The sequence below is a fragment of the Saccostrea cucullata genome, unplaced genomic scaffold (genome assembly GCF_032062105.1).
Source record: "Saccostrea cucullata isolate Sc308-1 unplaced genomic scaffold, CSIRO_AGI_Scuc_v1 ctg267, whole genome shotgun sequence".
Taxonomy (NCBI): Eukaryota; Metazoa; Mollusca; class Bivalvia; order Ostreida; family Ostreidae; genus Saccostrea; species Saccostrea cuccullata.
Window position 1 is genome coordinate 294969 of NW_026934971.1, and position 60841 is coordinate 355809.

The 60841-nt window shown below is 34.3% G+C and overlaps 4 protein-coding genes across 6 annotated transcripts; 3 read left to right on the forward strand and 1 right to left on the reverse strand.

Annotated features, from left to right (window-relative positions):
* The first annotated feature begins 1130 nt into the window (after positions 1–1130).
* Positions 1131–21298, forward strand: LOC134241624 (band 7 protein AGAP004871-like). 3 transcript variants are annotated; one of them, XM_062723648.1, is made up of 9 exons: positions 1131–1295; positions 13057–13175; positions 13674–13746; positions 14051–14133; positions 15794–15997; positions 18315–18370; positions 18646–18724; positions 18963–19124; positions 19665–21298. In XM_062723648.1, exons 1-9 carry the CDS (start codon positions 1250–1252, stop codon positions 19710–19712), a joined length of 870 nt encoding a protein of 289 aa, XP_062579632.1. In that variant the 5' UTR covers positions 1131–1249; the 3' UTR covers positions 19713–21298. The 3 variants fall into 3 exon arrangements, with proteins under 3 accessions (XP_062579632.1, XP_062579631.1, XP_062579633.1); XM_062723647.1 differs by lacking the exon at positions 1131–1295 and adding an exon at positions 1313–1447; XM_062723649.1 differs by lacking the exon at positions 1131–1295 and adding an exon at positions 2021–2144.
* Positions 21299–25131: 3833 nt separating this feature from the next.
* Positions 25132–32708, forward strand: LOC134241628 (mechanosensory protein 2-like). Its single transcript, XM_062723658.1, has 8 exons — positions 25132–25263; positions 27462–27568; positions 29226–29295; positions 30217–30299; positions 30722–30925; positions 31037–31092; positions 31209–31287; positions 32275–32708. The coding sequence occupies exons 1-8, from the start codon at positions 25251–25253 to the stop codon at positions 32461–32463; spliced, it is 801 nt and encodes a 266-aa protein (XP_062579642.1). The 5' UTR covers positions 25132–25250; the 3' UTR covers positions 32464–32708.
* A 499-nt stretch (positions 32709–33207) lies between these two features.
* LOC134241627 (mechanosensory protein 2-like) lies at positions 33208–38001 on the forward strand. The gene is made up of 8 exons (XM_062723657.1): positions 33208–33367; positions 34377–34513; positions 35064–35136; positions 35702–35784; positions 36724–36927; positions 37056–37111; positions 37270–37348; positions 37483–38001. Exons 1-8 carry the CDS (start codon positions 33358–33360, stop codon positions 37669–37671), a joined length of 831 nt encoding a protein of 276 aa, XP_062579641.1. The 5' UTR covers positions 33208–33357; the 3' UTR covers positions 37672–38001.
* A 16753-nt stretch (positions 38002–54754) lies between these two features.
* Positions 54755–55426, reverse strand: LOC134241657 (uncharacterized). Its single transcript, XM_062723692.1, has 2 exons — positions 55025–55426; positions 54755–54883 (listed from the first exon to the last, which is right to left on the reverse strand). The coding sequence occupies exons 1-2, from the start codon at positions 55424–55426 to the stop codon at positions 54755–54757; spliced, it is 531 nt and encodes a 176-aa protein (XP_062579676.1).
* Between the last annotated feature and the right edge of the window lie 5415 nt (positions 55427–60841).

Consider the following 60841-nt stretch of genomic DNA (forward strand, 5'->3'; position numbering starts at 1 on the left):
CTGACTGATATTTATAAAAAAGATTTTTTGAATGTAAGTAATTGTACACATGTTTGAAAATAATTCTTTCAAATATTTTACTTACACAACTCAACAAAGAGACGGGTCTATAATTTGAAGTTATAGAGGGGTCATCCTTCTTAAATAGTGGAAGAACATATGCCAATTTCCAACATTCAGGGAATGTTTTTAGTATTAATGATTTATTAAATAAAATACACAGTTCAATAACTTGTATTGCTTTCTGGAATCATTTGTTATGTACAAATTATGTATTGGAATTTAAATGGAGGCAAAAGTTGGAAATAAAAATTTTAAAAATGCATTTCTTTTTTTTTCATGAGATAGGTTTATTTGCAAGAGCATTACAGTAAGATTGCTGAAATGTGTATTTTGATTAAATCTCATTTATTAATGTCATATATTTTGAAAATCTCACTCTATATATTATAGACTCATATGAGCTAATTATAAATTACTAATTAAATTAGAATTACAAGTAAGTGTCTTTCATAAATGTTTTCTGTTAACTTTTCACACATTATTTTTCTCAAACTTTTTAGTCTGTTTGGCCAATTTCAACCAAACTTCAAGTGGGAGGATACACTTTCAGGAGTAGATAAGGGGGAGGGGGCATGAAAAAACTAGACCTTAACAATATTGATTGGGGCTTATAGATTACTAAGTGTATGTGTAGGCCTAGGAGCACTAGTTCTCAAATTTGCAAGTTTGTGTTTCATAAATTTATAAATTACATGTAATTAAAGACTTTTATTTATTGAGCATTTGGAGAAAATGTGCAAACAATTGCTCAGAGTCTGGAGTTGCATTTATTTTTGTAATTTGCAGTTTGAAATGTTAAGGAATTATCTAGCTTTGATTTAAATTAGATTGCTTATGATTAAATCCATTTATGATCTCTCTCTCTCTCTCTCTCTCTCTCTCTCTCTCTCTCTCTACAATTAGGGTCCATATTCAAATCTTAATTATACCTTTATTCTTTTTGATCCACCGAACTGCGATCATTAGATCCTCACCTGGTAACACGTGTTTACATTATTTACCAATCGGTATAATACCTTTATGAAAGGGTGCATTTGTTAATCGGGGTGATCCGTAATCAGTATGAAATGCACAGCGTGAATATTAAATAGTTGGAGTATTTAAATATATAAGTTTATAAATATAATGGAAATCTCTTAAATTATAGACAAACAAATATTTTTTCTACGAATCTCGGAGCAGAGCCATGTATAACGGCAGCACGGGAAAAGTTCACCCGCAGGAAGGAGGAGGTAATTATAATGTAATTCATTGGCACACTGCGTCGGGCATTACTGCTTGGTGTTTTGTGCGCTGCACTGTTAGTTGGTATACAAATAGTAAGCCATGATGGCCGAATCAGATAGACAGGACCTGGAGCTCGTCTCTAACACTGCTGGAAAAGGTACATATTTTTGTTGTGTTTGAGTATGTGTAATGCATATGTGCTCTTATGGTTTCGGTACAATGATTCGTCGTTATCGGGATATATACGACAAGTGTATTGTTCTGTAAATTAATGTAAAACAGTAATAGATTTATTTTTTATGATTGATGAAAATGAAACCATGTCTGATGGGTGTAATGAAGATGACAGAGCGTAGGCCTATCTTTTAAACAGTGTCGAAACGATTTAGAACTATAGTTAATGCAAAATAAGACTAGTCATTCATTATGACACCGTGCAAAACGTGTGACAGGTGTGTAACTATGAAAATCGAGTTTTTATTTCTCTTATTTACCTTGCTAGAAAAATATTTGCTGATTTAATTCGTTTTTGTATCTGGTATTTATCAAATAGGTAGGGTCTGTATGATACATTCTAGATCTGTCATTCTAAAACAAAACATGACCTAAATCATAGTTTGATAATTAATCATGTTTATTAGCTTTAATATTCGCACGATCGCGATTTCGACATTTTAATGAGTATATATTAATAACAATATATCATACTTAGTATAGTGAAATACTTGGAAAATCAAAACATTGCGAAAGCTCCAATTATCGACCTCGTGACTAGCACCTTTTGTGACGTCACAAGTTATACAGGGTATATTGAAATTGCGAATTACAGAAGCTGCACGTCAAAATGCAAAGCGGTAAGTTATTATCACAGCTAAGCCTTGTCTCTTAACAAACACTGTAATTGATAAATAATTTGACTTTTTTTTCAATTAGAATGTCTTAATTTCAACGTGTTTACATGCATAAAATCGTCCGTAACGACCATGTACACATTAGGCCTCTTCCATGCAGTTTGTTGATAGACCGTCGCAAATGGCTGAAAAGTTCAGTTCATAAACTTAGCAACCCGTGAAAGAGCCTGAAGCCAGAGAGAGACGGGGTACTGGTATTATTGTCATTGTCGTTATGTGATGATTGGTAAGGGGCCACGCCCTACCACTTAAATAACTTGCATACTTTGACCAGTCTAGTCGAACCGTCAAACGGGGGTAAACGGATGTTGGATATCCGTACCCTCAAACGGGGGTACGGCGCATGCGCAGAAACTCAAAAAGTGCTGTTTTCACGGAAAAACGTGTGGTCCACAATATATGCTCGTGCAAAGTGATGGATTATTTCGTAGCTCTGTATGTACTCAAATTTGATAGATTAAAGATGTTTAAAGAGATTGTATTGCGAAAAAGTATATGTTTATTGTAAAAATCGAGACTTTTTCTCCCCCAAAGTTAGCGTATTTTGTGCCTTGACCTCCATGCTTGATACAACTAGATTTTTTATTCATAATTTAATAAAACGGATGAATAAACAAACAATTGCTTGTTTAAAGTTGAACTACATAAAATTCCCTTCCCCGGTATTAAAAATCTTGTGTAATTAGCATGTTATTTATTATTTTTCGACACTTTCTTTGATCATGTGCGAATTTCCTCTGTCCTGTAAACAAACTTTTGTGTTTCACAAATGACGTAAATAAAGATGAAAACATTTTTATTATTTTTTTAAAATTGAAAACAGAGGTGTAGACAATTCATTTTTGTATGTTTATGATTTTTTAAAAAATATATTTATTTTTTAAAAAAGAAGAGTTATCGTTCTTCCGTTTTCGAGCGTTGCATTTAGGGAAGGGTGACTGGAAAAACCCGAAACCCCCCGATTTTTGGAGAATACACATACAGGAGGGGTGAAACCCCAATAAAGTGGTGGAAACCCCATAAAATTGAACGTAATGGGGTACAATAAGGCCTAAGGTGATGTTTAATTGAATGATATTGACATCCGTATATTTTTATAGCCAATTTTACCTCAGAATCGACGGAAATCGGGCGCCATTACGAGTTTACCGTACACCACGCCCGATCTAAATTCGAAGCGAGCTGTTTGTCAATATACTTGTATAGATAATAATAAAATAATTCATAATAATTTCCACAATTATATTTGTTTTACAATGATAATAGTAAAATATTAATTATGTAATAAGTATTTAACAAAAAATGTAAGGACGTTAGCCATTAATGAAATATGAATTTTTGTACTAATTATTCATATTATCTCAATGTAACCAGCTCTAGCCATGTGGAGGCCTCCTTTTTGTAGAGCCATAATTTAAGATGATTTTAGAGAAATTCTGAATTTAGAGATATAAAAATATCCAAAAGTTTCAAAGGAACAATAATAATTAAAAAAAAAATATAGTAATGGTAATTAATTAATAATTACTTTTATGTTAAAAAGAGAGCAAAAAACTAGATAAATTTCAAAATATGAAAATACTGAACTTATTTTTGAGATTTTAGACAAATTCTGAATTTAAAGCAACAATTATAATTTAGAATAAAAATAATAATTACTTATATGTAAAATACAAAGAGAACAAAAAATAAATCATTGTCAAAATATGAAAATACTGAATCCTGGAAAGAAATAGTAAATTAAAAGAATATATCAATTTTCAAATATATAGATACTTTATTTCAAAGTAACCTTTTTCTGTTCTTTTCTTAGAAAAAAAATTCAGATGCTTAAATTTTTCAGTTGTTTACATTTTGAATTGTCCTTATATTAAAACAAATATGAAATAAAGAAAAAAAAGAAAAGTAAAAAAAAAATACACCACAGAATAAAATAACAGAAGTTTTGATTGAATTTTAACTATGAAAAAATCTTAGTCTGGACTGGTTGAAAGTGAACTGAAAATATTTGATCATCTCCAAGCATAGGTATTTTATGTAATTTTACATTTCATCGCCAGTTGAATCTGTCGACTAAAAATTTCCATTGCCTCTCTGTTCAAACTATTCCCATTCTCATGCCAAATGTTTTTATTCAAATATTCTGAGAATTCTTTGTAGTGCTTTATTTATGTCAAAAACCGTAGAATAAATTATTGTACTTTCCTGGATTCATGGTTCCACAATTAAATCATTTGCCTAAACAGACTTCCAATGAATATTTTTTAAACCGAATCTTTTCTTAACAGTTTTTCAAGAATGTTTTGGATTTATTAACACTATTTCTGACACAGAAGATGAATTTATGTCTTTTTCTCCTACTTGCAAAAACACTTTTGTTGGACAAAATTCAACTGCTCTTCCGTGAAAGATTGACTATAAATAAAGCTTTTTGTTGTAACTAGTATCTTTGTCACTAAAAAATTGAATTCAATATAATTATTTAGCAACGTAAAATTCACACAACCATTTGCTACACTATTCTCTAATTCTAACACATGATTTTGACCAATTACCGCAATTCGTTCTGAATAAGTAATAGATGGAACAGGTGCCCGAGGAGTTGTAGGAATTACTACAGAGGAAGCTCAGAAAAAGTAGGAGTAATTAAGGGAGCTGCTGAAGGACTTGGTACGGGTACAGGTGGAAGAATTGATGAAGCTGCTGTCGGGATTGGTGCTGGATTTGACGGAGCTGATGCAGGACCTTGGATGGGTACAGGGTGCCTTGTAATATGGGGAATAGTTGAGGGAGTCATGCAGTCATTAGAGATCAGGGGAAAGCACCCTGTTTAATCCTATATACAGAAGATGAAATTACTGACATTAAAACTTTATGTTGCAGTGGACAGACAATTTTAGGTGTTTACAAAACTTTTAATCTTTGTGACATGCATGTCTTTAAATATCAGCTATCCTTTGCTCAATTATTTATTAAGGTTAGAACTTAGAGTAGGGTTGGTATCAGGCAGTATTCCTCCCCCGCCAGACGGGTGCTGACCAGTGAATACTGCTTGGTGTTTTGTTAGGTTGGGTTACGTTAGGTTAGGAATATAATTGTTTTTTTAAATGTTGCTAATAAAATTATAAATTCCTTTCTCTAAAATTTTTATAATGTTATTTTATTTTATGTATATTACTTTCATTTGGTTGTAATATTTTTATATTTGAACAAAAGATTGACTAGGAATAATGATACAGTATCTTTAAGTTTTAAGTAAAAAGACTTTTTAATAAAAGTTTTTTTTATTTTCTTTTTATCTTTTGGTCCTCTTTCGGTCCTTTGGCTTTAATATTTTTCTGTTTCGAAATTCTAATCATGGCTCTACAATTAAGGAGGCCTTCACGTGGGCTAGAGCTGGGAACATAAGGAAACTATGAATATTTTCAGGTATTACTAATTTGAAAGGTCTTTATTTATCAATTTGTCATGAATTATCAAAATTATCAAAATTCATATTTTCCTTATGTGTGTGCTAACGTCCTTTAAAATGAAATTCTGTAAAGCATAACTGTACAATTGAGAATAGTAAAGGTTCAGTGTATATACACATGCCCTGCCAGAGGGGGGTTGGTCAGACTAGCTGGGAATACAGGTGTTTAAACAAAAGGTGTTTATTATCAAGTTGACCAAGTGTCAACAGCTGTGTATATAGTGCATGTACACACACAGGGGTGCCTGTCTATCCCAGTACAAAACAACAGAGCTAGCTGAGGTGTGAATAATATTCTCACAATAATGTTACAATGCCAACTGTACAAGGATTCACATATGCAACATGCACATTTTTATTATTTTTTATCAGACTTTTTTATTTCATAGACCTGGATTCTAATAATTTCATTGTAATGGATACATGTTGCTTTCTCATATCAATGAGTATATTTTTTTATATTACCTGCATAAAAAACAAAAAAAAACAAAAAAAAAAAAAAAAAAAAAAAAACCTCCCCCCCCCCAAAAAAAAAACAGAGTCAAAAACATTAAAACAAAAAATTAGTAACTGAAAGATAATAATGTTTAACATTTCAAAACAAACACCTTAATTAAAAATTAAATAAATTAAACAAATTCATTCATTCATTAGTTAATTTAATTTGATTACATGTTATAAATGATTGGAATTGAGAAAAATTACTTTATTCCTTGATTAATGGGCTAGTTAAATTCATAAAAAAAAACAACATTCAATTAAAAATTTCACTGTAATGTCTTTCATTATGATAATTACATTAACAGATTCAGTCATTAATTAATTTAATTTAATTACATATTATAAATGATTGGAATTTATAAAAATGACTTTATTTCTTGGTTAATGGACTAGTTAAACTCTTTAAAAAAAATTCAATTAAACATTGCACTGTAATGTCTTTCAACATGATAAATATTTCATACTTCTTTTATATTCTAAAGGTTTCCTTACAAATAATTTTAAAAAAATGATATTCATACATAATATAATATTCATATTGATCAAGGTTACAGTAATTATTTCCATGGATTACTCGAAACGACTTCAGCGATCGCGAATTTAGATCGGGCGTGGTGTGCAGTATATCAAGAAAAGAAGAAACCCGTCGATTCTGAGGTAAAATTGGCTATAAAAATTTACGTATGTCAATATCATTCAATTAAACATCACCTTAGGCCTTATAGTACCCCATTACATTCAATTTTATGGGGTTTCCACCACTTTATTGGGGTTTCACCCCTCCTGTATGGGTATTCTCCAAAAATCGGGGGGTTTCGGGTTTTTCCAGTTACCGTTTAGGGAAGGAAAACCCTCGTTTGAGGGTATACCCTCGTTTGAGGGTTCGACTAGACTGTTGACTGCATTAATATATAAATAAGTGACCGAGTAAACTACCGGTATCGATATAGGACACAGAGCCATAACCAAATGATAACATTTATTTGACTTAATTTGAATATTTCATTATGGGGAAATGAAGAGGAAGATAATTTTGCACCAAAATTATTTTGATACAACTGAAGAAAATATCTATTTCACAGGGGTTTTCCTGGCTTGTTTTTGGGTCCGTTTACCGGACCCATTCCCAATCAAAAAATCAGCCATATTTTCCCAATTCTGAATCTTTTTTTCCCAATTTCGTATCCTTGACAAAAATTTAAGAGAGTTCAGAAAGAAGTAAGATATTAATTTTGTTTCCCTGCAAAACGTCTGAAAATCTCCACAAGTGTCAACGTGTGATCGTATCATCGAGCTATTTTAAGTGATGCAACACATTTGTTAAATCACCTAAGATGTTTAGTGACTAGCTATTATTACAATTTACATCACTTGTTTCATTCAAGTCACCTAAATCCTATAATGATCATAAAAGGATTACACCTATCATGAAAGTTGTCAGTGATCTTTATACACAAAAGTTACTGTGCACTTCCTTGCATGATCTAAAAATAGAAAGGGTTTGACTAATTTGCCTAAACGCAAAAAACCTGTCATCCTACTTTTCTATCTTCCAACATGGGCCTATTCAAAGATATATTTTCATTTATTTGTTATAATTAATGTAACTACAAAGTAAAATCAATATAGATAACAAATAATTTCCAAAATTTTATTTCAAAATTTTTTTTTTTTAATTTATAAATCTTTTACTCCAGTCATGAATGTAAAGTAAAACTAAACAGTGTTTTCCTGCATTTTTTTTTTAAATATACAAAAAAAAAAATTATGTTCACTTATTCTTAGTCACAAATGGAATATATATTGACAAAAAAATTCTGAAAATCATATTTATCCAATTAATCACTTAAACTTTTTTCCTTACTTCAGTCATGAATCCATAAAACTAAATATTTTTTTCTGGAATTTTTCATTATCCAATTAAAAAATATTATGGCCATTAAATATTTTTTTTATATATTGATAAGTCAAAATATATAGCAATTTTTTTTTGGCATTTTTTTTTTTATCATCCAACAACAGCTGAATAATGTGCGACTCTTTATATCTGTCTACAGTTGTTTACTCTATTGTAACACAGACACTTTTTGGTAACTTCGTTTTCATTGATTTGGGGAAATAACGAAATTGGTCCTTTTTTAAAATTTTCCCAATTTGAACAGTTTTCGCGTCAATTTTCCCAATTCTACGGACCCCGGACCCAGTTTAAAAATGGTAGGAACTGATTTCACCTTTGAAAAGTTCACCCGAGATCTTTATAAAATATAAGCATGAAATCTCTGGTCTAATGCAATTAAAAGTACACGTATTTAAAGGGTGATTTTTTGTTGCTTGAACAATTTGACCATGGCATTGTAAACACTCTTCTGGTGAAAGTTGTGAATTATTTTGGATAAAAATTTGTAATGAAACCAAATTGACATGTGAACACAAATAATTAGTATGATTTAGTACCATCAGTTGTTTGTTTGACTTTGATAAAATTTAACATACACTTGACTAAACTGTGTATTAACTGGGAAGGTCAACAGCATCTTGAGGACTTTCAAGATTAAAGCTTAAATATGTATAAAATTAGCAATTTTTGTTTGTATTTGAGAGATATTGGAAGAAGAGGGGGGGGGGTCAAGTTGGCATGTATATTTTTAAGAGCCATTCTCTGTAATGATTTGAAATTTTATATAGGAGCTCTGGCACGCATAGTCTCAGAATTTCTCCAAACTCTCTATGATAAAAGTCATTGATACCCTAAACTGAAATAGGGCAAAAATTGGTTGCTATGTTTTATAGTTACCGTGGCAACATGTCTTAAAGTTCGAAAAATGGCATTATTTAACATGTTTAGAGCCCCATAGTTAACAATTGCGGCAAAGCGAACAATTGGCAATGACTTTCCAAAAGTTGAAGGTCAGATGTCTCAAGTGCATGATAAACATGTTTGGTAAATCAACTATTATATACGTTACTATGGTAACAAATTATTCAAAAGTAAAAAGAAAATATTCATTGAACTTTATAAAGTCATACACGTAAAAATAAAAAGCAATTATAGGATGAAATGTGACCAAATAATAGAAAAAAGAGCCTTGAAACATATACCAAGAACAAAATATGATATTTCATTTTGGTTGGCAATGGTTGCCAAGGTTTTTAACCACAGAGAGCTTTCAAAGTAACACTATGTATGTTTTAATCTGAGTCTATCTTTTAAAAAAAGCACATTTCCTCATAACTAATGATCAATTTTATAAGATGTTCGTGTGCTCCAAGTTTTCCCATTTGAAAAAATTCAGATTAGATTCTTTAAATAGAGCGTTGCTATGGAAATAAGCAGAAAATATATGCTGAAAAACCTGAAAAATATTTTCATTCCTTGGATACGTACCCTTAAATGTAGATTCCCAAAACTTTTATGATTGATATTTATTAACAGCTAACTTGACTTTAAATTTTGACTATCATCCAATCTCTAAGTGGATGCAAGAAGTTGGCACACAGGGTTTAATATTGATATAAAGTTCACAAAATCGAACATCTTCCCTTCTTGGTAACCATAGCAACAGTTTTGTTTTGTTCATCAAATTTTATCAATATATGATATTCAACTTCAGTTCTAACAGATAAGTACTATTCAAGCTGAGTCCTTTAATTTGTTTCTTGATTAGATGGCAATTTAATTCTTAATGCAGCGAAAAATAATTCACTTTTAAGCACTGGTACTTTGTTTCCCTGGTTACACTGCAAAGTAGCAATTATACCCAATTTTTAGCTCTACTGGTCAGAGACCAGAAGAGCTTATGCGATAGTAATGCGTCCGGCGTCCGTCCGTCTGTCCGTCTGTCTGTAAACAATTTTTCAAAATGCTACTCCTCCTACAGTTTTGGTCTAATTTCAATATAACTTGGCACACAAGTAGACTATACTAAGATACATAATTCTATGCATCGGTTTCTGATTTTGATGAATGTTGTTGCCATGGTTACTAAAAATAGAAATTTCTGTGAAATGCTTTCAAAATGCTACTCCTCCTACAGTTTTGGTCTGATTTCAGTATAACTTGGCACACAAGTAGACTACACTAAGATACATAATTCTGTGTATCGGTTTTTGATTTCGATGAACGGTGTTGCCGTGGTTACTAAAAATAGAAATTTCTTTGAAATGCTTTCAAAATGCTACTCCTCCTACACTTTTGATCGGATTTCAATATAACTTGGCACACAAGTAGACTACACTAAGATACATAATTCTGTGCATCGGTTTTTGATTTCGATAAACGGTGTTGCCGTGGTTACTAAAAATAGAAATTTCTGTGAAATTCTTTCAAAATGCTACTCCTCCTACAGTTTTGGTCTGATTTATAACTTGGCGCACAAGTAGAATACATTAAGATACATAATTCTGTATATCGGTTTTTGATTTCGATGAACGGTGTTGCCGTGGTTACTAAAAAATAGAAATTTCTGTGAAATTCTTTCAAAATGCTACTCCTCCTACAGTTTTGGTCTAATTCAGTATAACTTGGCACACAAGTAGACCATACTAAGATACATAATTCTGTGTATCGGTTTTTGATTTCGATGAACGGTGTTGCCATGGTTACTAAAAATAGAAATTTCTGTGAAATGCTTTCAAAATGCTACTCCTCCTACAGTTTTGGTCTGATTTCAGTATAACTTGGCACACAAGTAGAATACACTAAAATACATAATTCTGTATATCGGTTTTTGATTTCGATGAACGGTGTTGCCGTGGTTACTAAAAATAGAATAGAAATTTCTGTGAAATTCTTTCAAAATGCTACTCCTCCTACAGTTTTGGTCTGATTTCAGTATAACTTGGCACACAAGTAGAATACACTAAAATACATAATTCTGTGTATCGGTTTTTGATTTCGATGAACGGTGTTGCCGTGGTTACTAAAAATAGAAATTTCTGTGAAATTCTTTCAAAATGCTACTCTTCCTACAGTTTTGGTCTGATTTCAGTATAACTTGGCACACAAGTAGAATACACTAAGATACATAATTCTGTATATCGGTTTTTGATTTCGATGAACGGTGTTGCCGTGGTAACTAAAAATAGAATAGAAATTTCTGTGAAATTCTTTCAAAATGCTACTCCTCCTACAGTTTTGGTCTGATTTCAGTATAACTTGGCACACAAGTAGAATACTAAAATACATAATTCTGTATATCGGTTTTTGATTTTGATGAACGGTGTTGCCGTGGTTACTAAAAATAGAAATTTCTGTGAAATTCTTTCAAAATGCTACTCCTCCTACAGTTTTGGTCTGATTTCAGTATAACTTGGCACACAAGTAGACTACACTAAGATACATAATTCTGTGTATCGGTTTTTGATTTCGATGAATGGTGTTGCCGTGGTTACTAAAACTAGAAATTTCTGTAAAATTCTTTAAAAATGCTACTCCTCCTACAGTTTTGGTCTGATTTCAATATAACTTGGCACACAAGTAGACTACACTAAGATACATAATTCTTTATATCAAATTTTAATTTTAATGAACGGTGTTGCCGTGGTTACTAAAAATAGAAATGTCTGTAAAATTGTTTCAAAATGCTACTCCTCCTGCAGTTTTGGTCTGATTTCAGTATAACTTGGCACACAAGTAGAATACACTAAGAACATAAAGAGACTTTATCAGCGATCATTATTCTATTTATTGCTGTCATAAAGTTTCAAATCCCAGCTGCTTAAGTACTTTTCTTTTCCTTTGCTATAAGTTCAAACCAGTAGAGCTTCAGTCTCGACAGAGACTTCTGGTTCTGATGGTTTTGGTGTTGCAAGGTCCTAAGGATGCATATTTGCCAGTCTTGAATTTTCATGTTTTTTCTCAAGACAGTAGCATTAATCCAATCTTAGTTACTGGTTTTGCATGGTTACACTGTGTTACCATGGCAACCATAAAAGTTATTTATAGAATAATATTGCTTATACTTATATACTGAAGGTCAACCATTTTCATTGTTTTTCGTAAGTTGTTGATTGAGTTTGAGCATGTAATACCTACCATTAGTGAATACGGAGTGTTTTTCAACATATTTCAGCATTTCAAATGTATTCCAAATGTACCCTTGGTTACCACTTACTTAGAGATATATTCTAAACAGTTTCTTTTAATACAGTATAAGTGACATCAAGGTGTCATGTTTTTGTGAGAATGGTTTGTTTGCTCTTTCTAGTTTTTATTAAGCTACAGTCAAGCTTTAAAGTGGCTGAAAATCTCAATTTTTCAAACTTTTCCGGCTGTTGCCATAGCAACCGAGACACATAGCAACGAAATTTTGTTTGATATTTGTTTCTGGTGTCAAGTACTAAGCATGGGTGAAGTTTCATCAAATTCGGTGACCATGCGTGGCAACGAAGTTTAAGTGGTTACAGAGAATGGCTCTTAATAATTGCCACTAAAAACCTTCCAACTTTTACAAGTCTGAACCATATTAATTTTGCTTATTTTCCCTATCTTATATAGAGATTATTATAATTTATTTTAAAGATATGAAACAATATTAAAATATTAAAAAAGTAATCAAGGAATGTAGAGAAATTATAAAAGAGTCCTATTAGGACTTGTTTATTTATGGTGATGCTGAAACCGTAAGAAAATGGTTGGGGGGGGGGGGGGGGGGGTTACACTCAGTTTATGACCATTTTAAAAAATAATTGCATATGAAGGATCTGAGTGTAACGGTTTGTAGAAGAGCTGTTGTATAAAGATGTAGTTTATAAAGATGGTGATTATTACCATTCAGTTCTTGTATAGGCCATGCCTGATGTCAAATCCAGTTATGTTAATTGGCTTAATTTACATAATAATACTGATTAATTGAATCATTACCATTACACCTTTCTTTATAGGTCAGCAGCAGCAGTATGAGCAGGATGGGGACATTGGTTGCTGTGGTTATGTTTTAATGGGATTTTCCTACATATTAGTAGCACTCTTCTTCCCATTTTCTCTGTGTGTGACAATTAAGGCAAGGAAATTAAATTTTCTATAAACTTTGGTAGAATTTATTAATTAAGTGACTTTTTAAAAATATATTACAGTCATGAGTGTACCATATGAAACCAGTGTTTGAAATAACTGTGTTTGTGCCTAACCTCTTGAGATGCACAAATTTTGTAGTGAACCAACATACTTGCATGTATGGGTGCCTGGTTGAAGATGTTATAATTTCCAATCATTAAAAAAAATCATTTTTGATAAATTTCTCTTAAATCAACATGATCAATACCTGTAGCACAGAGTTACTAGCCAAGGGGCCAATTTTTTTAGTCAGTAGACTTTTGATCAAGTTTGTAATGCATTGTAAGATTGTTCCCAATCACATGCTTACTAAAACAAATTATAGAAGCCATTTGTGATAGTAAATCTTTGGCATAGCTGACAGCTTTCACTAGTGAGTTTCAAACACTGGCAAAACATAAGTTTCCAAAAAATCAATGCTGACAGTTTTAGTTCTTCTTTATAGGTTGTGCAGGAATATGAGAGAGCGGTCATCTTCAGGCTTGGGCGAGTTTTGCCTGGTGGAGCCAAAGGCCCAGGTTAGTATAGCTTGTATCTACTAATGTTATTTATTGATTCAACCATTCCATTTACATTTTTAATAAAGTATAGTGTATGAATCTGGGAAGTTTTCTTTGTAGTGAATTTTTTATATTGATAATTTGGTTTCACTCTTCTTTTGTTTTTGAACCTAGTTGTAATTAAAGCATTTAATAAGAATAAGTAACCTTTAAGAAAATGAACAAGTTACTGTTTAGAGGTGACATATAATTATATGTTATGAATAGATTGTCAGTTTGGTATTTTTTGGTTGATAAATGACATTAATATATTCATTAACAGGTTTATTCTTCATCTTACCCTGTATCGATGACTTTAAGAAGGTGGACATGAGGACTCTTACCTATGATGTCCCTCCTCAAGAAGTAAGTACCGGTACTCAGAAATCTAATTAAAAAAAAAAATTATAACCGAGGGACCACATACATGTACCATGGTTTGAATTAATCAAAGTCCAACTGAACTGGACACTTTTGGAAGCATTGATGTCAGCAGAACCAATTGTGAGCATTATGTTAGCTTGTTGACGTGTCCTCTATTTATAGAATGAAATGCCACCATGGTGAAAAACTTGGGCATCCTATTGCAATATTTTTCATACCTGTAATGATTTTCAAATGATTGCCTTTAACATTATTGTTAATTTGTTTAGGAGAATCCTCATATTCCTTTTTTCTGTGCAATTTTATATCAGAATTGTCTCAAAAGTGGTTGAGAAAGAGAACAGGTATTTTGTTTTCCTTTGGTGACTGTTTACCAGTAGTATATACAGTGAAATATCAGTATCTCGAAGTTGAGGGGACCTAGACACGACTTCGAGATATCGGGGGGTTCGAGATATCCGAAGTTATCTTCCAAAGTCGAATCAACGATGTCCCATTTTTTCGTATATCTTCATGCGTAACACTATCCTGTATTACAAAACATGCAGTCTTTATGGTAAAGTCTCAGGCATATTCGCAATAAATATTAAGAAAAACAATGCTGTTGTTTTCTTTATCGTGTATAATTGTAAAACAATTTAATATGCATGCCTTATTGCATATTCAGCGAATTTACATTTTCCAGGCCATGCTTACGTGGTCAAATGGGATGTATCATTAGCGTTATAGTTGAAGAACCTTCTCCGTAAGAAAAGAAAAAGACGAATTTTTTAAAAACATAATTTGATGAAATTTAGTGCAAAATGTTTTTAAAAAAATAATCAGTATTCAAACTGTGTACTTGATATTAATAGCTTACATGTATAACATTACGAAGTACTACAGTAACTAAGGAACACATAGTTTACGAAACTAACAATGCAAATGGCGGTCAAGGTTATCTATTTATACGCAGATAAACATGAATGTAATCAATCACTGTGCATTATGCACTGCAACTTAACTGTTTAAGTTTATTGTGAAATATATTTTTGTTTTATGAATTTAGGAATTTAATTATACAGAGCATATTATTAAATGCAATATCTGTAATTTAATTTCTGAGTTGCTGTGAAGTGGTTTGTTTTATCGGTCGTAGACTACACCAAACACCCAAGCTGTCAAACCAATTAACCTGTCACAGATACCCGACATCAACATGAGCTTGGGATTAATTAAGATTCCCCAAGTTTGAAGGTGTTCATTAATAGCCACTGGCGAGAGTGTGTGAAGTCACGACGCCAGATGTGTTCAGTAGACCGAAAAATTCACTGCACTTCGAGATAAGCCAGGTAAAAAAGGGCTTGGGACTTTGAATATACTTCGACATAAGCGGGGTATTCAAGATTACCATGTTCGAGATATCAGGTGCTTTTTAAATCATATATTGAGAGAAAACGGCCGGGACCGACGATCGACTTCGACATAAGTGGGGTATTCGAGATATCCCATGTTTGAGATACCGATATTTACCTGTATCTGGTTGATTTGGTTAAATAAATTGAGACTTGCAATGAACCCTGCTAATAAAACATGGAATACTATACTTTTTCTGTCCAAGTAAATATGTAGATATAAATTTTGCATTTACTTTATTTTTCAGATCCTCACTAAAGACTCTGTCACAGTGGCTGTAGATGCTGTGATTTACATAAGAATCTTTGATGCTACCATGGCCACAGTAAATGTGTCTGATGCCTATCAGTCTACACGTCTGCTGGCAGCCACCACTCTTAGAAATGTCCTTGGAACCAGAAATATGTCAGAACTTTTGACAGATAGAGATGCCATTTCAGCCATGATGCAGGTAATCTCATTTTACTTTGTAACTAAATGAGAAAATGATGCTTTAATTCAAAAGTACAGAAAATCCCCACCATTTATGGCATGTAATAATTTCATGTTGGTGAAACATGTGAATCAGGATATACAAATTCGTGCTGTATTGACCTTCACTGTACATGTGGTTCAGTTGACAAAATGAATGCTAGTGGTGAACTGATGATATAGAGATATCGATATATTGATATATTAAAAACAATGAACAGGATATTTATTTTCACCAAATTGTAAGGCCGTAGCAATTTACAGATTTTCTCTGTTAAAGTAATCATGACAAAGACACTCAGCAGTAATGACTGATGGATAGGGGATGCTTACTCCTACATGGCATCTGATCCCGCTTTTAGTTTTATAGATATTCTGCTCTTGTAGTACATGTATTGATTTTATGCTATTAATTTATCATCATAACACACTTCACTAATTTTTGAAAAAAAGGTGGGGGTACATGTATGTGATTTAATGGAGATTTGATCAACTACGTAAATAAACTGTTTTATCATAAAAAAAAGAAAGATGGCTGAACACACATTTCAAATGCTATATATATATTTTACATGAAAAAAAGAAACATATTCAGTAAAAGATATTAACACTGCAACAGGAAAATAATGATTTGATTCTTCATGCTTATAATATTGAGGGATCAAATTAAGTGAAATTTTTAAAGGGAAATTATCCTTAAAAAAGAAAGATGGTTGAACATTTTCATTTCTAAGTAAGCTATATATATATATTTCAAAGAAATGACATTGTTGAGCAAAAAAATGAAACATATTCAGTGAAAGATATTAAATTACTGCAACAGGAAAATAATGATTACTGATTTGGAAATATGCATAATAATGATTGAAAGAAACATTTAAAAAAAAAATATTTCTTTTTTTTATACAAAATTCTATTTGTCAAATTAAGCTGAAATTTTTGTAAAAGGGACTAAACAAGGAACTGGGTTGCATATCCTTAAAATCAAAGTAGGCGTCCCTTTGTGTATATCCGGAAAATTCAAGTCCTGTTATCATTATTACAATCTAGATGTTCGCTTTGCTTTTTTTTTTTTTTTTTTTTTTTTTTTTAAAGTTCATCATCATTGCATTAAATAATGAGAAAAGTGTTGATATTAATTATTAAAGTTACTGCATCCTAATGGTCAATTAAAGTGGTCAGTAAACTTATATATACGTATATACCATATTCCCATGGTAACCCAACTACATTTCCTGATAAGTGACTAATGAGGATAAATCAATAGAAAATGAAATTATTTGATATTTGTCTCTTAATATCAACAATGTACGCTCTTCCAATACCAATCAATACAGAGATATTATACTGTTCTATAAATAAGCCTGTTGTTCCAGAACTGGAATTGGGTGTTAGGCCACACTTGGATTCGTATTTACAGTTGAAATGGAGAAAAAATACATTTACTAAATCTATTTCTATTCAGCATATTTGCTTTTTGTCCATTCTGTAAATATTGAAGACTTGTCACTGTTATAGATTTATAACTGAAATCACTTTGAGGGGACTGACATACTAGTCATTGTGAAATACACACAAATCAATAACTAGGCCTCGGGGAAACAGGTCTGTCCTGTTATGTTAATACACTATATGTTAATGTGGTTAGAGGCTGAAGCCAGAAGGATATTGAAACCAATCTAAATATTTGTAAATTTTTACACGATTAAATAGATTTAGCTTGATAAAAAAAATTACTGACAGTAAAGTTTTTCATAAAAGATCAGAAAACTATTATTTGGTAATTGCATCAGTGTATATAGTAAATGGTTTAACAAAGATCAGTGTATTAAAAGTATTTTAGTTAAATGACCTGAGAATTTTTCTGTTACACAGGGAGTGCTATTCAGCTAAAAACAGCACAAGACTAGTCCACCTAACAATGACTTGTTAAATTTTATATTAAATTTCCATCAACCGTTTGTTTTGTCATTGTATCCCCACTCCAAAGGAGAGCGGGGTTGTACTGTTGACCCTTGTGTGTCTGTCCATCTGTGTAGTTGTCTGTCTGTAACTAATTTTGGCCAGTTTTCTACTGAGTACTCATCACAGATGCCGAAAATTTTTAAAATTTTAGCACACTGTTTAGGTCTGTCATATGGTTGGATTCATTTTTGTGCAAATATGATGTCGACATTAACAATGGTCACCTGTGCATCTGTCATACACACTGACTACAAGTTTCTTGGTTTAAAAGTACAAGTGCTTTTTTCTATCCATAAACCTAAATGAATGAATCAGTGCTCAATTTTTTTCAGCATCAACTGGATGAAGCAACTGATCCCTGGGGTGTCAAAGTAGAGAGAGTGGAAATGTGAGTAGCATTCATAGATTGATCAGTCAAATCTTAATGGATTTTGATGATAATTATCTTTATATGAAGAGTTAAGTCAGTTCCTGATTGTACTGTCATTTATAAGAGTGTTTGTCAGGGCAGCCTTCATTCTTCAAGAGAAAACAGACATTAAAAGAAAAGCCCAAAGCTCAATCCACAACAAAACAGATTTCACTATGTGGCATATATATTGATAGAATTAAATGTTGCAAAGACAAAAGAGTAATTGACTGAAACTTTTCTTCCTTTTACAGTAAGGATGTGAGACTTCCCATCCAGTTACAGAGAGCTATGGCTGCTGAGGCAGAAGCTGGAAGAGAGGCCAGGGCTAAGGTAGGTATTCAGAAAACCACTCAATGTGTAAAGGCTTTATACAATATAGAATAGTCAAATAAAACGTATATAGAACATGTATATAAGGACAAAGAATTTGACACCTTGAATAGCAGATATTACTCGAATAACATAATTCAGAGACATGTTTTATACAGAAAGGTGTTTCCTTGTGTAAGAAAACCACCTTTATTTGAAAATCACTATACTTTAACATATCAATTTTTTTATGTATCAGATTGTCGCAGCTGAGGGAGAACAGAAGGCCTCGCGGGCTCTGAAGGAAGCTGCTGATGTCATCACGGAATCCCCCGCTGCCCTCCAGCTCCGGTATCTACAGACCCTCAACACCATCGCAGCAGAGAAGAACTCCACCATTATCTTCCCTCTCCCAATAGATGTAATGACTACTTTTATGAAGAAATAATCTACAGTTTTGAGTGTTTCAGTGTTTGTTTTGACTATCAGGTCTATGTTGAAAGGGAATCCTTTTCAAAAGCAATTTTTTTTTAAATTTTATACTCTATTTATTAATTTTATTTGTATAAAAGATTAGCTCTTATAGAGCAATTAAGCTGTAAACTTGATCTGGTCCACTTCAGGGTGTCATATTATGGTTTACAGAGGGTGCATATCTATAGTCATCAACATTTGTTGCTTTATTGATTTTGTGCAGTATTATTGCTTTAAAACAAAACCACTTGTTTGATTTTTATGCATATTTCAAAACAAATTTGAAGTCCCCTGTTTTAAACAATCAAGAATCCTATTACAGATCAATGACAATTTGTATTTTATGTATTATATTCTACAATTTATTTTATTGTTGATCTGATTCTGCTTGAACAAAAAATCTTTGAGAATATTTTAGTCAGATGATAGCAATCTTTCTAGTCTTTTCTCTATTTCTCCTGGATTTATTTCTTCCTTCTTGTTACAGCTCTTATCATCCTTTGGTACTCAGAAACAAGATGTAACTAAATTCTGATCGGGAGTTGGGATCAAATGTAAGGGAGGTACTGGTCCAAGTGAAGCAATTGATATTTACGAAAAAAACAAAACTGAGAAGGTACATTGTATTGTACTATCTGCAGTGTTCATAGTATACCCTGACACTACTCACATCTGCCTCTGTATACGCCAGAATCATTGTCATTCTGATGCTTTGTAATTTGAAAAGAATTATCTTTGTAAATTAAATAATTATGAAATTTTAAGACTATTAAATTCTGGATTGGTCATCTAATGTTTCTCCTTGCCTGGGAATATTGAATGTTTCAGAATGGTTGAACAGTGTAGGTGTGGTATGACTCCCATTTTCACTTTCACAGTTTGGATTTAACTGCAGTGTAGTCAATCATGACAGTTTGTCTATAAATACTTGTACTAATATCAATGTTGTAATGGATTGGTTATCACAAATTGTCAGCTTTATTACTTTGATATTATTGCAGACTTCTGACACTTTTTAACAAAAAAAATGGTATTGAACTAGAGTACTCAACATACTGTAAAAGATTGAAGGGTTGAAAGGTCAATGATTTCAGTACATGGTCCTCTAGGGTATAAGCAGAAATTTTAGTGAAGATCCAATTTTAGTATTTTTAGCAAGGGTATTGTGATCACTCAGATATCACTAACAATTTATTCCACATCAGAGGGTATGATTATCTTTTTAATTCACTAAAATTACTTCTCACTAAAATTGAATACATGATTTTTTAACAACAAATTACTAAATTTGCATAAAGCTAAAAATTCCACTTACACTCAGTGTATTCAAATAGCGAGTGGAAACTTGGAATGTTCTATAGGTGTTTAACATTGAAGAATGTGAAATTCAATGAGTAGAAACTTTATCAATTTAATTTTGAAAAATTCGTCAATTTCGTCAACATTTTCACATCGCCAAAGTTTACACTTAATTGAAAATGATTACATGCATTTCTTATGCATAAGATTCTATTTTCCAAAATGTTCGATATTAATGAAAAATCTACATATTGTCACATATTACCATTGTCAACTATATGACTTGACATTCTATTGAGAACAGTCTTGTGTAAGTGTGAATCCAGGTGGAGTGCTTTAAGCCTAAAAAGATGAAATATGTAAACTTTGATTACTATAGAACATTTTAGACTTGATATTAAAGGATTCTTTTATTTTAAAAAAAGAAGAAGATGCATTAAAATATGTTGGATTTAACTGGCATTACTTATAAATCAAAATATTACTTTTCCTGATATTTGTTTTGTTGCTGTTTAATTTTAAAACAACTGCTTTGCACTCTCTGACAATTAATTTTTTTAATGTTTACGCATCAGCACCTACACATTTTTCCTATAGAGAGGATTCAGTTCTTTTTTATAGAAATCCATTGTTTTTTTTAATTATTTTTTATTTTATATTTTCCTCTGTTTAATCTTTAATATATTTGTATTTTGGTAATTTATAGAAGAAGGCTGCAAATAAGTTATTTGTACATGTATGTGTTACTTTCTGTAAAGATATTGTAAATAATATCAAATGTATGTAAAGTGTAAATAAATTACTAATAAAAATTTCAGCAAATCCTTGTCTTTCCTCTGTAACGAAAGGCTAAGGCGTAAGGGCTACAGTGCTTGCCTGAATTTTTTGTAGAACATGTATTTAAAGGGGAAAAATAAACTTTTTTTACACCTTGTGACCCTGTGTGGGGTAATGCAGCATGGAGCAACCATGAGTAAAGAGTAATGACTGAAAGGAACATCATAGAAATGGTTTTAACCCTTAATGTTGCTGTTTAAGGTCATTAATCCCCTATAACCATTGCAAATGACCTCTTCAAGATGGCAATTTTTGATTTCTTGAAATCTCTATATACATCGAACATTGTATTTCGAAAGGCTATAATCATGAAATTCAATGAAAAATTCAAGTACTTGAGTAAGTTAAACATCCAGATAAGTAAACACTCACATGACAACACTCACCAAAACATATTGATGTAAATCACGATATGAAAACCAAAGTTGTCAGCTTAACTGTAAAGGTGTACAGTGAATTCTTTTTTACACTGCAAGAGTGGTGAGGAAAGCTTATAAATAATACGGAGCCAACCATTGGAGATAACTAAACTGACTAGCTATATTTAGCATATAGATCACAGTCAAGGTCACACAGTCATTGACCTTGGTGTCATTTGAAAGAGCTTAATTAGTGGATATGCATAACAAATATCAGAGACATATAATAGATCCCTCTATTATATGTCTCTGCAAATATGAAGTGTCTATCTCTCATAGTTCAATAGTTATGGCGAAGGTTAAAGTTGACAACAAGCAGACAAATAGACAGGATAAAAAACAATGTATGCCCCGGATCTATCGATCAGGGAGCATAGTGGCCAACTTGGTAGTGGCCAACTTTTTTCAAGGCCAACTTCCTTTCATTTTCAATTTTTTTGGCATACAATACTACATTTCCTTTATATCACTATACTGTGGTTAGAAGTGGGGGGGGGGACCTTTCAATGTAAATCTAATATGTGAAATCTTACCAACATTTTGTTCAAATCATTATCCCAGGTGAAGTCACAATAGGCAATAAGAGTTTCCATTAAGAATACATAGCAGTTTCTTTTTTTTTAATTAATCATTGTATATTTAATTTTGTAGGAATACATAACAAAATACTTTCTTTTTTCTCTCTGGAACAGCAAGTCATGGTCAGATTTATACGAAAGCAACATCAGATGTGTATTTTCAAGTTAGTTCAAACCATAGCCCTTAGGGTAGGGTGGGACCACATCAATCTAATTAAAATTAGATGTTAGATCCGCTCGGATACTCGCTAGCGATTAGATTGAGACCACATACAATGGGCAATCAAAAGTTTTGCATTCAAATATATCAACTCTTTTTGAGAATAGAAAGGTCATGATAAGTCACCCCCCGCTTTTTTTTAGCCCCCACCCCACTTACATACACACGTGTTCACTTTTTAGGACAATATAGTAGTGTATTGAAAATGTTGACACTGAAAGAAATTGGAATCTAACCCTACCAAAAAGACGACATAAACTAGTATACTATATTGTATAATATATACCAACACTTTAGATGATTTAATAATTCTGAACTGCGACAAACTTTTAAACTGATGCATACTGAAATATACTAGGTACTGCGTTTCAATAGTCAATACATCCTTAATATTTAACTATGACCTAAATAATGCCGTGTTCTTTACGCAATAAAAGCCCAGATAAGGATATTGTGGGTCGTTTCACATCGCAACATTGAGCATAGACAAATTGCAAAATCTTTGCTTTACGAAATGTTTGTCTGAAAGACCACTAAAAAGAAATTGCTAAAGTAGCTTACGCAAATATTTATTGATTTCTATTATACTTTTTAAAATGCATTTTAAATTACTGTTCATATGATAGCCCAAGAATAATAACATACATGTATAATCATTCGATCGAATTTCAATTTAACATCATTATAAAATTTAATAAGTCGAAAAGCAAAATTTATAATTTCATTTCTGGTGATATGTAGCTGATTGGTCAAAGCGATGTTCAATGCATTGAAAAAATATATATAATTAATCTACAGTTTCCGTTTATGGATTTTTGGGATATATATAAATACTTTTAATGACTTTAGTTAGGAAATTGTCATTTGACAACGAGACAGTCGAGACGCTGTTGGCATAGCAGTCTCCACAGTCCGAGTATTTTTAACAACGTATATATTTAAAAAAAAAAAACAAAAACAAGCTTCTATTACTTATACGATAATCACTATACTGGATTACACAATTGCATTTTGCATTTTGGTGCATTTTGAAATAACCAAATTAAGACAAGATCATATAAATTGTCCTTGTAATACATTTACAGGGTTATAGATTTCCCAAATGAGATATTTTTAATCTATTCATTGTATTATTTCAAATTTAAATGTTATCTAGATCATTTCATTTTCCGTTTTTATGAAACAATGGCATATGTCTTGGATCAAATCCAGAACTGTGAGACGAGAAACTTTTCCATAATTTATTCAAGTTCATTGATCCTTTCAAAGTTTTCTCAGACCCTCACTAAATACATGCAGAGAGCATACGACACGGATCATCTATTGAAAATTCTCAAATATCCACGGAAGTTTTACGGACATGAATGGGGATGATTTAGACAAGATCCTTTATCCATGCATGTTGTACAAGACTTCCACTGTCAGATTTTCATGACATACATCCTATTTTATGAATAGTACTATTTGTACAGCCCGTGTTTGCGGAGGATGCCAGTCGAGAATGGGGCTCTATGGATCTTGTTATGCCCCTGAATCGAAAGATCCCGGGGGTTTATTGTTTTTGTCCTGTCTGTCTGTCTGTTTGTCTGTTAGTCTCTTTGTCTATCTGTTGTCAATTTAACCTAGCCCATAACTATTGAGTGGGTGGGGCTATGGCTTTCATATTTCACATGTGTATTTCTTGTGACAAGATCTTTCTTTGGGTACAACCAAATTTGACCTCTTGACTTTTACTTGGAGTTGACCTACTTTTACCACAAAAAAAAACCCACTTTAACCTTGGTCTTAACTTCTGAAGAATTAGGGCTTTCATATTTCACAGGGGTATTCCTTTTAACAAGACATCCCTTAAGGTACCAACACTTTTGACATTGACATTTGGAGTTTGACATGCATTCAAGAGAATTTAGCCCTCGCCATAAGCTGCCATACGGGGGCATCAGTGATTCACAAACACATATTGTTTTTAAAATAAAAAGATAAAAGCGCTTTTCCCCATAGATTTTAAAGCAATTTTGTTAATTAATAACTACTGCTTAGTCAATGAAAATTTTGAAACTTTCTCGCGGATAATCCTTTTCTAATATAAAATATATTAATTTTAACTCATTATCAGAGTAATGTATATACTTTATGGACATTTACGGGTAAAGAATTTGGTCTTAATAGGTATGAAAATATTAATTAAATTATAATAAGGAATGAATTTTAATAGCTACCTAAGTTATACTGATAATAACGGCCTACGTGCAGTAAATTCATTCCTAGGCTAAAAATAGAAATATTTATTATATAAAGGAATGAAACATAGCGAACAGTATTCAAGATAAAAAGTCCATTAAACAATACAAAATAGGAGCAGAGCCAACACAGACCTCCAAAGCATCAGAGATGGATCAGTTGCTATGGAGGAGTGAGCATCCCCTGCCGAAAGAAATTCTAAGTTGGGCATCCAATTTTTGTTTGAATCATCTGATTACTAATAAATTAATTACTTAAATCGTCACACTACAACTCTTGCGCAATATTGATTTAAAAAAACTTATTTCGCAACATAGACTTACGGGCCAAATAATTGCGCCATTAGGCTTCCATAATATCACATGCTTCGGCAACCGAATGGTCACGTGATAAAAATACCCGGATACTTCTGTGTATTGCAAAGATAGATCAATACTTGTATATAGGAAATATTAAACGCAGCAAACAAGGGCATAATAATGGGACAGGGAGGTAAGATTTTACTGATTACTTTGTTTCAGATATGAAAGGAGCAAATTTAATTAAAACGTTTACACATTGAAACAGGTTCTTGATTGATACAGGAATAACATGGTTACCTGGGCTCTTAATCTTATTTATAACCTCAATACAACGGTGAACCTGTTTTGTAATAGACTGTCATCAATTTCAAATATTTTCAATCAGTGTAATATAGAAGTTAAATATTTCTTGATTTAATTGTAAAGTGAAATACAGTGGATTCTTGGACATTTGATGTAATTTAAGGGGGGGTGAGGTGTCAAAAGTGTGTCACGACAGATGCAGTTATAAACAGATTAGATTTAGTGGTTTTAGTGTTTCACTTGTGTTTTGTTTATTGACACAATCATTGATTTTATTTTTGTTTCCATCCAAACAAAATAAGTTTGATATTTGAAAAATCACATACCACCTCATTTTGTAAATGTCAGAATGATGCATCTTTAGTCTATATAAAGATTAAATGAACGTTTGCCAAGGGTTGTTGGGTGGAACCTCTATGGACAAAATGCATGTTCTTCTGAATTAAAAACCCATACAATCATTGAGTGGCATAAACTCGTATACAGTAGTACTAAGTTTAATTGTTGTATTATTATTTTGTGTTCTATTAAGAAGTTTGGCTAGAGATTGCTTAGATCACCAGTTATTATCAATTAATATGTATATTTTTGATTACAATTGTAAGTGGATGTCAAGGATATTAGAATTGTATAGCGAGGAATCAGGATACTGGGATAATTATTAACATGTACATCTTCCATCAGTGAAATGTATTATGCATTAAATAGTTGTCAAACCTGTTTTACACAACTTGTGAAAGTAGGTCAGAATTCCCTCATTTTTTATGTGCTAGACACAGGTAAAAATTCTGGAATTCAGAATGTTCCAGAGCTGCTGTACAAGATTTCAAAACATTTCTAGCTCATCTGAACCAAAAGCTAAGTGATCTTTTCTGATCATCGTCCATATATCTGTTTGTCTGTTCATCTCTTAACTTTTCACACTGATGACTTCTCAAAAACTACTGGGCCAATTTTAATCAAAGTTGCTACAATGCATCCTTGGGTGATTGGGATTTAGAGTTTAATATTGAGGGCCAAGTCCCCTTACAAGGGGGGGGATAATCAATAAAAGACAAAAATAGGTCAGGGTCATTAAAAAATCTTTGTCCCAGAACCAGTAGGTCAGAAAAGCTTAAACTTGCACGAAAGCCTCCTTAGGTAGTGTAGATTCTAAATTGTTGCAAATCATTGACCACTAGGGTAGGGTGGGGCCACCTTAGGGAATCAAATTTTTACAATGAAACAGATCAGAAAAAATATTTGTCTCAAGAACCACTTGGCCAGAAAAGTCCAAACAATTATGAAAGCTTCCTGGGGTAGTGTTGATTTTAAATTGTTCAAATCATTACTCCCAGATGTAAAATGGGGTCCCAATAGGTTTTACAAGTAGTAAGTGGTGAAGAACAGCATGGCTAGAATAACTCAGGTGAGTGGTTTGTCCCATGGGTATCTTGTTTTTCTTTTTTGTTTATTATGTTTATAAGCATTTTGAGATTTATTTGTCAACACACACAACTGATGATGTAAAGTCCAGCACAACAACAAAAACCAATATTTTAATTAATGCATATTGATTGAAGTATAATAGTCATCATGGTACAATCCCGATGGTTATGGGGAAGAATTCCCAAGGCAATTGAATACCAATAGCAGTTTTTACCTTTTAAATATAGTATGACTAGTCAAAATTCAATCTTGGGTATAACTAACTAATTTAAGTGAATGGAAGATGTAGTAAAGTTTGTAAATTATTAGAAATCATAAATTTGGAATATTTCCTCACCATCTGTTTTGCAATGCATATTTGTAGAGTTCATTAAACTCATTTTGTTTGATAGTGGTAAGTTGCAGGGAAAGACTTCTTAACAAGTTGAAAATAAAAAAAAATACTGAATACTTTGTATCTGAACTTATTCTCTTACAAACTCTAGAGAAAGCATGTCTTTAAATTTGCTCTTTATCTAAAACAGACTGTCTGGAATCTGACAATTATGAACAAGTAATGATTGTTTTGAGAATGAAATGGATTTATTATGCCAGTGATCAAACAGTAATCAATAATCAACACTTGTTATTTATGTGTACGTTGCCTACTATTTACAGAAGTGGAGCGTGATGGGGACATTGGGTGCTGTGGCTACTGTCTGATGTTCCTCTCCTTTGTTCTGGTCGTCATGTTCTTTCCTTTCTCTCTGTGTATAGCCATCAAGGTAGGTACCTATACAGTATATCGATAAGCCAACTAGTACATGACATACCAATATTTACCAAGCCTGCCACACCCTGGTAGGTCTATCATTTATGTATATATTAAAAAAGAAAACTGATATTCTCAGTGTTGTTGTCATGACAATATCTTCACAGTTTATTTTTGTACTCATGACTGAAAAGCTCATGACTTAAAATTACCAATGATTGGAAAGAGTTTTTAGGTTACCTGAGTAACTCAGGTGACCTATTGCTATCAGTTTTCGTCCATCGTCGTCCTTCGTGTGTTAACATTTGAACATTTTCAGCTTCTTCTCTGAAACCACTGAACCCATTTCAACCAAATTTGATATACATCATCTATATGTGAATGGGAACATAAATTTTGAATTTTATGGTCCCCGCCCCCCTGGGGCCTGAGGGGTGGGGTCAAAACCACTAAAATTATTGCAATCTTTAAAAATCTTCTTCTTTACTCCTGGACATCAAGCAGGCAAACTGTTGGCATGAATGTAATGAGCACTGAGTCCTCTACCAAAATTGTGAAATTCATGGCCCCAGGGTTAGAGGTTCTAGTGCTAGGACGGGGCTATATAGATTATATAGTGAAAATGCATTATTTCTTTAAAAATCTTCTTCTCTGCTTCTGGGTATTAAATAAACTAATTAAGTACATAGTTATGATGAGCAAGAGTGCCTCTTCCAAAATTTTGAATTTTATGGCCCCAGGATCAGGGGGTTCTGGTGTTAGGGCAGGGCTCTATTGATAATATAGTGAAAATGCATGTATTCTCTGAAAATCTTCTTCTCTGCTTCTGGGTATTAAATATACAAACTAAGTACATAGTTCTGATGAGCAAGAGTGCCTCTTCCAAAATTGTGAATTTTATGGCCCCATGGTCAGGGGTTCTGGTGTGAGGGGGGATCTCTATTGATTATATAATGAAAATACATTAATTCTTTGAAAATCTTTTCCTTTGTTTCTTTTCTCCTGGGTTTTGAACCTATGATCCAAGTGTATATATTTATAGAAGAAAGGTGCATCTAGCAAAATTGTTATTTTTTAGGGCCCCCAGGGTCGGGGGGGGGGGGGGGTGTTACATAATCTGAAAATAAATTAATGCTTTGAAATCTGCTCTTTGGTATTAGTCAACCATTTTATGATAAAATTTGCAAAATTTTGAAATATGTGGCCCCAGGGTCAGTGGTTTCTTTCAGGTGAGGTGCAAAACTGGTTAGAAAGTGGAAGTGCATTTTCTCTTTGTTACTCTGATCTACCTCTGGGTATTATGTAAATAGAGTAAGCATGCTAAGTTTATAATTATGATAAGCAATGGTTCCTCTTTCAAAATTGTGAATTTCATGGCCTCTGGTTTAAAACACGAACCAAAGTTAATTGTTTGAAAGTTATTACACAATACTCAGGTGACCTATAAGGCCCGTGGGCCTCTTGTTATACATGTCTTAACTTATATTACATAGCTATTTCTAAACAATAGGATTATAATATATACATGTACATATATATTTCAATCAAAAATTAAATGTATATGATGATTTGGCACCTGATATTTTACATAAACAAGGAGTGTGGTGGGGGTGAAGGTACATGCATTTTATTATTTTATGTTTTTAACTGTTGTTGTATCTTTTAAAAAGGTGGTGCAAGAATACGAAAGGGCTGTAATTTTTCGCCTGGGTCGTGTTGTGGGAGGTGCCAAAGGACCTGGTAAGAATTAGTCTATTTATTGATCCAAAGTGTCTGCTTTTTTATGTAAATATGCATTGGAAAGTACATGCTACTGTGTATTTAAAGAGGGGAACAAAAAGTAAACATACATAGGTGTTTGGCAAAAAAGGTATTTGTGATTGCGAAATCTAGTGTCAGCTGATTATATGATTAAAAGTCTCGTCCCTGTAAATGACTGAAAAAGCCACCGTAATTGTATGACATATATTTGAGATGAATAATTGGCATATGAAATAGTTTTCTTTTTTAATATAGTAATTTAAATATTATTTGTGTAAAAGCTTGTACATGATATACAATCTGTCTCTGATTCTACAAATAAATAAAATTTTTAGAAAAAAAGAAGGCTGAGAACTGCAATCTTTTGCATTATACTTAAATTCTTTATTACAGAATGATAATTTCTATAGCAATTATAAAGGCTTGACCTAGTAAAATGGAAATTTTCTTGAAATAGTTATGTCAGAGAGACATTGAGAATTCAAAGCATGATGTACAAATGTTAGAAAAAGTCCACACAGTCATTCAATCTAAAATTGGATTTATAGAGTGTTTACATCTCTCCTAGTAAACTTTGAACTTTAATCAGATTGTTGTTCATGATGTTAGAAACTCCAGTTAGTCTTGCAATAGGTCTATTAATCATTGAGGGTGAGGGACTAGAGGACATGTCATTGAATATCTAAAATACTTATGAGGTACGATAAAAAATGTAAGAATTCAGCTTCAGGTGATTTTCTCCAAGGACATTAGCTTAAATAAACATACAGGTACACATTTTATGCAACTGAATGTTCTTTTTTTGTTCATAAAGATGATATAAAGCTTATAATAATTATAACTGCCTTTTAGGTCTGTTTTTCTTGTGGCCATGTGTTGATCACTATAACTGTCTTTTAGGTCTGTTTTTCTTGTGGCCATGCGTTGATGAAATGCAGAAAGTGGATCTTCGAGTTTTGTCTTATGATGTTCCACCACAAGAAGTACGTGAAAGGAACATTTCCTTGTTTTTATTGTATGCAATTTTCCAAATAATTAAACAATAAAACAGGAAGAAATGTTGTGGAAAACAGAACTAAAATCAAATTTTAAAAAAAAATCATCCACTTTGGATCAAATTATCACAGAAAAATTCTTTCCTGAAATAAGTTAATGCTTAAAGAATTGCAAATTTTTTCATTGTGATATGAAGTGCTGATTTCCTAAGAAAATCGTTTTCATAACTGTTAAATATTAGAATAATGTAATATGGATTTATACTGATATTTTGAAGTACTGACTTTTGAATATCATTTGGTATTTGAAATATTATCTGATAACTTTAAGTTCAAACTTGAATGCCTAATGGCTAAACCTAACAAACATCTTCTGAATGATGGAACAATAAAGTCATAATATTTTTCAGATTTTGACGCGGGATTCTGTGACGGTGGCTGTGGATGCCGTCGTTTATTACCGTATCTTTGACCCGATTATGTCGGTCTGTAATGTCAACGACGCCTTCAGGTCCACCCAGTTACTGGCATCTACCACCCTCAGAAACGTCCTGGGTACCAAGGCTATGTCCGAGGTCTTGTCTGAGCGAGAGAGCATTTCACACGAGATGCAGGTATACATACACCACTCTCAAGTTATGATGTAATGGTTAAAGTAGTCTTTACATTGTGGTAACACAAGCAGTATTATACCAATGTTTGTAAAAATATTGATAATTTTGCAGCAAATTTTGGATACCTCTACTGACCCATGGGGAATGAAAGTGGAAAGAGTAGAAATGTAAGTTTAGCTTATATTCTCCAGGAAGGTAGTTGAAGTAATGAAAATTTCTGTGATATAGACAATTTCTTGTGATGTTTACAGTATATATTAAAAGTGTATTTTTCTGTTTACAGTAAGGACGTCCGTCTCCCGATTCAGTTACAGAGAGCTATGGCTGCTGAGGCAGAAGCAGCTAGAGAGGCCAGGGCTAAGGTATCCAAAAAATAAATCTGTTTTAGGATACAGTCGCACCTGCTGTTACGGCCACCCTGAATCAGCGGCCACTCCCCATGAGCGGCCAGTTTCAATCCCGCCCATTCATTTTTTCACTATATTTTAACTCATTTAAGCGGCCACCTGTCTAACGCGGCCAGTGGCCAGTGTTTTTAGGTCCCGTTCGCTCAACATGCCTGGAAGCGGCCATTTTGTCTGTTTTGTCACATGACTTCCGTCTGACACGTGACTTCGTATCCTCATACGAAGCCAAACATGAACAGCTGATAATGGGTTAATGACCAATAATTACAGGTGTAATTTGAATTCTGTCAGAATTTAATAATTTAATTAATATGATTAAATGATTTATTGTTAAAAGATGTTTATTGGTGTTTTTTAATATACAAAGTAAGTTGTTGAATATTTTTATGATATAAACTCAATAGACTACATTATAAAAAAAATAATTACAATTTCGTCTGAGGTTATATAGTCAAGCGGTCAGTATCACGTTTTAACCTTTTATGTTATATTAATAAATATATATCTTAAAAAACTAAAAAAAAAAACTTTACACAGCATCAGGGAAATGCCAAGTTGTTAGAACATTTTATGATTTCCTGTGATGTTAATTCTATGGCTGTAAAATTAAATTACCAACACACACACAAAAACAATAACAGATTTCTTTCAGAAATTCATGTAAAATGAAATGTAAAAGGGATTTAATTTGACTTCAAATTTCCTAAGTTTATAAATATGTTGAAATTGGATTTGGATACGTGTGAAAATAAACACACAGCCATGGTCACAATTTTTATTCATTGGTTTGAAACCTATAAGTGGCCACCTGTCTTATGTGGCCAATTTGTCATTCTCCCACGAGTGGCCTCTTAAAACAGGTTTGACTGTATATACAGTTGAATAAATCTCAAGTATATTTACTAAAGAACGACTCATTAAAAATTGTAATTTTTCCAATAGGTGGTTGCAGCTGAGGGAGAACAGAAGGCTTCACGGGCTCTGAAGGAAGCTGCTGATGTCATCACGGAATCCCCCGCCGCCCTCCAACTCCGATATCTACAGACCCTCAACTCCATTTCTGCTGAAAAGAACTCGACCATCATTTTCCCACTGCCTATCAACATGTTGTCAGCTTTCAGCAAGAAATAAATTAATTTGGAGACAAAAATCTGAGATCAAATTTTGTATGGAAATCCGATATTTTGTGTACATGTATTTAATGTGACCTTAATTTACTCTTGTGATATATTGTACATGTACATTTTGTACCTTGTGCTGTCAACTTTTATAACATTCACCTGGCTTTATAAACATGGAATTCAAAAATGCTATCGGTGTAGAAACGAGATGTTTGATTGTTGAATATTCACAATCGGTTTTATAAATGACTTTTACTGACCAGTTGGTTCATTACCTATCCTGTAGTATGTTTGAAAATATGTTTTTGTACTTCAGTGATATTATATTTAAATATTCACATTTCAAAAATGTGCATCATTTAGACTTTCATACTGTAGTTTTAATGTTATTATACTTTATTTAAAGTTAAAAATATGTTTCATTTAGACTTTCATGGTTTTAATGTTATTGTACTTTATAATAAAGGTATTTAAACGTATTTAAATATGTTGCAGTTGATTTTCATTTTTTATAACTGGTACAGATAACAACTTGTTTATAGTATAATCGATCACCCAGTGTCTTATTTTCATTTTGGACCTGTCTGTCAGTGTCTCTAATACACAATGTCCTTGTTTAATTGTTAATAATACGTGTATCTACATGCAATATGATTTTTGCTATCTTTATAGCAGGAAAACAAAATATGTGGAAATTCTGTTTTAGTGATACATATATTGTCAGCGTCACATGGTGTATATCACAATACCACAGTTGGATTTCGAGATGACCGATAATGCGGGCCATAATCTAAACGTCATAAATCTATAAATAGATGCAGAAATTTCAAAATATTCGTGAGGATAGCCTACATACCTATATAGGGGTGGTTGATTTCAAAATACGGGTGCAAAAGGTTTAAACATGGCGTCAGGTAAGTGTATTGTTAGAAGGATTAATATATATACAAGTTTTTGAAATGCCAATGATCTTTGCATACTTTGAGAGCGTGGGGCAATTCTGCATGGAATAATTTCTTTGTTGAGACCGTGACGTAGTAAACCTTGATCTATTTAATCTGCTCTCCGAAAGTCGGGGCTTCAGACTGAAATGATATTTAATTAAAAGCAAAAACTATGGGAGCATATATTATTTTCTTAAGATGAAGTAAATTTTCTCTTAACAGTGTTTAAGGAAATGTATAAATAAACACCATCTTGAATTGTTCATCAAATGTCAACAATCGACAATGTTAAAATGTGGGTGCACTTATCATATGATCATTGGAGAAGAAAAAATGCGTTGTATTTTTTATAATGCGATGTAGGCATATGTTTAAACGAAAAAAAAATTGTTCACGGTTGTACATTAACAGGGCTGTGTATCTGGATATGAATCTATCTCGTACTTGATTTCAACAAAACCTCACGAGACTGAAGCTTTCTTAATATGTGCTGAACGAAAATAATCCACATACATACACTCATCGTCGGAAACCCACGGGATCTCGTCTATACTTATCACTTTAATATATTTCTGGTGATTAAAAAGCTTAAAGATTGTCAGTGTAAATGTGAAGGGCTTCATTCCTTTCAAAAGGGAAACTTAAATAAGAAAGGAAGATGGAGATACTCAGGGAGATTGCATACGTAAAATGTATGTGGTCTGGGAGAGTGGAGCCATCACAATTTTGATCACTAATTATCATGAAAATCATATTATATTCATAATATTTAAACAGCATGAATTGTGGATGATTATGTAAATACTTGATAGTGTGATCCCCTATTAGCACATATGGGGTCGTATTTAGATAAGACAATTTTATCTGAGAAACTCATTGGCGAATCAAAAGCAAAGTTATATTAAGAGTGTGAACCCCCACCCCTAAACTAGCAATGATTATTAAGAGTAAAGCGCACTGTATTTGTATTTTCTTTCAGAGATTTCGGAGATAAAGAGGAGCAGTAACTCGGTCGAACGTGATGGAGACCTAGGGACCTGTGGCTATATCCTCTGGGGTCTGTCAGCGTTCATACTGGTCATCACTTTCCCATTCTCCCTCTGTTATGCCATTAGGGTCAGTGTCAGCAACTAATTCTAACCATATATTACCCATTTCTTTTATTTGTTAAAAATCGTTTGCGTTTTGTAGCGAATGTTTTGCGCAAATAAGATTTAGAAAATAATTCTATTGATCTGAAGATATACAGAAACAAAGGGGAAAATAACTTCTTTCAAAAGAAGCAAATGAAAATGCTATTAGTATTTATTTTATTTAGTTTAACTATAAAAACCTTTTCATTTTCTCAAATTATATATTTATGTACGTGCCATTTCAAGTATCATTATCTATTATCGATAAACCACTTAGAGCTTAAAAAAAAATGATTGGCTGTGATAAACATCTAATTCAATTTTTTAAAGCAAAAATCAGACAAACAAATGTTAAATTTAAAAGACTTAACATCGTAAATACAATTGCGTTTTAATTTTTAAAAAGAATTCAATTGGACAGGAGGTCCTGAAGTCCTCTGTTCTGAACAATACAGGCATAAAAAACAGGAAAGTAATGTATATTATTTTGAGAGATACTTAACTGACATTATTCCCTGTTCTTTATTGTTTAGGTGGTACAGGAATATGAGAGGGCTATCCTGTTTCGTTTAGGGAGAGTTGTTCCGGGGGGACCCAAAGGGCCAGGTAAACCTATAAAAAGCACGGAAGTAAATCTACATTATGTAATGATTTGTGTGAACAATAAAAGTCTTATCAGGGTATGTCCTGTTATGCTTATAAATATTGTAAAGATTCATAATTATGTGCGGTCACTTGCTTGCTATAAACTATAATTTCCATAAAAAATCAGGAAGATAAATTATACGTAAATAAATAAAGTTTAGTCATGCATTAAAAAAATCGCTCAATTATATCAAACGATAGAGAAAAATGCATAAATTTATTTGAGAAAAGACAAAAAGCGAAGAATTTAAACATTTTTAAAACACTGTATTTTAGGAATTTGATAATGGTATCATTTACAACCAAAAATAATTCTACAGTGTATATACATTATACAAGTGTATACCAATCCACGTATCCAGTTCTTGTAGCAAGTGTCCGTAAAATTTCCCCCATTTGACCCAGAATTTAGTAACTGGTCTCTTTAAATATTTTTATGACAAGAGATTGCCCAAAAGGACTTTTTAAAATATAATAAGTATGAAGATAAATGACATTAACAATTAACACACTCCTTTTTTTGTAGGATTGTTTTTTATTTGGCCATTTATTGATACCATGCAGAAAGTTGATTTGAGAACAGTTTCATTTGATGTTCCACCGCAAGAGGTGAGGGTATTCTTTATTCCAACCATTAAGGAACCGTTTCTACGACAAAATGGTCAATTCAAGGCTTCATTATATATTTCAAAGTATAAAAGACCTTTCGTAACAAGTTTGCATTGAATAAAGATCTTGCAATATAAAAGAAGCATCTTCCAAGATATTTTATCTATAGATACATTCATTCAGAAAGGAGATACCAAATCTTTGTAACACTCTAGTGGTCAAATATGAAGAATTAGCTCCTCTTGCTAGTTTTATATCGGCAAACATAGTTTTTTATTATTTATAGAAATTTCAAAGTCTTGCAAAAGCTATAAATTTAGTAGAAAAAAGGCATGTTCTACTCGTCATATGACCTTTATTGGCATCCTTGACAGTTAAACGTTGTGCTTGTAAGGTTGAAAAAATTGGTGCACAACATTCCCGAATCGATGTTTTCCACAATGATCGTTCCTTGAAGCACTCATGTAAACTACCAATTGAATGGGTACTAAAGAAATTTAACACCAAAGTACAATCCTTATACTTTATTAATGCACTTATAATATGCAATAATCGCTGATTGGTTTTGACCTATTGAGAACGAATAGCATTACAAAAATAGTGGAACAATTATTAATTTCACAATGCTCACGATTTCCACTCACAAATGTGGGTTTCTGCCAAATGTCCCCTTGTGCTTCTCATGTTTAAATAAAAAATGAAAAGCTTATTTGCTGAATCAATACTGTCAACATGAAGGACTTTCCCTCTTTTCATGATCTGATTGAGCTTGAATCGTTCTGGATCAACTTGCAGTGATCAAACACCACAGACACTGCAGTCTTGTTGCTTGTAAACTTTTTTCTAAAATGCATTCTTCAGTTTTTCTGTAAATATAATTTTGCCATCGACATAAAATATATACATAGTTGTTGTATTTTATTTCTTTAATTTAAAAAGATTCTGACCAAGGACTCGGTGACGGTTGCCGTGGATGCTGTCGTGTATTTCCGGATTTTCGATCCTGAAATGTCCGTCTGTAACGTCCACGATGCTCAAAGATCCACCCAGCTGTTGGCAGCCACCACCCTGAGGAACGTCCTGGGAACCAAGGCTATGACAGAGTTATTGTCTGAGAGAGAAAGTATTTCACACGAGATGCAGGTAAACGAGACAATCAGAAAGTTATAGACACACAATAGATACTAGTATAGCTGAACCGACTGAAGTTTCTGCGGAAAATGACGTTGTTTTGCATATTGACAACACACACTTCTATTTTCTCTTTTTAGCATATTTTGGATGAATCTACGGATCCTTGGGGGATGAAGGTGGAAAGAGTCGAAGTGTATGTATATTGATATATCTGATTGATAAAAAGTGTAGACTATCATTTGTTCCTTAAGAATTTATTGCAACGGTTGTGGTTATATCCACTTTGAAAAAAAAAAGTTTTAATACCAGAAATTTAAAATATTTGTCTCATGTTTTTTCATGATATAACAGGAAAGACGTGAGGTTACCCGTCCAGCTACAGAGAGCTATGGCGGCAGAGGCAGAAGCTATGAGAGAGGCCAGAGCTAAGGTAAGGCTACAAGATGAATTGCCAAAAAAAAGGGAAAATCTTTTTTGCCTTTGTTTATAGTTTGGTTTTAATATTCATTCAGTTACTGACAAGAAATAAACAAAGATACTAAAATCATTTGATTTGGTCCGTAGGTTGTTGCAGCCGAAGGAGAGCAGAAGGCGTCACGTGCCCTGAAGGAAGCTGCTGACGTCATCACAGAGTCGCCTGCTGCCTTACAACTACGGTACCTCCAAACTCTCCAGACGGTCTCAGCAGAGAAAAACTCCACCATTCTATTTCCATTACCCATAGATATGATTTCATCATTTATGAAAAAATGAACATGCTCAATACTGACTTGAGATCTCCCAGTTAGCAACTAAATCAAATTAATCGTGCAATATTTCATGTAACCAGAAATACTCATTTTTTACCTCATTTTAAAAATATCTAATATTATTATATATTAATCAGACAAAATTATTATGTTATATTTGTAAAGTTTTAAATGCATGTATAGGAAAATAATACTCATAATTAAGGTGATATAATAACAGTAATGTTTTCAAAAGAAAATGTTTATTTATGTATTCATTGTTGTCATTGCTCATGAATGTCATTGCTCATGAAAACATCAACATTAGATAACAATAAACTTGTAATGTCCAAAATTTACAACTACCATTGTCGAATAACTACTATTACATTGTTATTATCTGTGTACCAAGGTGCCAAGGTGCGCTACTTTACTTTTACTGAATAGGTTCGAGGCAACATGCATTTAGTTGAACCGTAGAACCAAACCATTTGGTTGAGTTGTTCAGCAAAGTTCAAATACTGTGAAATCAATTATTTTCGTTAATTTTGTTGCTTTTGGGGTATTTAGAGATTCACGAATTCATGACTACCACGAAAGGTAAAAATATCATATGTATTTCTACTAAAAAAAATTTCAATAACAAAATCAAATCCCCACAAACCGATAATTTTTAGGTCACCTGAGTAAACTCAGGTGACCTATTGCTATCTGTTTTCGTCCGTCGTCGTTCGTCGTCCGTCGTTCGTCGTGCGTTAACATTTGAACATTTTCAGCTTCTTCTCTGCAACCACTGAACCAATTTCAACCAAATTTGGCACAAAGCATCTATGGCTGAAGGGGAACAAAAATTGTGAATTTCATGATCCCTGCCCCCCTGGGGCCTGAGGGGTGGGGCCAAAACCACTAAAATGTATGCAATCTTTAAAAATCTTCTCCTTTACTCCTGGACATCAAGCAGTCAAACTGTTTGCATGATTGTAATCAGCAATGAGTCCTCTACCAAAATTGTGAAATTCATGGCCCTGGGGTCAGGGGTTCTAGTGCTAGGGTGGGGCTAAATAAGTATGTAGTGAAAATGCATTATTTCTTTGAAAATCTTCTTCTCTGCTCCTGGTTATTAAATAAACAAACTACTTACATAGTTATGATGAGCAAGAGTGCCTCTACCAAAATTGTGAATTTTATGGCCCCAGGGTCAGGGGTTCTGGTGTTGGGGGGGGGGGGCTCTATTGATTATATAGTGAAAATACATGAATTCTTTGAAAGTCTTCTGCTCTGCTCATAGGTATTAATAAACTAACTAAGTGCAAAGTTATAATGAGCAAGAGTGCCTTTACTAAAATTGTGAATTTTAAAGCCCCAGGGTCAGGGGTTCTTGTGTTAGGGGGGGGGGGGGCTCTATTGATTATATAGTGAAAATACATGAATTCTCTGAAAGTCTTCTTCTCTGCTCCTAGGTATTAAATAAACTAACTAAGTACATAGTTATGATGAGCAAGAGTGCCTCTACTAAAATTGTGAATTTTAAAGCCCCAGGGTCATAGGTTCTTGTATAAGGGGGGGGGGGGCTCTATTGATTATATAGTGAAAATACATGAATTCTTTAAAAATCTTCTTCTCTGCTCCTGGTTATTAAATAGATTAACTAAGTGCATGGTTATGATGAGTAAGAGTTCCTTTACCAAAATTTTGAATTTTAGGACCAGGGGGGGGGGGCTCTATTGATTATATAGTGAAAATACATGAATTATTTGAAAATCTTCTTCTTTGCTCCTAGGTATTAAATAAACTAAGTGCATAGTTATAATGAGCAAGAGTGCCTCTACCAAAATTGTGAATTTTAAAGCCCCAGGGTCAGAGGGTCTTGTGTTGGGGGGGGGGGGGGCTCTATTGATTATATAGTGAAAATACATGAATTCTCTGAAAGTCTTCTTCTCTGCTCCTAGATATTAAATAAACAAACTAAATGCGTAGTTATAATGAGCAAGAGTGCCTCTACCACAATTGTGAATTTTAGGGCCCTAGGGTCAGGGTTCTGGTGTTAGGGGGGCTCTATTGATTATAGTGAAATACATAAAATCTGTGAAAATTTTCTTCTCTGCTCCTGGGTTTTAAGCAGTTGAATTACCTATATAGTTACGAACAAGGACCGTTATCTTCCAGAATTGTGAATTTCAAGGCCCCAGGGTCAGGGGTACCATAGAGAGGGGGGGGGGGGCTATACTTATAGACTGAAAATGAATGAATTGTTTGAAATCTGCTCCTAGGTATTAATTAAATTATAATCAAATATTTTTGAAAAGCAAGGATGCCTTTTCAAAAATTGTGCAATGTGTGGATCTAGGCCTAAGGGTCAGGGGTTCATGTGTAGTAGGGGCACTACTGATTATTGCTGTATATTACTGATTAGTTGAAATGTATATTTTGTTCCTCTGCCTTGTCAATGGGTATTAAGTAACCAAACTAAGCAACTGCTAAGTGTATAGTTATGATGATCAATGATGCCTCTTTCAAAATTGTGAATGCCATAGCATCTGGCTTAAAACATGAATCAAATTCAATCACTGGAAAGTTGTTGCATAATGCTCAGGTGACCTATAAGGCCCATGGGCCTCTTGTTTTCTCAAACCTTGAAAATTTGACCCCACGAAAGTATGTGATTTTACAGTATTTGGATTCAATGGAGTCAGTATGACTTGTTATACCTTTTTGACATGTCTTGCGCTGTTTTCCTTAATGTAAAATTCATTGAAACTGCATGCACTGCAAAATTACCTTTGTCAAATCAGAAACCAACCCTCCAACCCCAGCGAATGCAAATTAGACATAGCCAACATCAACCTCAGCGTGACGTAAAAAGTATCAGCGGGCCATATATCTCATCGATAGGCCCAACATCTAAAAGAGCGGTCCAACTTCGTTTCTTTTTTGACCGTTCAGTAAAGCTTTGGAAAGATTAATTTTTTGTTCAGTATAAATTACAAAGGAAGCAATTTTTAAAGGCATAACAAGTATTTTGTCAATTATTAGCTTACCTGAGCCGAAGGCTCAAGTGAGCTTTTCTGATCAAAATTTGCCCTGTTTGTCTGTCGTCGTCGTTGTAAACTTTTCACATTTTCATCTTCTTTTCAAGAACCACTGGGCCAATTTCAACCAAACTTGCTACAAAGTATCCCTGGGTAAAGGGTATTTAAGTTTGTTCAAATGAAGGGCCATGCCCTCATCCAAGGGGAGATAATTATGAATTAGTGAAAAAAATAATGACATTTAAAAAAAAAAAATTTCTCAAGAACCACTGGGCCAGGAAAGATGAAACTCATGTGGATTTATCCTTAGGTAGTGTAGATTTAAATTTGTTCAAATCATGACCCCCAGGAGTAGGGTGGGGCAAAATAGCCGATCAAATTTAACGTAGGAATATACATGTACAGGAAAAATCTTAAAAAATCTTCTCAAGAACCATTTACACAGGAAAGATGAAATTCAGGTGAAATCATTTTTAGGTACTGTAGATTCAATTTTGATCAAATCATGACCCCCGCGGGTAAGGTGGGGCCACGATGGTCGATCAAAGTTTTATATAGGAATGTATAGGAAAAATCTTTAAAAATCTTCCTCTCAAGATCCATAGGGACAGGAAATATGAAACTCATGTTGAATCATCCTCAGATAGTTTAGATTCAAATTTGTTCAAAACATGACCCCCGGGGGTAGGGCAGGGCCACAATCACCGATCAAAGTTTTACATAGGAATAAACAGGGAAATCTTTAAAAATTTCCTCAAAAACTGCAAAGCCATGATCACGGATATTTATATGGAAGCATCCTCAGGAATTGTAGGATTAATTGTTTTTAAATAATAACCCTCGAGGGTCTCAATGGTGGATCAAAGTTTTAAAAAGGAGAATAAAGGGAAAAATCCCAAGAACAGAAAAGCTATGTTTAGTCATATTGACATGTAAGGATCCTCATGTATTGAAGATTTAAATTTGTTCAAATCATGAGTACCCTTTGGGTTAGGGAGAGATACATTTATGGGGAATCAAATTTAAATTATGACGAAGTAATATATACAAAAAAAAATGTTTTTAAAAATCTTTTTCTCAAGAACAGCAAAGTTATATGCTGTATTGATATGGAGGCATTCTCAAGTAGTATTAAAATTCAAGCCCCATCTCCCACCCCTTAGTTATCTTTTCAATTCTGATCCAGTTTGTGCTTTTTCCTAGCCGATGTGCTCAGGTGATCCATGTGGCCCCTGGACCGCTTGTTATTATTTCAATTTTGTAATTAAATGTATATCTATTGAAATATCGAAGGTTATTTTTTTTTAGATGAATTTGGTATATAGAAAATAAACTATTCATGAACGTGATATATTGATATTGTTTTTAAGAGAAAACACTTAGTTTCCTTACGATTCTTGAAAAAGTTGATAAGTTGTTTAAAGGCATAAAAAGTAGGGTTATATAATGATGGGGGGTCTAACACTTGGGGCGACAATCTTTTTCTTGCAATTTCTATTTCATCACTGAATGTAATTTAAGGAGACTTTCGCCACATCTTTACAAGAAAGTGACATTGTGCATCTCGTATATTTTTTCGGGAGAGCCAAACGCTTCTTCCTCTGTTCTTGCAGTCTGCCACGAGGTCTGCATATTAAAGGCTCTTTCTCTCATGTACTTTTTCAAAATTTTCTTTCCATGGCATGATTAGTTTTATTGCAACGAATGATTTCGACTGCTGGGACACTAATACTGTGTATGGTCATAGGTTGGTTTCCACGATGTTAGGGAGAACTACTTTCCTGACTAAATCCACTCTGGGCTCCGAGTCATGTCCTCCAGCTATTCACCATTGATGTCTGCCTTGCTGCTGTTGTATCAGCCGTTCCCTCAATTTGTTTCACAAACTGTATCTTTCTTTCCTCCATATCTTATCGTTTACTTCTCTTTTCCACCTCCAACATATCAGCCAACTCCCGTTGGACCATGTCGTGTCGACATCTATATCTCCTCCGAATCAGCGCTACTTTGCATCACAGCTTGTGGTTTGGATCTTCGCTTAGTGTACACTAGCTGCTGCAAGTTTACAGGAGATTAAACATGTTTATTGGGATAACTCCTGCTCCAGTAAGTTCTACTCCATCGAGGCCCTCTGTTTTCTGTTGATTTTGGTTTCGGTTGAACTTCCTAAGTACGCCGAACTTCAGCCTGAGCCAAGAGGCGCTTCTCTGCTGCTGTGTTTCCTATGATGTCTCGTAAGTATAATATCCTCTGGTTGGTCTACTGTTGTTTTTTGCAGACAACTTTCTTCCTGTCCTTGTATGGATTATCCGCCTTGTATGTCTATCCTGTCATCTACTGAGTCTCGTATTAATACCAAGTATTAATACCAATTTGCTACCTTGAATTCTGCACAGAGGAAACTGGTATGCGTAATTGAGCTGAGTTGCTGCAGAGTCCAATGTAAATGATGGCGGAACTCCTAGCCATATCCTCAGATACCATCTAACTTTCCTTATCTGACTGGGACTGTGGTAGTTGCGATATCAAGTATGAGGAGCAGCCACATTAGTCTTGATAGGACCCCATGCTAGTAGATCAAAACCTTGCACTTTCCAGGTTATCTACAGCCATCAACAATTTTTAGGCAAGAAAGAAGCGTCCTGTGTGTTTGATGTGTTTGTGTCTTCATTAAAAGCATTTAATTAGCATTTAATTAGGTTGATCCTAATTGATCAGATTGTTTTCTCCTTGAATTTGCATCCTGACTAGTTTGTTCAGACATCCCTTCCTCAATAGGAGACTTCTGAATTTCTTTGGCTTTCGACCTGTCTTGTTTATATATGAGTCTTTATTGTCCCTGTGAGCTCACCCATAGCCTGAGATTGGTGTATGATAAATTTAAGAGATCATCTTTGTCCTTTCTTTTTTTCTCTTTCTGGAGCTCTGTTCATCATTCCAATTACCCATTACAAACAAGATAAAAGGGACTGTCCATCCTTTTCTCTACTCTTTGTCAAGATGTCGTGTAGTCATGGACAGTGAACTGGTTCTCCATATCATTTAATTTCTACAAAACACTTGATTCTGATCGGATAAAAAATGTTTTGATATCTGCCTCAATAAAATCTAAAATTCGCTTGCACTAAGCAGCCGGAACTACTTTGGCTGTCTTTACATGTATATTTCCCGTTTCCAGATTACTTTTTGAAGGAATAATTAAATAAATTTACTTTAATAGATAATTTCCTGAATTTCGAAACCTGTCCGCATTGATGACGTTTTCCGTCCAATTTTTTTCTTTGATACTTCGATCAAAGGAAAAAATATTACATTCATTTCTTAATTCTCCCAAGTATCTCTTGACAATCCCTGAACTATCTATGGTATATGGTACGGCTTCATCTCCGACTCGGTCAGCGCTCGCTAGGTTTTATCACACTGCTGCAAAGTTTTCTTGCCTTCCTTGGCTCTCTTTGATGAGTTGGCTTATGACACCAAAACATCTCATGTTGTAAATTTTGAATTAACCGGGTGGCAGTAAATACAAAATTTACAACATGACAACTTGAAAATTTTGTATTTACTGCCACCCGGTAAATTCAAAATTTACAACATGAGACATGTGTGCTTTAGACATCTGGAGTACGTTGGTATGCCTGCCTTTTGTATAGATGTATCTGTTGTCCACCATGTACCCAAATGTTCGATTTGCCATCACTGAAATGAGCATTTTCTGAATGCTTAGACTTCCACATTAAAATATGAGCACAGCTATTGTTCTAAACTGGTTGATTGTCTTAGCTATTCTTAACATTTGGTAAAAACATCCCCTTTCCCTTTCCAGCATTTCTTCCATATTACTCTGAAAAGAATCTGTATTTCCTTACAACGTTGGACACTTCTTATACACTTTGTATGATATCCCCTTTAATCCAGGAACCTAATCTTGCCTCTTTTTGACAATATCTTTCAATTCCTTTCATTTCACATCCACCATGACCTCTGGTGAATTACAACATTTGGGCATTGGCCCAGTGGTTCTTCTTTTAGAGGGTCAGAGTATGTTTCATGTATATATATAATATACCTTATCTTTCTTCGCCTAGAAGCTCATTTGTTAACTTAAATGCATTTCTAACTAATCATTCCCTGTTCTTTTCTCTTTTCTTTTACTTCTGCCTCAATTGCTCCGCTCTCCGTAGCTTTGAAAGTTTCCTAGTCCTTCGCTTTAAAACTGTTTTTAAGCTCTTTTAGTAAATGCTGATACTAGTATTCCATTTAGCTTTTCGCCTATTCAGGTTCTGAATGTTGTGCCCACTTCTCGACTCTCCTTTCTCCATCCCAAGCTTTCTTTTCAAATGTTTTAAACCATGTTGGTAAATACCAGGTATTCATTTCTTTTTCTCTACAGTCTACCTTCCTGTGCATTGTTGACTCAAGAATCAAGCTGGCATTTTAATTGAAGCAAATCCACACTACTTCATCATCTCCTTTTGGCCATGGTATCCTCCGCCTCTTTTTCTTGACGTTCCTTTGTCTCTGCTGGTCCTGGTTAGCTCGAAGAACAAGTAATGTTGGTTGTGATCCTGGGTAGGATCCTTCTGTTTCTCATCAATTGATTCCATGTGCTGTGTTTGAGTTGTCACATTACCACCTCGACATTTTTGCATGGTGTATGTTCAATTCTCGAATGTTTTTGCAGACTTTACAACACGTACATCACACTAATCTCTTTCATCCATTCTAATGTTAGCTGCACAATCCTTTTCATTGTTCACGGACTGTTCCTTGTTGTACAATTAGATCTGCCTGCCTAATTTCGGTTTCTCCTCAAGAGGACTCTACAAAGGGAAGCTGCCCCTTGGTACCCGTGTCCACACTACTCAGTATTTCTGGCCTCCACCTCTCTCCAGTGTCATCGGTCTTCTCCAGTCGCCATCCAGTCTTTCTTGGCAGTCACTGGTTCCAAAAATAACAGTTGACACCATTATATAAGCCTATCGCTTTAATAGTCAGTTCCGTCCCTGTGTTGCTCGATCGCCTCTCGGTTCCGATCGTCATGAGTTGGGCTTCAACCTATGTCGTATATATCAGTGGATATAAGCAAATTAAGTTTGATTAAAATCTAGTTTGCTTTCTTCGACATTAATCTAACCAGAAACACAACCAAGGTCATAGGAAAGGTAAATGATAAGAATGTTGATGGCATTATTTAGCTTTCATCAATATGTGTTTCATGAATACATCTTTAATATTTATACCCCCCGCTTGAAAAGTGGGAGGGTATATAGTAATCGTTAATTCCGTCCGTCCGTCCGTCTGTTACGCTTTGGGGTACCCATCTCTTATCCGCAACTCCTCTCATACCACTGAATGAAATTTGGTGAAACTTTCACAGAATCTTTATTACATATTGCCACTGTGCACCTCCTATTTTACTTTTTGATCCGACACATATTTTGGGTTTCCCATAGCAAAACATGGACACTGCGATTTATACACATATGGGAGGCGGGGGGTATCATTTAGTGAGCCCATTGCTCACAGAACCTCTAGTTTCTTTGAAATTTAGATAACAATAATAAGTAAATTAAAAAAAGATGTTTTTTTACTTTTCATCTATAGGTACCAATATCTATTGATTCAAGGTAAAAATAATAGCATAATTTTTTTATACTTAATTTGACCTTTTCCTGAAGAAGCATAACGGAGGGAAGAACGTCGAAAATGAGAAACACTATATACCCAGTTGCTACAGACATATTCATGGTGGGCCATCAATAAAGTCTTCATATTTTTGTTTTATTTATAGATAATCAGTTTTTTAGCTCAACTGAGCCGAAGGCTCAAGTGAGCTTTTCTGATCAAAATTTGTCCGTCGTCTGTCGTTGTTGTCGTAAACTTTTTACATTTTCATCTTCTTTTTAAGGACCACTGGGCCAATTTCAACCAAACTTGCCACAAAGTATCCTTAGGTGAAGGGGGTTCAAGATTGTTCAAATGAAGGGCCACGCCCTTGTTCAAGGGGAGATAATTCAGAAATAGTCAAAATTTGGTGGTGTGTTTTAAAAAACCTTCTTCTCAAGAACCACTGCGCAAGGAAACTTGAAACTTATAGGGAATCATCCTCAGGTAGTTTAGATTTAGATTTTTTCAAATCATGACCCCCGGGGGTAGGGTGGGGCCAAAATCGCCGATCAAATTTTTACATAGGAATATATAGGAAAAATCTTTAAAAATCTTCTTCTCAAGAACATGTGGGCCAGGAAAGATGAAACTTCTGTGGAATCATCCAGGTAGTGTAGCTTCAAGTTTGTTCAAATCATGACCCCCAGGGTAGGGTGGGGCCATAAATGGTTGATAAAATTTTTACATAGGAATGTATAGGAAAAATCTTTTAAAATCTTCTTCTCAAGCATCACTGGTTTACATAGGAGTATATAGGAAAAACATTTTAAAACCTTCTTTTCAAGTACTTCAAAGCCATACTTAGTGATATTTATATGGAATCATCCTCAGGTAGTGTAGATTCTTGTTTGTTCAAATCATGACCCCCTGGGGGGTTAAAATTTAAGCCCCCCCACATCAGTAAACTTTCAGTTCTGATCTGATATGTGCTTTTTCCTAGCCAATTGCTCAGGTGAGCGATGTGGCCCCTGGGCCTCTTGTTTTTATTGTGTCATCGATCAATACCTATATATGAACGTTAAAAGATAGATAACTCGATCCAACCAACATAGATATTTTGATGCAACTAAGAGAGAGAGAGAAAGATTGTTTATTTGTTTTCTTTACAATTTCTATTTTGTTCTCTACAGTCATTAGTCTATTGCTATCCTTGATAACTATATAGAAACTTTGTTATCATTTTTTTTTTCAAAAAAATAAATAGAAATAAATGAATAAAAAAAGAAATTGTTCTGAACTGAACATTTTGTAATTGGCGTCCGATTTTAAGACACAAATCAATATCAAAACAAATACGAATATCTGATTTAAAAAAACACATTTATGGCGAAGACTAACTTAAACTTGTAACCATGACAAAATGACCCAGTTTGGGCCAGGGTCAAATTTTATGCAGAATTTACATGTATTAATAATCTACATGTCAGTCATATACATGTATGAGCCTATATATAAACAATATATTTTATAATTGTAACGATATGTGCGGAACAAGTCGACCTTTATTCTATGGTACCTTCAATTTGTCTCGAATTAGACTTGTTTCATTTTTGCAGATCAAAATCAACCTTTGAAGCAAGTATGAATTTCAAATATTTGCATTCAGTTATGGTCCGTATAAGAATTGCATTCTTTTAATCTAAGTGATCTCTCGAACCTTGTTCGACGAACTTTGATATTATTACACTCCCTGAATATTCTATAAGTTCAAAAAAAAAGAAACAATTAAAATAATCAACCTTTTTTCATTTTATCTTTAATCTATATGTTTAAATAAAGATGACAGAGAAAATTGTGGCTTGTTTATAATTTCAAGGTTGGTGTTGTTTTGTTTATTTCTTATTTAAACAAGATGTGTTTGTGAAACACTGATGCCCCAGTATAGCAACATAGCGAAGATTAAACTTTTCTTAAATGCAAATTAAATATTTCAGTACCCAAAGGAGTGTCTTCTCAAACGAAATACGATTGTGAAATATGAAAGCCCTAGCACTACCTGTTCAAAAGTTATGGCCAAGGATAAGTTTTTGAAAGGTAGTCAAACTGCAGGGTCAAGGTCAAAGTTATTGGTTTCTTAAGAAAGGTCTTGTCACAAGTATTGAAAGCTCTAGCCCTAACAGTTCAAAAGTTATGGCCAAGGTTAAAGTTTTTACAAAGTACATGTAGGTCAAACTCCAAGGTCAGGGTCAAAAGGTCAGATATCTTGATAGCCAATGAAAGGTCTTGTCACAAGGATTAAATATGTGAAGTATGAACACCTTAGCCCTAGCCCTTTAAAAGTTATAGTCAAAGTTTGTTTTTTAAAAGTAGGTCAAAGTTCAAGGTCAAGGGGTCAAAGTTCTTGGTATCCAATGAAAGATCTTGCCACAAAAAATACATATGTGAAATATGAAAATCCTAGTATCTACCGTTGGCCAAAAGTTATGGCCAAGGTAAAAGTTTGGAATTTTTGTGGAAGAGGGTCAAACTCCATGGTCAAGGTCAAATTTGGTGGTACACCCCACCCCCTTAAGGTTTTGTCACAAGGAATACACATGTGAAAAATGAAAGTCATAGCTCCACTATATCAAAAGTTATGGGCAAGGTTAAAGTTTTTACGGACAAACAGATGGACGGACACAGCAAAAAATATATACCCCCGAATCTTCGATTACGGGGGCATAGAAATATAACAAATGTAGCCCTTTCATGACTGATCCATAGATATATCGACTTCACAGAAAAGCACACTGACCTCGCATTTCGTGCTCGGTCCCTGGTGATTGTGGAGTTGAGCAGCTTGTGATCACCAACACGGGGAGATAAAATCCTAAATTTGTTCTTTACCAGTAAACCATCACTTGTCCAACGATGTAAAGTCATCCCCGGAGTATGCGACCACGACTCAGTCATAATGACTCCTTAATCCAGCCCCTAAGAATTAAACCGGCCCGTTGAGAAATATACTCACGGGATAAGGCAGATATGACATCTTTACGAAAAAACATCAAGAACTTTTTACAATACTTTATCACCAGACCTTTCACTTCTGTTTATACTCACTGTGAACTCTTTAGAGACACCACACTTGGCATTATGAACCGCCAATTTCCTTAGAAGCTCACACGATCCAGGACATCAAACCTGTGGACCAATACAGCTAACAGGCGTTCAGCACGCAGGAAACTACGTGCATTCCACAAAGCCTTGCTAACAAAGAAGCAGCGTGATCTGCAATCGAATGCACCCGTCTCTTAAGTCAGAGTACCAGCGTACTATTTGTCTAGCTTACCAACAATACCTTAATGACATTATCATTAAAAGCAAACAAAAAAAAAACAACAAAAAACAAGAATTTTTCACGGAATCATATGGCCACAAGCCAAGGCGAGCCATCACTTAATTGCCAGACAAGGGTCCCGGACAATGGACAGCATAATCACCAATTCATGTGGTGTATTCAAATTTTGATCCATATCAACACGTTTTCGGTAGGAACTAGCAGAGGAGATTACACCGGCACTGATGGTGGATATGGGCCTTGATTGATTGTATATTATTTAACGTCCCTCTCTAGAATTTTTCACTCATATGGAGACGCCATCACTTAATTGCCGGTGGAGACTGCAAATTTTGTCCTAAACTCGGCACTGAGGGCCGTTGAGCAGGGAGGGATCTTTTTTGTGCCAGCACCTGCAACACGAGACCTCGGTTTATATGGTCTCATCCGAAGGACCGCTCTCCATGTCCCACAGCGGGATTCTAACCCGCGACGTTAGGTTTAACTTTTTACTTCGCAACTCTAGAGCAGACGCTCTAACCACTGCACCATGGCCTCAGGCGTTTATCTTTTAGAGAGGCGACAAGATTACAGCGGCTAATTACCGTCCTGTATCTCTAACGGCATTTTGCTCCAAAATCTTGGAACACATTCTCCATTCCAACATCATGGACCACTTTTAAAGGAACCCTATCATAACACAAGAGATATATGTAAAACACTTATGCCCCCTCCCCAAATTGGAATTTTTCCAAAGTCCAAGGGGCATAAATCTATCAGGAATGGTGCTAACATACCCAAAACAGAACTTGACCTAGATATTTCTGATAATTCTGTATACTAAATTTCATTTCAGTACGTGCAACCTCTGCGAATATAATGAACGGAAACTGCAAATAATTGGAATTTTTCTAAGTCCAGGACTTAACTATGTCAATAATGGCACAATCATACCCAAAACAGAACTTGACCTAGGTATACATCTCATAAATTTGTATACCAAATTTCATTTCCGTATGTGCAACCTCTGTACCGGAACTGTAAAAAATTGCAGTTTTTCTAAGTTCAAGGGGCATAACTCTGTCAAAAATGGTGCGATCGTACCAAAAACACAACTTGACATAGATATTCTTGTGATAAATCTGTATATCAAATTTCATTTCAGTATGTGCAAGGGTTGTGAAGAAAATGAACGGAAACTAAGTGGACCGACAGATCGGCCGACCGACAAACAACAGCAAAGCAATATACATGTACCCTCCCTTCTTCGAAAGGGGCAAAATCATTCGATAAGGTACCACACCAACGTCTCCCCTGCAAACTAAATTATTATGGGATTCGTGGCTGCACTCTACAATGGCTAGAAAGTTTCTTATCAGACAGAAAACAGCGAGTATTGGTTGAAAGGATGTCCTCCAAAATAGCAGACGTGAACTCCAGGGTACCTCAAGGCACAGTTATGGCTCCCCTATTATTTCTTGCCTACATCAATGACCTCCCAGAGGTGGTAACATTAAATGTTGAATTATTTACAGACGACCGTCTTATCTACAGGACAATCCAATCAATCAATGACACAGTCCAACTTCAACAGGACTTATGTGCACTTGAGAAATTAGAGAAATACTTGCAGATGCCTTTCCATCCTCAGAAGTGTATTATTTCTAAGAAACACCATCTAATGAAAGAATCATACCCACTGCATAAACATACATTGGAAGATTTCCCAAGTGGTAAATACCTTTGAATCACAATTAGCAAAGATCTGTCATAGCTGCGAAGGCCACGGTAGGATTTTTACGAAGGAACCCTCAGAAGTTGCCCATAGGCTGTCAGAAGCAAGGCATACTCCACACTAGTACGTCCAGTATTGGAATATGCCTCAGTGGTTTGGGATCCTTACCAACATTATTTAATCCAACACCTAAAAGATGCTCAGCACAGGGCAGCAAGGTTCACCACTGGTGATTACTAGTACTCATCAAGGTATCCAGGTGACCAACTGACCATTATGCTATATCAACTCGGCAGGGAACCATAAGAACATCAGAACCCGGAACCGTGTGATCATGTTCTACAAAACTTACCATCACATTGTGGAAGTTCTGGTACATTATGTGCAATATGTCACTAATAGAAGACCTCGTGGTTTTATAACAAACAAAATCCGCCAAATCAGCACCAGAGTTGATGTCTACAAATAGTCGTTCATACCAGCAACTACCATAGCATGGAACAGTATACCAGACACAATTAAGAATTCACCATCAATGGACACCTTGAGACATGCTATACATACCATTAGCGTGTCTGAGATTTTACACTATACTGTCCACTTCTAACTTTTACCCCTTTTAATACATATATACATGGGTTTTAACTGTTCACCACAGAATTACTGGACTATTGACCTCAATTTGAGTACACTCTATAAAGGGAAGAAGAATATGTTTCTATTTATGGATCAAACCCATGAAAAGGCTATTACTTTTAAAATATTGCTAAGAGTGAGATTGAAAAGTAATGCACATTAATTATTTCATAGTTTTATAGTTAGATTACCACTAACCTTCTTTCTAGTCAAAAATATCTAAATATGAAACAGATGTGTCGTACTGTATTGTACTTTTTATTTCAAGCTCACAATTTTATTTCAAGCTCACAATGGCGAGTGGTTAAAGCGTCTGCTCTAAGAGTCGCGAAGTAAGGAGTCGAGCTTTACATCGCGGTTTCGAATCCCACTGTGGGACGTGGAGACCGGTCCTTCGGATGAGACCGTACAAACCGAGGTCCTGTATCGCAGTAGGTGCTAGCACGAAAAAGCTCCATCACTGTTCAATGGCCCTAAGTACCGAGTATAGGACAAAGTTTGTCTCTTCACCGGCAATTAAGTGGTGGCGTCTCCATATGAGTGAAAAATACTCGAGAGGGACGTTAAACAACATAAAATCAATCAATCAAGCTCACAAGGATATATCGTGTTGACATATGAATGGAAATAGCTATTGTTAAATGATAACACGAACTACGATATATCTAAATGTCGAGTTAATTGATCACAGTAGGTGTTTCTTCATCTCATATAATTATTAAAAGAGTACTTATGACTGACTTTTTCTCTGATTATAGATATTTTGTGAAATTCACAATCACGATTATTTACAATTCATTTATTTAAAGCAAATAAAACATAATTATGTCAATCAAGGAAGTTATTCAATTAATGAATCGGCGATTACCTAATCCTAGATATAAAACAAACCCCAGGAGACTGTAAAGCACATGGTCAGTTCCGTTGACCTGCTTCCTTATAACGGCAGCAATGACTGTCTTCATTAGAGTATACAAAAGATTCATGCTGTAGGAGAGCTGATATAGATCTAGCTAATTTACTGTGTTGACATTTTGCTCCATCAGGTCATTTGTCATACCGTCACTGTTATCCAAAGTACAATCATAATTACCGACCTCTTTGACCTTCAATATCTCAAATACAACGAAGAGAGAGAAAATTCCTTCACATTGATGTTGAGAACTAAAATTTCCTAATCAATTAAATGAAGGGTAATTGATTTACAATCGTTATTCAATTTTTTAGATCGTTTTGTCATGGAATATGCAATATTTCTAAAGAGAAAGAACCTGTTGAACAACAGGAAAAATTTGAATTTTTCAAATGGGAGATTCTTATAAATGGGGATTTAATTGTTGAATTCTATTTATTTTATTAATATTATCTCATTATTCCTGTTCGCTCCTTGGGAAGCATAGGGCAACAACCACACCGCGCCATCGGACTCTGTTCTGGGCTATCCTTTTTAATAATGTCCAGGTAAAACCTGCCTTTTTAGCCTCCATTTCCATGGATCTCCAGGTTTATTTAAGTATCCCTACCCTCCTCTTTCCTTGTGGATTCCAATCCAGAGCCTGTTTTGTAATGTTGATTACAAATCTGAGTAAATTGTGGCCTATCCAACCCCCTTTTTTATGTCAATACATATGGGATTTTGGTTCGTTCCCTCCCATAGGCTTTTATTTGATATGGTATAAGGTAGGGATGTCAAAATTGTCAATAATTGATATTCGAATATTCGGTAGTAGTATTCGAATATATTCGAATATTCGATAAAATAAATTTTATGCATCTTGCATTATAATATGTATATATCTTCACTCTTTTGTAAAGCAATATATACGTTTTACGTCATTATTTTGGAATAAAATTTCATGTAGAGTTTTGTAAATGCACTTTAATTATATTCTTAAAATATTTTTCAGAATATATGAAGAGCTAATATCCAAAATGTAATAAAAAAAAATTCCCCTGAAAATTCAAAAGATTCTTTTAATATGTTACAGATTAATTAATCATCTTACCAAAGTGTACACTGATAACCCTACAGATTTATACCACAGAGCACAATTATCTAATGGAGAAACATTAAAAGCTATTACTTTTAGCTAACTACTTTCCTGATAATGATTTTAAATGATGTATGCATAAACAAAAATGTGTCCTTTCAACAATACAAACTAATTATAAGTACTGGACACTGTTATATCTCTGATTAAATGATCAAATGAATAATTATATCATTTTAATAGACACATTCTTCACACCTTTAAGGTAATCCAAGAGGAGTGTATTTTAATTTTGTTTTAAATAAAATCTTATTATTGGTCAACGATGAGAATTTGATTCAATTTCTGATAAAACTTCAGTTTTTGCCAGATTATTTTTTCTTTTTGATGCTTGTATACTTAAAATCCGAATATTCGAATCATGAATTTATATTCGAATATACTCATCGAATGAAAGATTGACATCCCTAGTATAAGGCCATCTAATGTTAAGGATATGGCGGAGGCATTTATTCGTGAAAGATTGCCGTTTGTTGTTTATTGTTTTGTTACCTTCCAGGTTTCGGAACCTTAAAAAAGAACTGCTTTAACATTTGTGTTAAAAATCCTGATTTTGTTGTTGATGGAGAGTGCTTTAGAATTCAAGGTTTGTCGTAGTGTATTTAAAGCATGTCTTGCCTTGTTACTGGAGTAATTCGGTTTTTGACTTCATCATCTGCACCACCGTCCTTGTTTACGATACTCCCGGAATAAGAAAATCTGTTGTTTTCTTTGATGTTCTCCCCATTTTAAAACTGGATTCCTATTTCTTGTGTGTTGTCGATTCTCATCATCTCTGTCTTCTTGGTGGTTATTTGTAGGTCACTCATTTGAGCCTCTGGTTCCAATCGTGATAGATTTTCTTGAGCATCTTGTTGCTGGTACGAGAGCAGGTCAATGCCATCTGCAAAATCCATGTCCTCAACTGTTTGGTGAGGGTCCACTGGATTCCGGTCTCATTGCCCTTTGTTATTTCAATGACTATCAGGAATATGGTGAGAGGATGCAGTCAGACTTACTCCTGTGTCCATATTAAAAGGATCTGTGAGCTTCCCATTATCAATGATGTGACATTTTGCATCATCATACATATTCCTGATGACACTTATGACCTTTGGTGGTACATGTATTCCATAATGCTGCATTAATCTACAGATGGTTGTCCTATCCACACTGTCAAAGACGTTCCCAAAACCCATGAAGACTGAGTAAAGAGGAGACTGCCATTCAATGGACTGTTCGATGATAATACGAAGTGTGGCAATGTGATATGTGCATAATCTGTCTTGGTGGAACCCTGCTTGCTCTGATCTTTGTTCCTCGTCCAATGCTTTTTTAATTCTTTCCAAGATTACTCTAGTTAGGATCTTACTGGCAATGGATAAAAACATGATTTTTCTCCAATTTCCACACTGCGACATGTCCCCCTTTCTTGGGTAGTTAAACCAAGTACACAGTAAGAACAGGAAACGCAAAGAAGATACCATTTTTTAAGAGATTGAATGATAGAAGAACTACGTAGAGGATGCTTTTCCATTTTCACCTGACTTTATAGCCTTTGTGATTTCTGTTCTAGATGGTGGTCACTGCAGATATAAAGACTTCTTTTCAAATGATATCAAGACTGGATGGTCGGAGTTGCACCATTCAAGACCCATTTAGGTCTTTGTCCTACATCGCTAGTGATAATTTTCCTTGTTTGTCCCTCACTGAGGTTTTGGTGTTTACATTTCTTCCAAAATGCAAACTTCTTAACTGCCTTTTCAGTCAGTTTAATTCTGTTTTGCAGTTTATACAAAACTACAGTCCGTGGACTATTACATCTTAAAACTGTGGAGAAGCACCAAGTAGAAAGAGGAAATAAAAATGCTTGTCCATAGAAAACGGATATGGACTATCAAACAGAACTTAATCCAGAAACATATACACAGGAAAAAGTCTTCTTTATCCATGACATCACCGCAAAACCTACAAACAGACGCAACGTTCTATATACTTTTGCAAGAATTCTTTTAAAAACAAACTACAAATGAGATGAAAATGATCCTGAATAATGATTTCAACTTCTTTGAGCCTTATCCGTGCAAAAATAATAATGTTCATCAAACCAAAATACCACCTAAACTATCACCCGTTAGATTCCACCATGTCTCTTTTAAAATATGAGCCATCCCAAGGTGTTACAAGGATACACAGACAAAAGTTCAATTAGATTTAATAAGTCAATTGATATCAAGCCGTGATTCAAACTGTTCTTACAGATCTCTGACAAAAGGCAAACTTCTTAAATTCATTATGATTGGATTTTGTTTTATAAGATCAGCGTCTATTACATCTCAAAACATAGAAAAGACCGGAAAATATAACTGCCATGGGAAACGGAGACGTCACCGTTTGCCGAAGTGAAGGGCTTCAAATTTTGACCTTTGTCATCGGCACTCATGGGCCAAAATTGAAGCTATACAACGAATACTAGTATCTTTCAAAATATAACCATCCCAAGGTGTGACAAGATACACAGGTTCAATTAGTTACTGTCTTCTCACCGTGGCAAACTGTTCCAGATTCTGGCAATGTCTTAGAAGAGGGCATTCTATGACTGTGTTAAAAGAAATCTGCATTTGTTTTATTAAGCACAGACTTTGTACAATTTATTAATGGGGTTCGAGGGCAGCATGCGTTTGGTCAGACACAAGAACCAAATTGTTTGCCTGAGGTCGTTAGGCCGTAGGCAAACGGTTTGAATCAAGGGGTTGAAGAAATACTGATTGCACGGTTAATAAATGTTTTGTTATTAATACCTTTTATTTTTCAACATACATGTATCTCTTGCTGGTTTCCGTGATGTAAATTTCTTTACGTGAAATGAGATTAAACACGGTCAGTGTTGTCACTGTCGAACACCGAGTGCAAATGAGAATTAGCTGATCCCGTCCATTGTGTGACGCAAGCAGTCCAACAACTCTGCGATAGGTCCAATATCTCAACCCGCGATAACCCATCGATTAATAGTATTTTATGAGCACCAGTAAAACATTGGAAATGTTAGACATTTTTTAAACTAAAGATTAATATAGGAACAGGTTGAACAGTATCCTGTGCATCCACTTTACATTTGTCCTTGGAGAGTACTGGGGGTATATAGCTAGTGCTGGGGTCACAATGATGATTGCAAATTGAAGTTCAACAAATCGAGCAAATCGTTTCTGGCATTGGTCGTCACGCCAGGAGGTCAATTTATCCAAGGCTCTTGTGGATGTTCACCCCTAGAAATTTTGTAGAGACCACTACGTACCTGATTCCCAGAATCCGGATGGTTTGGATAAAACTAACAAACAACTTTTCTCTTCAAATAATACCAGTCGCCCGCGTGGCGCAGTGGTAAGAGCGTCTGCTCTAGAGTCGCGAAATAGATAGTTGATCCTTACGTCGCGGGTCCGAATTCCACCGAGGTACGTGGAGACCGATCCTTCTGACGTGACCGTATAAACCAATGTCCCGTGTTGCAGTAGGTGCTGGCACGAAAAAGATCCCTCCCTGCTCAATGGCCCTGAGTTCCGAGTATAGGACAAAATTTGCAGCTTTCCATCGGTAAGTGGTGGCGTCTCCATATGAGTGAGAAAATTCTTGAGAGGGACATGAAGCAATATATAAAATCAATCAATCAAATAACAGCATTGCTTAGCAAATTACGTCATACATGGGTTCACATATACTAGCAGTGTATGCTTTATTAGGACGCATACTATGATGATAATGCCAAACCCTAACTTATGTTGCATAATATATGTTTTATCCAATAAGCTGTCCTTATACCGTGTCCTTGTAGGTAAAAGTTTAAAAGGTAAGGTAGACTTTTCTGTTGTCAGCTCCTACATACTTCAATGCACCAGCGCAATACCACTTATTGGTGGCAAGCAATTCGTGGCATGCAATCCTTCTGTTGTTGGTAGAGTAAATGTACCGGTAGTAAGCCTCAATTAGTATACAGTATATGGCATACACCTACTAATTTTTCCTCTAAAAATATTAAGCTTCCATTTTCCATACAGAAAATATGGTCACCCGCGTGGTGCAGTGACTAGAGAGTCTGCTTTAGAGTCGCAAAGTAAGGAGTTGATTCTTCGAATCCCAATGTGGGACGTGGAGACCGGTCTTTCGGATGAGACCGTATAAACTAGGGCTGGGACGATATATTGAGATATATGTGAGGACGATATGCATATCGATACATATGAAGAAATATTGAAATATCGCCCAAAAAAATCTGAGTTCTTTTTTTGGGGGGTTATTTAACATTTGGGGTTTAATATATAAAACAAATAAGCTAGATATGAAATAAATAATAATTAAAACCACTGCAGTAAAATATTTTTGTTTTACAACATATAAACAACTATTTTGAGTAAATTATTCTTATTTCCAAAGAAATAATTTGTTTATTTCTATGCAAAAAAAGAGAAGATTTTATAAGCAATTAAACATATCGTGATACATATCGTATCGTGGTTCAAATATCGTGATACGTTTCTATATAGAAAAAGTTGTATAGTCCCAGCACTAGAATAAACCGAGGTCCCGTGTCGTAGTAGGTGCTGGCACGAAAAAGATCCTTCACTGCTCAATGGCCCGCATGTCCAAGTATAGGACAAAACAAATTGTAGCTCTCCACCAGCAAGTGGTGGCGTCTCCATATAAGTGAAAAATTCTCGCGAGGGACGTCAAACAACATACAATCAATCAATCTACGGAAAATATGAGCGTCACAACTGATATGGATCATGTGATGGTAAACCCATATTTGCAGTATCTTGACTCCCATATGCTGACCAGCAGATTCTGCATATATATTAGTAATTATAAATCATATTTTTTTTTAATTAAACATTGTACATGGAAGTGCAAATGGAAACTATCGAAATTGAAAACCAGAAACGAAATCATACAAAACCACGAAACCAAACAAAACGAAATATACCCCGGTATTTAAAGTAAAATCCATAGTTTTCAGGACGCCTTGTCTTTCTAATTATACCCCCAGTCCATAACAATTTTTGTGTGTCTGTCAATTTTCTGTCCGTAACAATTTTTTTGTCGCAGTTTTCTCGTCAACTACTCATCGCAGATATAATTAAAATTTTATCACTGCCTTTTCATGGAGCATTCATGATGAGATTCTTGTTTGTTCAAATCCGATGTCAACTTCATCATTTTCCGTGTGTCTGTCCGTACCATACATGACAAATCTTCGGCGCAGTTTTCTCAGCAACTATTCATCGCAGATGCTTGAAATTTTTGCATATTCTTTAATGAGACATGATATATGGTGGAATTCTATTTGTTCAAATCTGATGTCCACTTCCTGTTTATCCGTGCATCTGCCCATACCATATATTAATGACAAATTTTTGTTGCAGTTTTCTCAGCAACTGTCCATTGCAGATGCATGAAATTTTAACACAAAATAGTACTTTGTTATAGCATGCCATAAGACGGGATTTATTTTTGTATGAATCTTATTTCAACTTCGTATTGGTCCGTGAATTTGCCCTTAACTGAACTTTTGTAAATGAAAGGGGCTGGGGTTATATCCATCTTTAGAAGAAAAGCTCCACATAAAGATATAAAAAATGATCAAATTTTAAAACTAAAATGTATGAATTTTTTCTTTGTCATATGATAGTTGACAGCTTAAGATATCATATCTAAAATTTAAGTTAATTCTGCTGGTTAATCTTTTGATCCCAGAACCTCCTTAACATGATATCGATAGTTATATTCACATCAGGGTGGGGTATTACTAGTGAGCGTTGGCTCACAGACTTCGTGTTTAATTTTGATTTTTTAAAGTGTTATTCCGCAAAATTTAGAAATTGGTTTACGTGTTCTTTTAATCTTTTTATGGTATTTGCAGTCGTGAAAATCTGAAAAAAGCTTGTTTTCTACAAACATATGATTTTTGTATTAAGATAGACCAAGTGTTTATGTACTTAAACCAATGATTTTAAGACAATACACATGCACTCATAATGTGAATCATGTCTTTCAAATCTCACGATGTTCTTTTATACAACGGGCAATTCAGGTTCGTGGCTTCCGTTTTGTAAATTAAACCATCTCTTTTCCGAGTCTGCAAATATCTAAATAATGATCTAAAAGTGAAAAAGATACTATCAACAGTTTTTATTCAAGAAATGCTTTACATAAAAACTGTATCTGATGCTTTGAGGGATTATTCTTGAAAAATAAATCTCTCTTTCTGTGCCTGCTGGAGTGTTTTTTAAAATAAAATGCGCAGCAAAAAAGCAAGTCATTGAGTTTATGATACTTTTTTTCGAAGTCGACGCATTTTGATAGTTGTACTATGAATCACACTTCCAAGCTCAGTTCATGATTACTATATCGACTAAGCATTTATCCTTATGAGGGCAATAAAAATTACAGGCCCCTTAAGTTGATCATCTACATCTACAAAAACATGGCATTCCAAAACAGGATTCTATTGTTAACACAATTATAGAATACGATCTTCTTTGATGATTTTATGACTTAATGTGTGTCATTCAATAGCATGATGTAAAGATACTTTCATGGCAAGACGTTCTACGATAATCGCATTACCTAACTGGGAACATCAGACTAGAAGTTTCTGGACTTGCTTGTAAAAATCATCACTAATTGATTGAATTGTGCGTTGTGAGTAGTGTTCCCGTGGGTTGTTTGGTCCTATCTGTTTGTGTCTAGGGGACAATCTGCCCTCTCTAAAAGAAACTGGATACCAGATAAGCACAGTGTCTCTCTGTGAACTCACGTTGGCTAAGTGAACTTTATATTTT

Bases quoted from the DNA above. Each gene is read 5' to 3' on its own strand.
- LOC134241627 (XM_062723657.1), top strand. The intron at 35,137-35,701 runs GTAAACCTATAA...CTTTTTTTGTAG, and splicing joins GGGGGGACCCAAAGGGCCAG to GATTGTTTTTTATTTGGCCA. The intron at 37,349-37,482 runs GTAAGGCTACAA...TTTGGTCCGTAG, and splicing joins TGAGAGAGGCCAGAGCTAAG to GTTGTTGCAGCCGAAGGAGA.
- LOC134241657 (XM_062723692.1), bottom strand. From the start codon at position 55,426: ATGTCGCAGTGTGGAAATTGGAGAAAAATCATGTTTTTATCCATTGCC. The intron at 54,884-55,024 runs GTAAGTCTGACT...CTCTCGTACCAG, and splicing joins CTTTTAATATGGACACAGGA to CAACAAGATGCTCAAGAAAA.
- LOC134241624 (XM_062723647.1), top strand. From the start codon at position 1,390: ATGATGGCCGAATCAGATAGACAGGACCTGGAGCTCGTCTCTAACACT. The intron at 14,134-15,793 runs GTAAGTACCGGT...TTTATTTTTCAG, and splicing joins ATGATGTCCCTCCTCAAGAA to ATCCTCACTAAAGACTCTGT. The intron at 18,725-18,962 runs GTAGGTATTCAG...TTTATGTATCAG, and splicing joins GAAGAGAGGCCAGGGCTAAG to ATTGTCGCAGCTGAGGGAGA.
- LOC134241628 (XM_062723658.1), top strand. The intron at 29,296-30,216 runs GTAAGAATTAGT...ACTGTCTTTTAG, and splicing joins GGGAGGTGCCAAAGGACCTG to GTCTGTTTTTCTTGTGGCCA. The intron at 30,926-31,036 runs GTATACATACAC...ATAATTTTGCAG, and splicing joins GCATTTCACACGAGATGCAG to CAAATTTTGGATACCTCTAC.